Below are 72089 nucleotides of genomic sequence, written 5' to 3'. Positions count from 1 at the left end.
AGTCTAGCAGAAGCCTGAAACAGGACCTGAGAGATGTATCTGTCCCTTCAATAGATCCATTTATTGTTAACTAAAGTCTAATCAGGGTCTTCAAGCAAAGTCAACTATCAAGAAGCTTTTATTTTAAGTAAAGGAAACATGGTGAAAAGGCTGATGTATGAGAAATAATGCAGCAGGTCCTTAATGCGATGCCTTCCCAGAGTCCTGACCTCGACTTTATGGACGCAGTGTGGAATCTTCTTGACAGTGAACAGAACAAATGACAGCCTACAAATATAGCAAAACCTCAAATAAAGAAAAGGAAATAAAAAAAACATTTAGGTTGTTAAATATCATTATTATTTTATAATATGTGCATTGTATTATATCCTCATATCCAAGTTTATTGAGTGGAAACAAAAGTGTCAGAAAAAAAGAATTAATGAGAACATGTAGGTGTCATGGTGCATGGCAGCAGGAACCCACATACAGAACAGAGGTCACAGGTCAATAGATGAATTTAACTGAAGATTTAGTGCGGAGAAAGTAAAGAGGTTGCTTAAATATACCTGGATACAAATACAAACAAACTTTCTAACTGAAACAAGCTAAATGACTGACAACAAACAGGACTAACAGCAGCCAGGACTGACATGGAAAATAAAACAAGCCAGCAAATGATGAACAAAGAAAAACCAGGAGCATAACTACTGATGGTCTAGTTAAAAACATGAACTAGGTGTGACTATTAACAACCAGATACAAGCAACAGTGAGTAAAATATAGAAAATACACAAGGGGAGAAAAAGAAACAGGAAGTATTGAGGGACAAAATAAAAGACTAGAAACTAAAGGTTGTATATTCTCAGTTCCCACACAGAGTATTTAGAAACACTTTCTGCATTTCTACCCAGCAGGTGGCGTCATGATGCGGTGCCATTAAGGGTTCGGTTTTGTCCTTCCTGATCTATCTTGTCCGTGTCAGTCCGCTGTAGAGATTCCCTGGGGAAGAATGTTCTAACATCTCTGACTCTTCATTTCACGCTTCATTTACCATCACACTCTCCCAAAACACTAACTCTGCATCTGAGTGCAGAGTGTGTGCAAGTGCACTTGGGGCTGGGCTTTCTCTTCATTTACATGTTCTTTGTCTCAGTTTCTTCCATATGAACACATTTATTCATACAGAAACATGAAGCATTATCATTTCTAAGAGGTTATTATTGATAAATCACTGGTGTATATCTTTCAGGATCAGTGGGTACTTGTTCTTTGAGGACAGAATGGTCTTTAATTCTTTTACTCAGTTGAACAGAGGTTTAACTGCGCATGTGTACATACTTACTTAGCCTGTAACTCTTGTTTTACCTCTGAAGTCAATACAATTATCTCTTTCCTTTCTCTGCCGTGCATCCAATATATGAAAATGGCTGGGAGTCATCCAGTAAATGCGTGAAGGGAGGTAGTTATGGAGACACTGTATCTCATCGAGCCTCTGTAGTATCGACATAAACTCCTCTCCGCCTCTATGGTATGGGGTATTTTACCATTAGCAATTGTTTTTTGTTTTTGCTTTTTAAAGTTGCTTTTATTTTTGGTATTAAGAAATAAATTTTGTGATATAATATTAATCATATTCCCATTTACACAATGTAGAAATATCTGCATAGCATGTTGTTTTTGGTTATTTTTGTAAATGATTTGTGTTATTGTCTCAAAGTGAGTGTCAAACACGTCCTTCCAGGAGAAACAGAATATTTACAAGTTCATTCAAAGTCACACAAGAACATTTTTCCAGATGGAGACGGAAATTCACACAACAGCCATTTGACAGTAAATTGGCTTTTGGAGCTGAGCTGGTGATAAAATATCTGCTCTGAGACGCAGGTTTGAAGTTACACACATACTCACACACACATACACACAGCAAGAAGCACACAAATTCAGTCTTGACATGTAATAGCTTGTAAGCATGGCGAGGCATTGAGTTGCATCACCAGCAGCAGTGTGAATGGATGGGCATTATCATCTCACACACACACACACACACACACACACACACACACACACACACACACACACAAACACACCATGGTAGGTAAGTATGAATAGATGGTCTGTCTCAGGTTGGTGAGATTAGCTCCATCTGTTTTGGAGAAGGTTGCAGGGTTGCATCCCTTCTATTACCTCTGTGTCTTTAGATAGATAGATAGATAGATAGATAGATAGATAGATAGATAGATAGATAGATAGATAGATAGATAGATAGATAGATAGATAGATAGATAGATAGATAGATAGATAGATAGATAGTCATCCATCTTGCCTTCCACCTGTACTGTGAGTGAGTCAGTCTGATTTTGACTTGCTCTTTCTCTGAACTTTCTCTTTTTTTTTCCCTCTCTTCCTCCAGTGTTTCTTTGCTTCATCAGCCATGGCGCACGCTCAAAATGGCTGGTGTACTAACACACACTTGGTAGCATGTGACCCGGTGTGTAAAGCAAAACTTAGCAGTAAAGTCACATGCTGTCCCAGAAGCAGACATTGTGAAGTGTTTCTTATCTCTGGGACTTGCTGGGCATTCCAGATATGCATCCTTAATGTCACTGTAACATGAAATTAGTCAGAAACACTGAAGTTTAACATCAGAAAGTGATACAGTGGGTCTTTAATGCTTCCTGTGCATGTTACGGCGGTTGGCAGGAAACATTAACAGCATGGATATTTTTTTCCAGCAGTTGCTGTTCATGCACACTTTGGGCCTCAGTTTGTCCTTCTCCATGGCGAGGGGAGCATCCAAACTCTATGGTTTTTGTCAGCTCTGATGGAAAAATAAAACTGTTTGCAGATAGTGTGATGGCCAGTTCCAGGAGCCAGTGTTTGATGCCTGGCTGCTGAGACTCAGAATGGCTGTACAGTGTTAGGTAGCACTTGGCAAACAAGGGGTTAGCTCTCTGTATGAACAGTGTTGCTGGCCTGTTAGGTGCACCTGCTGTTTGAGAGGTTGCTTCTGGGAACAAGAAGAGGTGTTTCAGACTAAAGAGAAAATGTTCTCTCGGGCTCATACAATAGGAGAAAGACTATTCTCTCACTTCTTTCTGCCAGTCAAGACCGGTGTGATGTAAAAGGGCTTTGGGGGACAACACATCAGATACAGAGACAAATACTGAAAGAGAACTACAATTAAAGTCTAAAGAATTAACACTTTGTTTGGTTATTTAGAGACATCCATATGTACATTTGAAATCCAGAGAGAGAAATTTCTGCATATTTCAAGACCTGTTAAGTCATAAACGTTTCCTCAGACTCGGTTGCAAACGCCCTTGTATCAAGGTAATATGTTTAAATGTAAGTAGCTGAAATAACTTATTTGATCTTTTTCCAGATATTTCTGCATCTCATTGTAGATAGATGGTGAAGGGATGAATCCGCCATGAGATAGAGTGACAGAAGGTTCATCAATCAGAGACCACAGAATAGCAGCAGCCAGCAGAGATCAAAGAAGAACCCAGTGAGGAGGGAGAAGACAGAAAAGAGCAGGAGAGAGATAGGACAGGACAAGAAACGAAGGGAAGGACAGAGAGGAGATGGTGAATATGGCCCACTGAAGGACAATCATTGTCTATCAACATAAAGAATTACCTTTCCCCCTCATGTCTTCATGTAAGCGCGCATACACACACAGAGAAACACGTTGACCTGCAAGGGAGTACTGATTGAATCTTCAGCAGGATTAACAGGGATTTAGCCCAGTGTAATGATATCTGAATGAGTTGATTAGCTATCTGATGACACTTTACTGTTTGACCTCTATAGCGCAATAACAACTGGGAACTCACCGCATTCATTCAGGCTGCATCCAAGCAAGGGGAGGAAAAGAGTTGCCGTGAGCCTCCTTGAGGCAGCGATCAGGGCTTTTTGTCTTCGCTAAATGAAGCATGAAACTGTGACACTGTGTGGGCTAACGTGGCATGATCAGTTCTGCTTAAAAGTCTGTTTTCATGTGTTTTGTCCCTGTTAAGACAGTGACAACTCCCAAAAACCAGTGAAAAAGTATTGTCATGATTATGTTGTAGAGCAAAGGCATCCCAAGATTAACAACCGTTAACAAAAGAGAAGGTTAACAAAACCTCTCACTTGCACCTTTAAAGTTAACTCATAAATCATAATCATAAATCATAAAATCACCCACTGGAGAACACATTTAAAGATTTGTTGATGTGCCAAATGGGGATCTGAGTGAGAAATGGGGACATGTGCATTTCCACTGAGATGCAGCCACATTGCTCATCCACCACTCATACTGGTCTGGTCATACCCTTATTTATGTATGACTTTACAAGCTAATGAGAACATTTCTAACAGTTTGGCTTTTTAATGTTAAGCACTATAGATGACTCATTTTTGGAGCCAGTCTCATTCCCAGATGTTGCGGCCTGTTTGTAATTGACAAATTATGTATTAATTCATTCTTCCAAAATCTAAATAACAACACTGTGTTTCTTGGTTGGTTGAAGTCCTTAAGACACCATGCTCTTCTTTTGTTATGCCAACATATCTTGAGCTTTTGAGTGTCTTTTTGCACTGTTAAATACGGAAGCCGAGAACGACCGTGCTCGGCTGGTATTCTTTTGTCTTTATCTCAACATAACAAGTTTATTTTCTCAGAATCTCAAGACAAGATAGATTGTTTTCTCGTAATAACGGGATAATTTATCTCAGTTATCCCGGGAGAACAAAGTTTGTTTTCTCGAGATAACTAGATGATTAACGAGGGCTCAAAAGTAGATTAACAGGTTACTGTGTTACACCTGTTTTCAGTGATCAAAATAGACCCCATGGCTGCTGGGTAGGGGCTACAGTCATGGTGGATGTATGTAATTCTGTGAATAAGTGATTGGTAAAATTCAATAGTGAGACACGTCTCAATTTCAGCTTTTGTCAGACTTAGTAGAAGTAAAATCGAATGTTTTGATCAGTGATCCTTAAACTGATGTCAGTTTTCATCACCTAGTATAAAGATGCTCCTTGGACCTACCAGCTGAGGTGTTGGGAGAGAAGAAGAAACTGGACAAGCTCTCATTCATGTTCGAGGACATTCCCGCTCCCCACCTACCCAAACCCCTCCTGAACACTGTCAGCCCTGCAGGGTTCCTTCAGCTACAGTGTGAGGGACCGAGCCGAAAAACCAGAGAAGCACAGGGAATGTTTTTAGAAAAATATAATGTCTACATTTATTTAACAGAAATAACAAAATAAATCTTTCAGTGCAATAACTTTGGACCCATAAAAGAGGTCAAAGAAACCAAACGTCAACCTAGGTATTAACATAAGGAACTCAAACACTAACTGACCTACCTAACTGACACACAAGGGACACATATACTGGCTGATCAGGCCATTTTGACACAAGGGGGGGAGACAATACAATACTATATACCAACTGTAACATAAACTTAACTTATCAGAAAGTGTTACATATAATCAATTAAGACAATAAACTAAACAATCTGAAATACCTAAATAATACAAACCAACTGACAAACAATCAATAGAAAAACCTAAACCCCTCCTATACTTCCCTCCTATAAAAAAAAAGATGGTTCTGCCCAATTAGGCCTCAGCCTGATTTAAGGAGCTCCAGTGCAGCCAGGACTTTTCTTTGGCAGGCTTGGGAACACCAAGGAACTGACAACTCAAAAGGAAAATATATTAACTGAAAGCAAAGCAAATTGATAAGGTGACAAAATAAACCAAATTAACAAGGTGACAATATAAGTTAACCAAGTGTGTGCACCCAGTTAGTCAACCCCCTGTCAACCCAGCTAATAAAAAATATGAAAAATGATAAAGTATCTTTAAAGTGTTTACATAAGAAAAAAAAGAAAGTTACCAGACCTTTACTGGGTGGCAGCTCATGCTGCCCTCACATACAGACTGCTGCATCCAAAGAATCAAAGAGCAGCTGCAGGTCTGTCATCTTGCAGCAGTTAGACTGGAAAGCAACACTGCTTCCAGTAGGCATGTAGACCACAAACACATTCAATAAAATGAAAAAGATGCATTAAGATGGCATACATGATGACTTTGCATGATGTTTGTTGGCAGATGCATGACAACAGGCTGACATGCTGAGTTTCTCACTGACAACAGAAAATACCTTTTCAACCATAGTAAAACTGTTCCAGAACAAGAACACATCGGCCAAACATAAGTTTGTAAAAGTGCATGTATGTATATCAGTTTCGGTAATTCAACCCTTATTTTCTTCAGCATCCAAGTAATGACGGTTCATATTAAAGGCTTTAGGTGGATATTACGGAACAGTGCTAGTAATAAAATCAAACAATATTTTCAGATTATTAAGTATGTAACAATTATGTGGACTACAACAAAAATGTCATATATGCAGAATTACAACATACTATAAAACTTTATATTTACAGTTCAGTCTATGATAACTTGCCCGTCAACAAAGACATGAGCATCAATGAGTTGAAGCTTTAAAATATACCAAATCTTTATCCTTAAGACAGGAACATTTTTTTATTGAAGGTAAAACAGACTTAGTCAAATAAGTAATCTAAACAGTCCATGCTAGAAAAAAACACAAACTACAGAAATTTGGCATTTCATTTGAAGGTACAGTCTTCAAAAGGCTTTCTCTCTGAAGTACATTAGAAGTATTTTATGATCCCACTGAGGCAGTAAATTTGTCTTTAGCCTCACCAATAGCAAAAAAAAACAAAAAACATAGAAGTCAGTACATGCAATCAGAATGTTAATCCTTTAAACAGCAGCTGTGGTTCTGAAACATGCAGGCAGCAGGAGGTCTATCTCTCTGCTCTGAGCAGATCGCTCCCACTTGTTAGTTAGAACTTGGTCTAAGCAGCACCAGGTCTCCAACTGGACCTCAGAAAAACAAAACCACCATTTTGAGCAAATAGAAATCATGTATCTCTATTTGTGCTGCACACAACTATTGTGACTATACTAACTAATGCAAAAGCAGTACAAAAAACACCACAAATGGCTTTTTTTCACTTTTTGTCTGAAGAACACCAAGGTGTTTCTACCTGGACAGCATCAGATGTGTGCTGAATCCTGCTCCATAGACAGCCATGAGTAGCTGTCAGTTGCCATTCTTTTAGGATGGAAACTGATTTTGGTTTGACTTTTAGGATCATGTTAAAGCTACAGCAAAACTGACAGGAATCCACAGCAAACACCGAATCTCTGCAGCAAAGACAGTAAAACAGTGAAGGAGCATCACACTGATTCAAACTGTTTGGTCTTTGTTGAGAGAAGTTCACCGTACAACTTCCTCTGTTCCTGTAGGTCAAAAACATAAATAAGAAAGTTCCCCTGCTGGTGCTGCAGACACTGGAGATGGCCTATTGATCATCTTACCAGAGAGCTTGTAGACCATTTCACAGACCTGACATTTGAGGGTAGCTTCATGAATTTTTCTCATATCCTTTCAGAAGTGAGATGTGTCTGATGAGTAATTTAGCATGGCTGGTGCCAATAGGTTTTCCTCTGTCTGTGGAATGAAGCCCGTCCACATGTCTGCTCCTGTACGGATGTGTGGTTCTGGAGGACACTGCAATAATAATGCATTTCTGTAGGTAGTTTAAACAGTCCTAAATAAAATCAATTTAAATCACACAAAATGGGAGGTGATAGTCTTTCACAATAACAATACCATCTACAGTATTTCTAAAAATAAGCCGACGATAAAAGCCAAAGACAGACTTGACATAAACAATTTTTTGTGATTTTAGTTGATCCAGTGTCTGCAGTACAGCACAAACGTCTGAAAGTCCTGCAAAATAATCGTGATAAACGAAATGAGCGGAAAAGTTCTTATTGGCATCAGCTGTGTGCGCTACATGACGGCTCTTGTGAAACTCTGCAGGTTGCAAATCCCCCATCAGTAAGATGAGCCTTTTATGCACGTCACAATCAATTTCATAATGATCGTTATCACATGATTGAGTTGTAGCCTTGAATTGCTCTCACCTCATGCATCCATATGAAAATTAGTAATGACTGTCATCACCTTGTTTGGAAGCATGTGCATTTATTGTGTATTCTTTATGCAATGCTGTGCATCCTAACCTGAGTAGTATTTTTGGGGGGGGGGGAATAACAGTCCTATCTATCATATTTAATTCTGGCCTCATTTGGCCTTGATTAATGAATGCCTCTCGCATGCTTGTACTATTCTCCAACCACCACTGATGTGTAGAGAGGAGTCAGAAGTGTGACTGAATAATGAGTTTCCCTACAGCAATTCAAGTTAATAGATCCTCAGCTGTGACTTTACTGGTTCACTGTGGGACTCATGGAGACATCACATTCAGCAGTGTTGGATGACAGAATGAGCAAAGCTTTGGCGCACCCAGGTGGTGATGAATGTGACAGCAAACGCAAGTGAACTGCAGAGGAACATATTAAGAAACACAGCCTACATTCCGCATATATATAGACTCAGATTTAGAGAACTATACCATAAATGTATATGTGTAGGTATAATTAATGTTAAACTCCATTGTTGGGAAAAATCATTTTAATTCATCTCAACCTAACAAAAGTCCAGCAAGCAAAGAAACTCCAAATGTGCACACACCTGCTACTACACACACGCACACACTGGGTTGTGTGCTTTGGTAGTGGAATGTCCTGACACTGTTCATTAATCACTCTGTTGAAGTTTTGATGCCACAGCAGGAATGGAAATGCTGGTCTGACTTTAACAGATATACTATACTGCCCTCATCAGCTTCACGAGAGTTCAGAGTTGGACGAACTGTGGACAAAAAGGACTGGTCATTTGCTGAGATGGTGATACCTTGTACATCAGTCTTTCTCATTTGTGTATTTTGACTGTGTATGTGCAACAGCAGAGGTTTTTTGAGACATTTATGAGGTTTTGGCTACGTGGACATTATGTGTTAGGAAGATCAGCCTGCATATTGTAACATCAGTACAAACCATCACCAGGCAACCGTCACATTAAGCTTTGTTTCTCCTTTATTAGCAGCGGTAGCTTATGCGCTGCATTTCAGTTACAGACTGAGTTAGAGACAAGGCATTGGATATAGAAAGACTGTGGATGTGTATATCATGACTTCTTAACCTGTAAAACATTTTTACTCCAGCCTTTTTTATTTATTTTTTGCCATTTCTGCTCTAACTGTCTCAGTGGGATTTTGTATTGTCAGTGTTTGCATTTGCACAGGAAGTATTTTCATTAGAATTTCTGTACCCTGGACCTCATTTATTAAGCATGAAGTGCACTGTGGAAATGATTTTGACTCTCTGCCCCCCATGTGGGAGTAATGAGACACCCTTGCTGTTGGAAGTCAATTTTTATATTAGATGAAGTGGTGTGATTAGAACATGTGGGGCAAATGTTACATTTAATATATGCATCAAATTAGATGGGCCTGATTATTCTTGCTGTACAAAATAAGACTTGCCTAAGCCATATCCATATTTCTTCACAATCAAACTCAAAGATTTACAAACAAGTACAGATCCAGGTATGGAGCTTTGAACTTAGAACTTAGTGGCAAATGTTTAACTACCATACAACTCTGAAAAATATTGAGAGCAGTGCCATTTATTGTCAAATCAGCATCTGAGTATTATTAAAAAACATTATCCTACACAAGCACATTTCATTCTGTTTCATGAAAACACTACAGCTACAGTCTGGTAGTAGGACAGAACTGAATGGAAAGGGATGCTTCCAAACTCACTCAAGAACCATAGGCTGACACCAAAGGTAACCATCACAGCGGCAAACTGAGACTGGGGTGAAGTGCACGGCCAGAACAGCTGGAAACAGGCTCCTCTACAGGCAGGACTGGAGTCATGCTGAAGTCTTTGCTTCTCACCGTCTTAATCAGTGACAAGCAAAGACCCCATGTTGAGGTTTGAAGACGATTACAGGAACTGGAGAGTAGAGATGATCGGGGGGGCTTCAGCAAGGCAGAGATCAGGTAGATGTGTCTGAAGGATGAATTACTGAAGTCTCATATAGAAAAACATTTACTTCCTTATGCTAAGACGATTTTCCCCAACTCAAAAGATTACAGCAGAACAATCCTCCAGGCCAGACAGCCAGAGGATTCAAAGTGGTCTGGATGGAGGATCACCACATCTAGAGCCGTCATGGCACAATCTCCAGATCTGAACCCTGGTAAAGGCCTCTGGAGGAACATCAAGGAGAAGATGGGTGGTCAAACCATCAAGCAAAGCTGGACTGTTTTTTGTTTTTTTTAAGGGTGTTAGAAAATTACCCAAGAGCAATTTCAGCAATGGCTTTTTTTAAATAAAAAAAATAAATAAATAAAAAAAAAATTAAAAAAAAAACACGGTCAAACAAATGTGATTAAAGACATAAAGAAAAATCATATTAAGATTTTTTTACTGGCTCCATTTTCAACAAATATGCCCTCACTCCTCCAAACACACATAAAATTAAGCTTATTTTTATTGAAACATTTTATTGAACATGTTGAGATTCCAACAAATTTGTAAAAATAAAAAACAAAAAAACCACAATGTGACTCAATTCGTACAACTGTTTGACATTTTAAAACAAGATACTTTACTGCTTCTTGACCAGTGAACCCATGCAGTACTTAACAGTATACCCAAAGCATTCAGCAGGGGTAATACCATGCCAAGCTCCTAAACCTGCTAAAGGAATTCTGAGTACTTGTTGGGAAAATAACGTCAAGCATTCAAGGAAATGTATTTCAATGAAGTTAAAGTTAAAGCTCATCATTTGAAATCCTGAAAAATGTCAAACACTTACTGGAGTGACGTCATACCATCCAGGAACTGACAAAACTGCATGCGATTCTGTCAGTCCAACATGTGGTTGCTCATTCCAGTCCTATGAGAGCTGCAATCGCCCCTCCTCCAACACACCTGACCCATAAAAATGGGTCATTCTGCAGAACTCGATTATCGTTAGATCCATTTAATTTGATTAAGGTGTGTTAAAGCAGGAACACATTGAAAACGTGCTGGACTGCAGCTGTGGTAGAACCTGAACAAGTAACCCTGGTCTGACACATTGAAGTATTCTTTCTGAATGACATAAAACATATTTAGTAAGAGTTATCATTCAGATTTCCTTCTTCATAACAGCAGTGACCTTTGGAGCTCCAGCTGCTGTTCCTTCCTTCGCAGGTCTTAAGCTGGGTTGGCTCTCTATGAGGTGTTTACACACTCTCTAAGGCCAGGCAGCTTCTTCTACTGATGCATGTTCAAAGCTGGTTTGGACCAGCTCCATGTTTCACCTATCACGGTACAATGCATGTTGCCTTCCGAAGGGTCAAGTAGCCTGTAACAACATCAGTGGGGAGGAGACGGATGTAGGAGAACTCCTCAGAGGATGTGAAGCGCAGCTTCGTCTGAGGATCTGTGTAGTTTGCCTGAGCAAAGGTCAGATACATTATTTAGTGTGTTTTATAAAGGTCCTGGCTAAAGTGGGGCTGTTCTGTAACAGATTACTCACAGGGAGTCCAGAGATGTCCGAGTATTTCTTGGCTGGCTTCAGAGAGGGTGGAGCATCAATGTTGTAATCTGTAAACAGAGAAAAGGTTGGATGTTTAACTACAGGTATGAAATGTAATATTAGTCTTAAATCCTACGTAATATTACAAAACTTGCATGTATGAACTAAGAACTAATTAAGGTTAGACTTTTAAACACTTTCCTTAGAAAACCACCACTTTCAATTTTTAAAAATAGTAATTTAAATGTATAATATGGTAATATGCAACACAAAACTTCAAAAAAATATTCTTTCATTATAATTTGTTAAATATTTGCATAACTGTGGCAGGATTTTAAAATGAAATAGATGCATGATTTAAAGCAATAAAAGGGAATATTTCTAAATAAAATGAAACACCAGAAACTCACAGTTGGGATCATTAAGCTTCCAAGGTAAAGTCCGCTCCAAAGCCAGAATCTGTTTGAGATTCTTCCAGGTTCTGTTCTTTTTGCCGGCTGCTGCTCCACCAATCCCAGAGTGCTGCCAATGTGAAGGATAAACAAAACACAGAGAGGAACTGAGCGAGAGGCAACACCACCAAACACATGTAAACCTAAAAGAAAACAGGTAATCACCATAAAAGTGTGGTCTTTGAAAGGTGGGGGCTTTGCAGTAGACTCTGTACTGGTTGGCCCGCTGTCCATGGATCCCACTGCTTTCACCTCAGCCAACATTTCCACTGCCGTTGCCTAAAGAAATAAATGATCAATTTCCCAGTTTTTGTAGCATACTTGCAGGTGAGGAAAAATAAGAATTTGCTGATGTCACAATATTAAAACAGCATTCTGATTAAGTGAATAAAATTAATTTATTTGCATAAATTACATAATTCAAGGCTTGGAATAAATGACGCCACTACAAACACCTCATATGAGCTTCAAAACTGGTGGCTTGCTCGTATAGGACATTTTAATGTGCAACTGTTTATTAAATGATATATGAATAGTTATGAGAAAAAGGTAAACTAGTAGGCGCAGATTAACACTGAACAATTCACTTGAGGAAAATTTTAGGTTATTGCATTCATGTTCATGTAACTCCGGTATGTAACTATTGTTGCAGATCAGTAGCACTGACTGCTTCAAACCAAAGGATTTCCTTTTGACAGTGACTAATTGTAGAGAATAATTAGAGCAATAGTCAACTATCACATTTTACTGTTTACTGTGTTTAATGGGCTTAAAACCATGCGGTTAAGTTAAGGTCAGACAACTAATAACAAGTACATTTACTGCAGGGTTTTGGGGTGTGTGAGGCAGGTTGGGATTACCTGTGTTTGTGCTGGTGGTGTTACTGTCATCGGTGCTTTCTTCTTCTTGCTGCTGATAATGAGGTTGCTGCTCCCAGTGGTCTGCTGAACACCAGAAACCGCCGGGCTGATTGGACGTTTCTTACCTCGGAGAGCAGCAACGCTGGCGGCTGTCGGCTGCGTCCTCACGGTTATGGGGATCTGAGATGCCATTAGAATTTATATAGCTAGAGGAAAAGCCCTCATTAACGTTGTAAAAGCAGCTCTGTGAGTAACTAATAGACATTAGCTTGTTGTCATCATGAACGTGAACAGCTACTGACCCGGATGTAGAATGCATGTACTTCCGGTAAAATACCCTCGTTAAATTGCTGTGGATTTTTAATAAATATGTATTCATTTATTAAAATTCCTTATTACTTTTACTAGATGGTGAGTACTATTATATAGTGAGTACTAATATATTTTATATAGGAAAAAATGTATTTGAAAGATTTATGTAAATGTAGGAAACCCACCACCTTAATCGATCTTCTAGCTATTTGCTTTAGCCCCGCCTACTTGAGAAATTCCACAAATATTTATTTGGTTTATACACTCCAAAACCGTCTGCTGCCGCTGAATATGTAACAAAAAGACTCCTAAAATGCTAGAATAACTGTCCCCAGAACATCCCAAAATTCCCAAAATATCCCAAATTCATATTAATTTATTTTAACCACTGTTCATCACTTTAAAAAAAAAAAACCTCAAATGATGTGACCAGTATGTTGGTTGTACCACACACTGTATTTTGCTTGCTCCAGCATCCACCTGTAAGACAAGAGTTCAGAAAGAACTATTAAGATCAAACACTGGACACAGACTAAAGGCTCATTTCAGGCTACCAACTGGAAGTGTTTACTGTCCTCCAGCAACATCGGTGAGCAGGATTAACACAGTGACTGCATACAACTCTCCTAGTGTTGACAGTAAAATTCAAACCAAGAAGCATTATATTCCAAAATCACAGGATGACTAAAAAAAATTATAACAAGTGCTTAACCAGAAAAAAATATTTTCTTTACTGGCTTGGAGAAGGAAAAGAAGTATGTAACCCAAGAGATTAAGTGTACCAATTTTAGAACAAAGTAGAGACCTTCTTTACCCAGTGGAATCTGCTCTGCCGGGCAGGGTCTGAAGAACATGCTGGCTGTGTAAACAATACAACACCCAATCTTAAACCCATTCTTTGATGGCTGCAACACAACATTGCAATGACCTCAACTCATTATTCTAAAGATTTTAAAGGGACAATACTTAACTTCAAATATTTATTTTGACACTTCACACACTGGTGATTTGAGAATAATTCATTCATTTTCTGTAAAACTTTGTCCTATTAAGGGTTGCATGGAAGCTGGAGCCCATCCCAGCAATAATCAGGTGAGAGGCACCCTGGACAGGTTGCAAGTCTATAACATTTTGTGAATATTTGACAATTTTTAACCAGTCACAGATCTTATAACTGGTTAAATCTTGTTCCTCTGACATCCTTCACATCTTCACTGGTGCCCTGCAAGGCTGTGTGCCGTGCTGTGTCTTTGCTTTAGGTCCTCTTCACTGATGACTGCAGGTCCACTCAGTCAAACTGTCACTTGGTCAGATTTGCTGATAACACCTTCTTGATCTCAATCTACATAATGATTTGGCTCTTCTGGACTTTGTCACCTGATCCCAGGGCACCTGTCTTCAGCTAAATTCAGTTAAGACTAAAGCGGTAATTGTGACGTGTGCAATCAAGCAGAGATATTTGACAGAGGTTGTTACTGCCAGGTGGTGGTAGAGTACAGATATCTGGGTAAAGTTTTTGATGCTGTTATGAGATTTTCCACAAACACATAGGATATCCTTAGTAATTGTCACCAGAGACAATATTTTCTCAAAAAATGTAACTCTTTTGAAGTGAAAGAGACATTCTCTTAAACTTTTATCATTCCTTCATTGAGAGCATAACGACTTTTTCTTTTTCTTCCTGCTTTTTCTCAATCCGCCTTCATGAACGGTCAGGCTTACTCAACATCTCTACTGTTTGCTCTAAAATCATTGGAGACCCTGTTAGAGCTCTTGCTGTCTTCTGTAGCCAACATACAATCCACACAGCTCACAGGATTATACAGGACCCAATACACATTCTATACTGTCCTTTTAAGTGGCTCCCCCCAGGCTGCAGGGTGCACTGTCCACACTGGAGAACACAGAGGAGAAGGTCCACCTTTGTCATATCTCATTTACGGCTTCATATATATCTCATATATAAAGCCATCACATACCAACTCAATTCTGGAAGTCTGGTTGGCTTCAATATTGAAACTGGTCTTCAGCAGAGACACTGACTGCTGCAGCCCTTTGCTGGGATCGGCCAATGCATTCACCATATTGGTCTCATGGCAAAAGAGCTCCTTAGACAAAGACAAATAAATGGTTGTTGGATTTAAACAGGATTAAATATAAAGAATTTATCAATTTTGCAACTGTTTTTTTTTCTTTATTATTCTTAATTTTTTTTTTTTTTTTTTTTTTTTTTCCAGATTTATAATTAATAAAAAGGGGGGGTTATCACAGGGGGGCAAAGCAAGGCTTCATAAAACTTGGGCGTTTTGCCACTAGACAAATTTTTAAAAGTGACTTCAAGTACTATAAAAAGAGAAGAAAATATAATGGAGCATATTAGCCCTGCTTGAAGTGGTAGTAATAATCAATAGCAGGAAGAGAGACCACAAAGAGTTGTGTGTTTCAAAATATGATTATATTGTTAACATTATTGTTGTCGATGAAAAGGGGGGCCTGCAGAAAAGGTTTGAGAACCCCTGGGTTAATTGAACTCTAGATTCTCCGTAGGATGAGTGTGAATGGTTGTTCGGTGTTGGCCCTGCATGGACTGGTGATCTGTCTCTTCTAGCACAGAACCACATCTCAAAGAACATACCGCATGTAAAATGAGGGTCATTTAAATGTGTTCTTTTACTTTTCTCTCTCTTAATCGTTGGTTCGACTTCGCCAGTCACCTTGTGTCTGTGATTGTTTACAATGTTCACATTCAGTGAAGTTTAAAAACTGCATTGATGGCTTTATTTGATAAGTGCTATGGCACTTTTTGGAAGACGTAACACCCTAAAAGACACATAGAAGAAAAATGTACACAATTTTGAAGTGACTGCCTGTAGAACACCAGATCCACTTGCAGATGTCTGAAAGAATTTTGGCTACTGACAATCCCTGTTGCCGTGCGTGCTAACTAAGTAATTTCTATAACCATCTTTACCACTAGATGTCAGTAGTCATCACGTCATGTCCATGAAAACATTTCTCCTCTTTAGGACAGAGATGTAATAGTCATCATTTTTAAAAAGGAATTTAAAAATATATACATATATATATATATATATATATATATATATATATATATATATATATATATATATATATATATATATATATATATATATATATATATATATGTGTGTGTGTGTGTGTGTGTGTGTGTGTGTGTGTGTGTGTGTGTGTGCGTTTGTGTGTGGTGTGTGTGTGTGTGTGTGTGTGTGTGTGTGTCTGTGGGTGTGTATCTATAAGCATTTCTTTTACAAAAAGGGGATTGTGCTGTATGACACCTACCAATAGGAAAACTTTGCCCCACCATAACTTTTGAGAGGTTGTTGCAACTCATTTGCTTTGTTGAGAAGTGTGTGTGTGTGTGTGTGTGTGTGTGTGTGTGTGTGTGTGTGTGTGTGTGTGTGTGTGTGTGTGTGTGTGTGTGTGTGTGATTAATGCTGTCATCGATTGTCCCTGTTCAATTAACTAAAGAAACTCTTTTTTTAGTTATATGAAAGCTGGGGCTGCATAGTGGTCTCATGATTTGTCATCCTGCCTCACAGTGAGCAGGATCCTGGTTTGAACATGCGTGGCCTTTCTGTGTGGACTTTGCCTGATCTCCTTGTGTGGATCACACTGGATATTCTATCTTCCTCCCAGTCTAAAAAAGTTCAGGGATTCTAAATTGAGCTTATGAGTGAGTGTGAGTGATTGTGTCTGTGTGTGTTGGCCCTGCCGACTAGATATTTGTTATATATTTCTCTGCTGTTGCTCTGTGTGACAGATTATCTGGTGGCATTAACTCAAGACAGTTTTCTGAGCCAGTTAGGCTTGATAAATTTATGTTTTATTTATTTATTTTATTCTTTGGTTTCTTATTAATTAGTCCCACAGGATTTTAGGTTTTAAAAGAAAAAATACTGTCAAAACTGACAACTAAAACCAAGATCACAAGTGATGATGAAATTGGTCTGTAGAATGCCTCCATCTTGTGCTTATGAACAGTACTGCACAGAAAAAGCTGCAGTTAAACTACTCGTACTGCTTATGTGTGAGGATCCCCTCCAATATTGATTTATTTTTTAATTTATTTTCCTCATCTACAAATACATAGTGTAGAAAGAAATACAAAAGGAGCTAGTAGTCCATTCAGTTAGTTGTCCTTCATCAGGTCAGTATTTAAGATAAATAAATGCAAAACTCAAAATAGTTTCCCTTTCAAAAAAGAAAATAAATAACATAGAAAAAAATTAACAACTTGGGGTAGACTCCTTTCTAAAAGTGACAATTTTACTTTTGTGTTGTTTTATTAATGAAAGATGGTAGGTCTAACATTATAAACCACATTTAAATATCACAGATACAAGCACACCCAGAAGAACTATATAAAACCCCAATGCTTTCAGAGCTTAGGTCAGTTATTGTACATTTATCTTTATTAACAAATGATAATTTATAATAAAATATTTTTTAAAAAATTTATTCTGATAATTAAGTCGTGGCCCTGCAATGAGCTGGCGAGCTGTCCAGGGTGTACCCTGCCTTTCGCCCACAGACTGCTAGGATAGCCTCCAGCTTCCCTGCAACCCCTTCATTGGTTAGGTTAATGAATGAATGAATGAATGAATAATTAAACCTGATTAATTATATTAATAGATTAATTATATTAAACCTGATATTATATATATATATATATATATATATATATATATATATATATATATATATATATATATATATATATATATATATATATATATATATATATATATATATATATATATATAAATATATATATATACATATATTTTTTTTTTTTTTTTTTAAAGAATTCAAACAGAATTAGTTTTATTCCATTACTGTTGATTTTAATGCAATTTCCTTATAAACTTTTTAAAGAATAAATTTTACTTTTATAAATTATATATATATATTTTTTTTATATAATATATAAATATATATATATATATATATATATATATATATATATATATATATATATATATATATATATATTTGTGTGTGTGTGTGTGTGTGTGTGTGTGTGTGTGTGTGTGTGTGTGTAATTTCTTCACCATCACTAGATTCGTGCGGTGCACAAAACTTTCAAAATTTGAAAAACATAATTGTGCCAATGACCCAGCCAAAATCGCACCTGAACAATAAATACAAAAGGAATCATATTAAAGCCATCATTACCCACAAAGGCTTTGCATGGAGTTTTAAATATATTTCAGTAAGGTGTTCAGAACCATGCGTTATTCCATTTAATTACACATATCTCGATATCTGAACTTGGCCTAAAAGAAGCAGTTTCTTACCCTATATTATTACAGTCTAGCGATGTGCAGAAAAAACGTGCGGTACTAAGTCTAGCTGGAACCTGTGTTCTCTAATTTTCAACAATGATGGGATCTTGATAAATAAGTGTCCCATTAAACAAGTTCAAGTAGACAATGATATGAGAGTGGTGTACGCTCTCTTGGTAATATATTTGGTGACATTTTAGGATCTTTGTGTTCACTTTAATCTGCAGGGGGTTTTTTTTCCCTTCAATTAAGATCTGCTATGAAGACCTATGGGGAACCCTCGCTAAATCTGGACACTTGCTGGAAGTCTGACTGGGAAGCCTTTTGGGACTCTGTGCTTTGTTCGTCCAAAAAAACCCTGATCATCAGCAAATTCACCTGAACTTTATATAGATGTTTTTATAGATGTAGCATATTTAGAGTTGTCTAAGTACATAATGCTAAAGAAGAAAGTTTAAATGTCTGGAATCAAGCAGTGGCTGATCTCAAGAGTCTAATAATATGAGGCTACTTTTAGGGATGATTGAGGAAGTTGACTAATTTGAGTCACGTTTCATATAACACTTTTTTATGTGTCCTGGACCTGTGTATGTATGTCTATTTTATTTTTGTTTATGGTGTTTGTTCTATATGTGTTTTGTTAATGTGTATAATATAAAATGAATTAAAAAGTTATTTTAAAAAAAAAAGAAAGATTCCAGCCAGTTTCTATTAAACTGTTCAATTACAGCAGCTTACTTGTCATCAGGAATGTCTACAGGCGTGGCCTCTGGTTATCCTGTGTTATATTAGAATAACATGCCATGCTTTGGGACGTCGTTCTTTTGTCAGTCAGTTACAGTGTTTAACACAGACACCTTTGAGGGAGGCCGCCTTCAGTTCATCTATCCATCTAAGCTGGCCCACCTGGGGAGAACCTGTCAGCATTCAGCAACCAAAGACTGAACATAATAAAGATCCAAACTCAACGCAGTTCCCCCTGAGTTAGTGAGGAGAGCATGATGAACTCAGGGATGCTTGCATGTGAGTGAGCATCTGAGACTGACATGAGAAGTATTACTGCAGCTCCATTATACTTGTCCTGATGATGACTAGGATGGTTCTCACAGGGGAAATGCTGATACAGTGGAAAGTCTTTCTAAATGTCTTATTCATTTTTCAGTACTGGCACACATCTGCTGCTACTTAAATGAATAAAGTATATCTAGAGGCTCTGCTTAAGCTCATTTGAAACATATATAAATGTTTTATGGGAAATGTTATGACTATAGACCAGAGGAAACTGAACTTGCTCAACCTGCTCCATCTTGGCAGCATCACCTACCATACTGGACAGAAAGGAAACACATAAGTTGTTGATCATGGTTTTAGCTTGTCTTCAGCTCTCTGCAACAAGCTTAAAAGATCCTGCTGCCACAAAAAACCCACTGAAATGCTCTTTTCTCTGTCAAGTTGATTTGAAACTCATACATGCACAAAATTCTACCAGGAGTATTTCAGAGCACATTATGTAAGCCAAAGCCAGCTGGTGGAACTGTCTATGGGTGGCATGAGCGGTTTCAGCTGGGAGCAAATGTCATTGATCCGTGCCAGCAGGCCATTGACTGGTGCTGGATATCTGTCAATATTTGTAATGGGAATAAATAGATCTTTTGTGAGCAGCTGTGTATGTATGTGTGTGTGTGTGTGTAGTGCATCGTTTGGACTATATTTGCATGAATATAGCATTAATTTGAATAAATATGCGTGTGTGCAGAAATACAAGGAAATTTACATGTGAGCAGAAACCTTTCAGGAGGTCTGTTCTGTACTAGCAAACATTTACATAATGTATTTCTTAAAAACATTGCAGATTCTGAAAGACTGCCAAACAAGCCTCCTTACATCCGCTTTACATCACAGTTAAACACCCTGGGATACCGTGTGTGTGCAATAGATTACAGGGGAAATGTCTTACTAAAGAGTGTACTGGCGGTATTTTGTCAGCTCCAGTCGTACCAGCTGTTTGTGATCAAACCCAAAACTTTTCACACTCTACTATTGTTACAGAAATTAACGCATTAAATTTCATCATCAAACTGAACCCTTCCTCGCTTTAAAGTATATTTTGGAATTTTAACCAATGCTTGTTATTTGTTTTGTGTTTTTTTAATGAAAGATGAAATTAAAGATGACAAAAAAAAATTCCAAGGGTGTGAAACTCTTTTGCAAATGTGTGACTAATGCAAGGTGGCAAACTTGTCAGGGTAGGATACAAATAGGCTGCCTCAGATATTTAAAATTTCATTGTGCTGAATTGCGCCTCCTGAATGCATTCAGCATGACCTCCCACAGGAGAGCAGCTCTGTTGCTAGTCACATCTCATCAAGTGGAAGCAGCGGGATTTTCCATCGGCACGGGTTCACCTGTGGGTGATAAAAATGACACATATCTCCTCAAGACTCCATTAAGTCCAACAAGAGTTTGTCGGGGATGCTCACACAAACCAATTTGGTTCTACAACTCATATACTATGTAGTTAAAGTAGTTAAAGTAAATGAAATTCTTTTCAAAAACTGCACCAACCACCACCACCACACCAACCAGGAACAAAGTTGTGAATTGGTAACAGCAGAGGAAAATGAAGTCACTGAGTCAGGTGTAGCTCTGCCTGGTACTGAGCGTTCCCAGGAGTGCCGCTTATTCTGGTAATAAATTGCGACAAAAAAGGTTATGCCTGCAGTCACAACATCTGAGCACTCCCCTGATGGAGCAGGTAATAGCGAGCAATACCACTGGCATCTTATTTATAGCTTTTCTTGTAACTGAGCCTTTCCTATTTGCCATAAACAATTCTACTTTTCTCTGTGGTGGAAAAGAGGAGCCAATTCACTTTTCTCTACTATTACCACTTTTTCACAGCAGTTTTTATCCTCCATATATAGCCATAAACGACAAGCCTTTAGCTGAGTCTCGGTTCTTATTGGATTGATGGTTTGTTTGCAAGTAGTGGCCCATAAATGTTATAGCCCTTGAGATCCAGCGGTGCCTTGTGCTCTCGCAGTCTTTTGTGGCATGTTTGTACATATATTAGCTCCAACACATATTCTGTAGAAATGTTTTTAAAGTGTTTGCATCTTTCTGTTGGACAGATAAAGATTTCAAATGTTTTAAACGGTTGCTTGCTCCAATACACCTCATCATAAATTCAAGAAGCTCACCTCAACAGCTTGTTGCCAGGTTTTGTCCAAATATATTGACCCATTAATTCAGTGCAGGTGTACTGTAGCTTCAAAAATCCAAAATCTGCAGGGCAGTAGTCCTCGAGGATCAACTTTGGACATCCCTGTCCTGCATGATAATAATTCAAAAACATTTGGACGAAAATTCTGCATTTTTAATCATTTTTAAGGGTCCAGTTGTTGCTGTTTAAAATGTTTGACTCAAGTTAAAACAGAGAATAAAGTAGCACAAAGCTCTGGCCTTCAAGGCAATTACTACAATTTCATATACTGAACATATATTGCAATTGTTTCCACCAGTAGCATGGAGCTAAAACACGTAGGTCTGTTAAGCCTTCTGTTAAGAAGTGTTGTAACATCCTGTGTTATAAACAGCATACAAGGCAAGCCAGACTGCTTTGCCAAGTTTTCTTTGCCCAAAAATGGATCTGTTTGCACATGGTCTCTTAAAATTTGTAATTCTGAAAAGAGTTATTTATTTTATTTCTTTTAATACCATAAAACATTCTAGACACACAGAATGTGCTTGTATGTTGCCAACTCCAACGAATCATCACTCCTTCCTCTTTAAATCTGCCTAGATAATCCAGTGGGGTTGGTATAATCAAAGCTGTTTATATGCACTTACTGTATTACCTAGGAGTTACTCTCATTTACTTTAATATGGAGATGGAGAGTTATAAAGTATATTTAGAAAATATTGCAAGATTTTAGGTACTGAAATATCTGCATTTTTATTTTCCATCATTTTCTTTTTCTCTGCATTTCAGAGATTCTCGTCTACATTTGAGAACTTTTATTGCCTACTTTTTTCCCTTAACTATGAAGATACTAGATCAAACATTTTATTATGTGTACTATTGAAGATTACAAAGAAAAAACAAAAACAACAAAAGCCTTTTTAGCTTCTGGGATTTTGTAAAAAGCAGTATGCTCTCAGGGGCTCGGGTCATTTGGCAATGAGCTGTCAATAATCTCTCATCAGTTCTTAATAAATGCTCATTTGATGCAGTATCTCCCCAGTTGTAAGAGTAGGTGGGACTTGCAAAAACTGTTAAATAAATAAACAAATAATAATCTAAAAAAACAAGAGATCGCTCATGTTTTGTCTTCAATCATTAATCACATCCACTCTTCAGCTTTGTTTCTGTTGTTGTTTGTCAAACCTTTTACAAAGTTCTTCAAACTAACGCCTTAGCTCAACCATCTTTAACAACAACATACTGTTTCAATCTAATGTTTCAGTAATAACAATATCAGTTTGACATTTAAAAATAATATTAAACTACAAGAGACTAAATAATTTCATATTTAATACCTTAAGTACATTTGTTGTTATGTACGTTTGTTTGCTAAGGCAAGATTTTGTAAATAAAACTTTTCACTTCGACTAAAGTATTTTAAATGGACACATTGGCAAATTTTCTAAGGATCCGAATACTTCATTCGTCACAGCTTGAATTATTACCCTGGTACCCATAAATCATATTTCATTCTCTCTCTATAATAAGCTATTCACAAAAAATGAAGTTCATTCATCATTTAATATAACATTTCCCTGCAGCGGGTACCAGAGGAGGTTTTGCAAGTGTGAGGCTGCAACTTGCCTGGATCCTTTGGTTGTAAGTGATGATGCCCAAAAACACATTGTGATGACTGGTTTATAATAATATCATTGATAGCAACACTATCTGATTGACACGACTTTGATGGCTTTTGGAATTTTTAAGGGCTGATTACCAGACTGGCATAAAACATAAAACTGATACTCATGCAGCTCACTTTGCTCTTGAATGACAACCATCACTAATTTGTAAAGTATATTTAGATCAATCATAAGTGCACATTTGTCATCAACACAGTTCTTTAAATTCACCCTTCTTTTGGACTGTAACGGAGGATGGGGTAGGTTGTAGAATTTCTTCCGGGTTGAGTTAGTCAAGGGAGGGATGACAGAGATGCTGCCTGTGTGTGCTCTGCACATCAGCAGCAGCCAGGCTCCTCTCTCTCAGTCAGACAGACAGCGGGAGAGGCAGCACGTCCGCTCGGAGAGACAGCTCGCACCGCAGTACCTTACTACAGACTCAAACAGTCACATCCACGCTCTTGTTATACGGATGTATTCTCTGTTTACGCTTTCAAAGACTGGACGGTGCTTTTGTTGCGGCATTTCACATGAGAATCACCCCGGCTTGTGTGTGTGTTTTTTTAGGTAACTGGTTTATCTCGACGGCACAGAGGGAGCCACTCTCTCCCCCTCGTTAGCTCGCTAAGCTAGCTAGCCCGCTAACTTAGCCGTGTTACTTTGTACCGTATCGGCGTCAGTTCTCTGTCTCTAGGCTAGCCTGCGGTCTTCTGCGCCACAGTGGCTCATTGAGGTGACCCTTCACTCCAGGTAAGCGAACCATATATTTGAGAACCCTTTTGTTATTGTTGTGTTTTGACGTCATAGTGAACCGCTGGTTTGCCTCTGGCCAGAGAGCCAGTAACGGTATCTAGCAGCAGCAGACTGACGCTATGGCAGAAGGGTTCTTGTTGACAGAAGCAGCCAAGCAACCGGGATGTGATGCGACTCACCATTTAAAACAACCGTATTCCACTTTATCACCCAGTTAGTGTGCCAGCACTTGCTGTTTCAACACCAAACTTAAATTCTTTATATGATCCAGAGCGCCTTGTCGACAACTATGCTTCTATATACTTTTTAACGACAGCCTCCAACCTTGACTGCTGGTTTGCGGCGACTGGGCTTCTGCCAAGTTAATACTATGTCACAGTTGCCGCATTTAACTGCAGAGACTTTTCCTAACAGTTTATTGAAATTACTGTCAGTGATCAGATAAACTAACTACAATTTCGTCACCATGCAAAGGGATGAAAAAGCAGTCTGTTCAAAGTTGACAAACGCTTACAATGGAGTGTAAAAATGTTCTTGGTGGATACCTCCTCTTTTTTTCCGAGAAAAATTGAGACCTTAAATATTGCATCATAACTTGGAAAGATGAGATTAGATTCAACCTCTGCTTTGGTGGCTGTTCTGTCTTCTGTGTCTGTTAGAGGTCAGATGACTCAGCCTAACTTGACAAAACAGACAAAACTACCGACCAGGACGAGCCTCTTTCTCCTTGTTGGGCTTCAGATGTTTACCCAAGAACAGACTTTAATCACATTTTTAGTAATTTGATGTAATAGGGAACATTTTATAGGGCTTGATTGAAACATTTGGGGCCTGACTTTTACGCGTGTCCGTGTGTCTGTGTGTGTGTGTGTGTGTGTAACAGAAACTTGAGTGAGTGAAAGATGAGAGAATAATGTTGCTTGAGAGATCATGCATTAACAATGCTGTAATTATCAGAAGTGATAAGAAAATAAATTCCCTATCAGTTTAGCAATAGTTGCAGTTGCATTGCACACGATGAGGACATATGATTGACAGGAAAGCAATTAAAATAATCCGTCATGCTCCTCAAAAGGAGAGAGAGTAGTGATGCATGCTATTAATCCTATGGATGTGTGAGTGTGTGTATAAGTGCGATAGAAATGCTGCTGTGGTACATTTGTAATGTCAGCAGGATTGGTACATTGCTGAACATGAACTGGAGTCTTTGATCATTTTCAACCAGGAGTACCATTACGGCACAGCTAAACCTCCTACAAGAGGAACTAATTTGACAGAGGGGATCCGTATTGTGAAAGGTGATGGCTGTTGTTGTAAATTTGTATAGGTTACACTCTGTGAGTTACAGGATCTGACCACCACCACATGCATCTCCCCTGACATGGGAGTCTCATGTTCGCTGTCTTTCCTCAGAGCTGTATGTTTGAACACAGCCCCGTGTTAAAAGTATGACTATCCAGCATTGAAAGGAAATGAATCATGTTCCTCATTTCAAGGCCACGGAGTCTGTAGATGTGTTTCCTGCCCTGTGTGTGTGTGTGTGTCAGGCCACAGCAGATGTGCTGCTGGAATGGCTAATTTGAGATTTATGTAAAGTGGGAACATTTTGGTTTTAACTTATTGATATACATTTGAAGAACAGAAAAATTAGTTTTCACGTCTCCTGATGTCATTGACATAAATGAAGGTCTTACACGTATAGAATTAAATGATGGGTACATCATAGTGCTTTTAGCTTTTTCACATAACAGATAAGTAACAGATTGATTCTTTTCTTAATGCAGTGGTTATGCAGGTGGTTTTATTTGTTATGATATAATTTCTTGGACTGTAATAAATGTATTCTCGATAAATTCTGAAGATTTTTGTGCTTTTAATTGTCATTGATCATAGTACTTGGTGTATAATATTGACAGTGGAGCAGTTAAAGGTCAGGATCTCTCATATCCAGTCTGTTTGTGCATGTATTGGTGTTTGTCATCGAGTGTGGCTGTAGTGCATTTATTGCTCCGAGCTGGTTTGGAACAATAGCTCTATTCTGACCCATGTCTCCGGAGGGAGGCAGCAGCATTCGGCGTTCTCGGCACTCTGTGTGCCAGCAAGCCTTGGTTTAGGATTGGGTTTCCACAGCCACCTGGAGCTCTGAGCACAGGAATGCCATTGTTCCTCCTTCCAGACTATGGCCGGATCAGGCACACATGCAAACACACATGCACATAAACAGACACATACAATAGGAACTTATACCAATCTGTGTGTCCCCCCAAAACTTAAGGCACCCTGCTTTGTTACTTTGCTATTGCTCATACAAATAGACAGTGAAACATTAGGCCAGTGCATGCGTGGCCACTGAGACTTGACATTTGCAGGATAGCAGTATACTTATATGAGTTGCAGCTTTGCATTTTGTTGCAGCAGATCGCACAAAATAATTGTACTTGTTGCAGTTTTTGTCTTTTTCTATCCTAGAAATGTAGTGAAAACCTTGTGACATGAATGGCAAGTGGCTAGAAATGTGATAAAGAAAGTGTTCAGTAGATCATAGATGGTGCTTCTTAACAGCAGAGTAGATGCCCACATTGCCATTGAGATAACCATTTCTGATACCAGTGTCCTCATAGTTGGCAATCAAAAGCTTTGTAGACCAGTCTGTACTAAGGGGCAATTTTATAGACTGTAAGATTTGATCAAATTTGGTTCTGATGGTAAAAATGACTGCAGGACATTCTCCAAACATGGATAAACACAAAAAGGTTGGATTAACATGGACAAAACATTTAAATGCTTGACTGTCAGCCTGATGTGTGTGATTGTAGAAACAGTCACTTATCAGATATTGTTGGTCAAACTTGCGACATGAAAAGTTGAACTATTCTTCCACTGCATGCTGCACTTATAAGTGAAGCAGCCACCCCATAATAAATACAAGGAACTTTGAACTTGGCTAATTAACATACTTTATTTACAACAGTGTTTGGCTGTGCAATACTGATATTTGCATCAGAATTATTCACCATTCCTGTTAAAGGTAAAGGGATCAGTGTCTGCGAGCATTTCTGTCTAAACACCATCCAATACCACAGAAAAAATCCTCCTCCTTTTTTTCTGTCCCAAGCAATCCACAAACAGACACAGGAATCTGTTGTTTTGAGTTGGTAGGTGAAGACACAGCTGGATGTGAGTCACTGTTGTGCTAACATTCAGCATATATTAGCAATTTGGCATCATTAACATTGGAAAATCCCAGAACAGCGACATGCCCAAAATTCAAGGCTGATGTTTCCAGACGTGGCACGTGCTGTCACATTTACCTGCAACCTTGCATTTGGGGTGTCATCAGGTGAAACATTACAAAGAGATTGCTGCCTTAAAGGGAAAAGCAAGGATATGCAGCAACAACCAACACCTGCAAATATTTTTTCAAAAATGGGGAATTTGCAAAAGAAATCCAGAAAGCAATCATAATAACAGGCACAGTATTGGTCTGGATGACAAGCACCTGTCCGTTATGGAAAACTTTCACTGTAAGTCCAATTTAAAGATTGTTTAAATGTGAATTCTTTGATTTGAGTGGATTTACTTAATAATAAAAGTTCTTTTAGCAATCATGTGTTGATAAAACATGAATTATATAAATGTTTCTTATTGGTGTTTTATATGAATTAATGTTTTATAGGTTAAACTATAAAACATGATATATATGAAACTACAAATCATGATTTATATAACATGGGTGAGACTCAATTAAAACATTATTCTAATTCATTTTAGGCTTTGTAATTGGTAATAATCTAGATTAATTGGATTTTAATTGCATAATATTATTTGTCACAAAAACGAAATAGTTTTTATTCCAGATGATTTTGGTGGATGACTAAATCAAACAATAGACACAGATATTAATATTGTTAACACAGGCTCTATTAATGTCTGGAACAATACATTTAAATAAGTTTTGATTAGAATCAGTAGAAAAAATATTAAAAATATCTCTGGCCAAAACTGAACATACCTAAAATTAAAATGTAATTTTAATTAATTTAACTACCAGCTACAACATGTTACAGTTCTTTTAATGTCTTTGACAAATTTTTGTCAACACTCAACACATTAATGTCTGAAAGTAAACAAGACTGTGTTTTGGCTTCAGGCTGGTCATGTTGTAGAGGCGATCACCTCCTGCTCTGACTGCAGCTTGAAGCTGAATGCTGCGTGAGAAGCACAGACTGTGTAAATCTTTTTTTCTTCTTTTGAACGAGGGAGGGCCTTACGTAGCTGCCGGTAACAGCTAACAGAAGACTATACTATACATCGTTTCATGTTTCTCATCAAAAGTCTTTAATAAGACCACAAAAAGTGATACTCATTTTTCTTTGAAGTGGTTAAAGACATCCAAAAAAGTTGCTAAATATAGCACCAAACTGCTAAGGTTGTAGTGGAAGTCTACAGTGTGAAACAGTGGTGTACCAGGAAATTGTGAATTGTTCACTGACAAATCCACAATTAAATGCATTGGCCTAAGCATTTAAATAATTTAGTCATGAAAATTGAGATTTATTGAATACATCATCGATAAATAGTATCAGTCATGCTTGCAACGTTTTAAACACAGACAGACATATCAGTAGGAAACATATTTGGTCCCTTTCCTGATTACAGCAAACCTCTTCATCTGCACTTATAATTAATCCTTTAAAGCATGACCTTACAACAACACGATTCTTCACACAGAGATAATGTCACGTATATGTGCGTTTTATGTTGACTTGATGCCTAGAGGGAGATGGAGACCAGAAACACCTACACTGAAACTGAGCAAAACGGTTTTAACCAGCTGTGCTTGCTCTCATAGCCATGTAACCAGTTTCATTCAGATGCATGGTAACAAAAAGCACTACAGAGAAACGCAAAAGAAAAAAAAATTCCCTGTGTACCCTGGTTGATTGTGTAGTCTGCTCTGTGTGATATTTGTTTGACCTTGAAAAAAACAAAACAAAACAAAGAAAACCGTTAAACAAACAAACAAAAAAAACCTTTCTGTCACATAAAATTTCTGTTCTTTAGTTATAGAAAGTCGGGAAGATAATTGGCTTATTCCCGTAACTGATAATATAAGTGCCCCCAGTTTTATGCTAATAGTTTTTCGAACGCTCCAATTGTCCTGATGTGTAAAATTAAGAGAACTCAGCAAAGCCAGGCTTTGTTTTTAATAATCTTGCCTGGTTGCTCTCATATTTGGCATACATACACCATTTTTTACAGTGGCGTTAGCAAGAATGAACATGTATTGTTAAATACTGCTAGACCTGCTAAAACAAGACATAACTGTGTATGTATTATTACTCTCAGTACACTGTATTAAGCTGCTACAGGAAGGAGGAACATTAAACTGCATACTACAGGCTGTGGTGACAGGTAATGACAAGCATGAATTTCTGAAGGTTAAGGTTAGTGTCACAAACACTCATACTTGTTCCATATCCCCAAGAGCTGAGTTTTTATTTTCTTTAAGGAATGTTCAAGAAAAAAGTAAGTGTAATCTGGTCAATTCAGTCAATGTTTTCAGTTCTGGGGCTTCTGTTCTTACTTTGGTTTTCACCAGAATCTGTCCAGTATTGGTAGCAGGAGAGACAACCTTTTATTTGACAAGCTGTGGGATGTAGTGTCTAGGGGTGCAACGGTACAGGTAGCCCACTGTACAAACGGAGGTCTATACCTTAGCTTTTGGGCTATGTTTCTTTTTTTTCTTTTTTTTTTTAAATTTATTTTTAACCCCAAATTTATATTTTTTGTTTGTCAGCAAATATCATTGTAATGTGCTCCATAAATTACTACAATGTTCAGTAGATTCCAATTGTTTGGCTGTATGCCCCTGCGATGGACATGGATGAATGCTCTTCTCGGGATAAGACTGAGCATGTTCACTTGTGTTTGTATGTAAATAATAATCATATTTCATCGTCCTTATTTATTTTGAATATTGTACATTGACAACATCTGAAATTTTTTCGACGGTCATGAATGAGCCAACTTTCAGATCTATGCTGCATTTTACTTAAGAATGTTTGCTTGTGCTTCTTTATTTAAAAAAAAAGTGAGCTTTGATGTGTTGTTTGTTTGTTACGATGTTTATCTTGTCTGTACTATTATCTCATTTACTCTATAACAGGCAGCTCTTTACAGAAAGTCTCTCCGGATGTTGATTGGTTATTTAACAAGATCAGATAGGGGAGACCTAAATGGCCAATCTTCCGACAAAATGAGAGAAACAGAAAATAGTAGGATGAGACAGAAAAGAGAATGAGAAAATCATTGCCAGAACTTAAGAGCTTTTTTTCTGGCTAGGATCTAAAGACTGTTAAATTTTGTTTAATGTGTGTGTACATGTGTGAATGTGTGCTTGTGCTTGCTTGTGCCCTCTTGCTCTCCAGCAGGTCACATTAGGGATAGAGTTGCATAGAAGTGGGTCAGCCAGTGCCACCAGGGAGTCCTGCCAGCTCTCTGCTCTCTGATCACAGACTGGAACCAGCTAAAGGCCAACAAAAACCCATAAACCTTGCATGTGTGCATACGTGTCTCTAGCATATGTGTTAATTGTTTGCAATGATTGATTGACGGTGTGACTATTGCATTTTCGAACAGAGCGGGAAAAGTGTGATCAGTGCCCGAGTTATTCAGTTACCAAACATCCCAACCTTGTTCACCGTACTTTGACTCCTCATAAATACTTTAAGCAGAAATATTGTAGTTTTGAAGGCAAAAGGTGCTGCAATTCTCAGCTATGGCACAGTATATTTTAACTGCATATCAAGGCGCTGCTGATGATTCAGAGGCTGTCGCACTCAGTGTGTCTCAGCTGGATGAACACAGTGTTTCTGCTGGCTTAATGATAAGGAAATAGGATTTACAGCAGTATTCAGCAGAGGTTTATTTCAACTCATAGCTGCAGTCTTTTTGTTTTCTGCAATGGTTCTTCTCTGAGAAGGAATTAATGGTCTATTTCTGTTCCCAATTGGGTTTCCTGTGTCCCTGTGCTGTTGAATAGAGATGGAATCACAAAATGTAAGACAAAAATACAAGCATTTCACTCTAGAGATATTTGGATTATGTGACAGTTTAGCACAAATCTTCTTCAACTTCCTCCCTATACAGAAAGAAACTGCTGCTTAAAATATCGAATACATAGTACCAGATGGAGTTGAAGAGTTTTTCTATTTTTGTGATATTTACCCAGTATTTCAAGCATTTATGGCTTATTGCCAATTTTATTCAGATTTTCTAATTCTCTAAACAGAAATATAAAAAAAAAAACATGAGCAGGTTTAATATAGATATTTGCTATTAATGAAGTTTGTCCAACTTACCCTGTATACTTGTAGTTGTTTGTTGTTTTTTGTTTTATATTATAAACTCAAGAACTGTTGGCTAAGTCTGCCAGTTTTTTCCAGTTTCAGCTTTATTGCTTCTCTCAACTCATTGTTTCACTTTTACGGTTCGCAACGTTATTGTATTCTGTTAACCACAAAAGTCACATAATTAATTGATTAGTTGCTCTCCAGCAAATTAGCTGACGAGAGCTATTTTCATGTTAAGTAATTGGAGAACATCACCGTGGGATTTGCTCATGTTGCGGCCTAGCAATGCAGCATTAAGTAACATTATACATCGTTTTCAGCTAAGTTTTAACAATACCATGTTTGTAACTGTGTGGGCTGTTCATTTAGGTCCATATGTTGCACACAGCATCTGTTTTAGCCTGATATACTAATTGCAGGAAGAAAAGAAAATCCTTGGTTTCCATGGTCACAGTCATGCTTCTTTCCCATCCCCCAGTCACCAGAGGGGGAAGCAGAATATTACCAATTTCTGCTGACTCGTGAGGATCCAGTTGTGACACACAATCACACACATCTCTCCTCAAGCTACCTGAGAATGATTGCTTTTGTGTCTTTTTCAATGACTTCCACGTGGGTGTGTGTGTATAGTATGTGTATTTTTGATAGAGTGCCAGTGTAACATGTTCATTTACAGTATTTTAAAATATAAAAGGTTTTTTTTGGTAGATTTCATGTTACTTGACCTGATGTAACTTTGTTTTTTTTTTAGACAATAACTTCTTTAGCCCTTAAGCCAAATTTCTTGACAGTTTTCTTCCTGTGACAATTGTGGCATAGAAATTTTGATGCTATTCTATGCATGCAGAGAGTCTGGAAAGCAATATGAATTTAACCCCAGAAGCTAGAAAGGTTTTAGCTCATAAGGAGATGAACGGTTCTCATTAGATTGTACGCCATGTCTGAGCTGGTATCCATTTCCTGCTTTATAAAGCGTGGGATGTTTCAGTCTGTATAGTAGGCCTGCAAGTTTTTGGTTGGCTCAGTTTAACTTGCATGAGTTTCATATCGCATGTGTAATGTGTCTTGCTGCCACAAAAAAACTAATTCATGACAACTGAAAACCAAATCAGAACATTTCCCAACGTCTCAACTGCAGAAACGATCTTGTGAGAAAATCTCTGGCTGTCAAAAAGTCATTCTGAAAAATGCCGCTTGTCAAAGGAGATAATCTTGACTCTTGCCAAGAGCCTGGCAGAAAAGGGAATGAGTCTCTGACTGATGTGTATCTTGTGTTACTTGCTCTACTGAAAAGGCTTCAGTTATGATCTATTCTCATTATCTACTGTACTGTATTGAGGCTAAATGTATACAGTACCTGTCATTTGAATTTCTTTAGTATTTAAGGATTACTCATTAAAGTGTTTTGAGTTTAGGCTGTTTTGACTTGACTAAGTTAGGCATTACAAATCTTTGTGTGAATATTTATCTTCAGCATTTGGTCCAGCCTTTCTGCTCAGTGGCTTCTGTAGTCTCGTGATCAAGCCCGGTATCATAACAATGGCAAACAAACAGAAGAGTTCATAGGACATAAAATCGAAAAACATTCAATTTAAAGTTTTTGCTCCAGTATGTTTAGATTTCACCACTTTATTTGATTGATTTCAAAACTTCCATTATAGCAGATGAGCAACACGGTCATGTAATTTCATATCAACTTTTTCTAACTGGGCCAGAATTGCTTTCTAATTAGGTCTATAAATGTGTAAAATCTCGGGATCCCACCATCAAAGGTGAAATGATGGCTAAATTTTTATCACAAACAGAAACGTATAAGGGAAAGATGAGAACCGTTTGGGAGTTCGGACAGAAAGGGCGGACCCAACTAAGCATTTCTCTTCTTTGCCTTCATTTCACCGCACACTATCTGCCTTCAGCTTAGCCTGACAAAGTTACAGCATACATCTTCCACACCATTCATCTCCAGCTCTTATCTGCTACCAGTCTGCTACTCTGAGTGCCTGTGTGTTTGTGTGTCGAAGGACCCTGAGAGTAGTGCTGTTCTGGCCCAGTCACACTGACAGCCATATCAACAGTTAGTCTTGGCTGATGGACTGCAAAACAACATATTCATTGTTTTTCTGAGTAAGTGTGGGTGTGTTTATGCTAGCCCATCAGAAACTGTACTTCTCCAGGCCAGTAATGTCAGATGCTTTGAGCTCATGTATCTTGGGAATGTATATGGTATGGTGTAATCTGCCAGAGGTGGGGATAAGGGTCAAAAAAGCTACAGCTCCACAGGCTGGCGAGTGATAACAGAAGCATACTGACCCTGTATTTTTGAGAACAAGCCTGACTAAAACATGTTGATAACATTGAAATTGAAGTTAGCCTGTGCTTATAACTTGAATTTCAGATACCTGCACCACATAATTTCTTGGTTATTTCAGATCTAATCTTTTCTAATCTTTGTTTTAGTTTAGTAAGAAATGGGAGGGAAAAAAACATCAAATAAAAATAATATAGGGCTCTGTGTGGAGCTAGTCTTAAAGCATTGCGTCTATGGAGTCATAATAGGACAGAAAACGAAATAAAAGTCTGTGTGATTACTTAAAAAGACTAGATTTTGAGAGAGAATGGCAAGTTAAGTCATGCGTGGAGCTCAGAGTATTTTACCTGCAGTCACTAAATCCAAGTTATTGCTGAGAATTTAGAGCCCACAATGAAAGCTTATTGAAGTTCATGTAGTGTGACAAGGGATGTATGTGTGTGTTTGTGTGTAGGGTCATGGTCTATTGATCTCATGATGGAGCTGCTTAAGTGAAATATTGATAGGTACTAGCTTTGTTAGGAAATGTGTGTATGTGGAATGTGTATTCATCTTCAGAATTGTATGTGAATTTAAATGCTGTCCAGTTATTGATGGCACATTTTGCTGCAGCCAATGTGGTGTTGAGTATTGAGTATTTTTGATATCCCTTTTTCAGATTTTAACATATTCACTAGGCTCGTAGAGACAAATTGGTTCAAATTAATTGGTGCAAATATTGCAATATTGCAGGTTACATATATATATGTATACATATATATATGTATATATACATATATGTATACATATATATATGTATGTATGTGCATATATATATATATATATATATGGATGGATGTATAGATAGATAGATAGATAGATGTGTGTATAGGAATATACATTTGTATGTGAATAGTTGTCATTGTTTGCTGGAACTTCACCTTCTTAACTTTCTACATACATTTTCACCACTTAGCATCTCAATAACACAGGTGCTTTGCTGCATGCAGTGAACAAAGTGCTTCCCGATGTGCTGTACATCAAATCTTTGGGCTACTTAAACTAGTATTGGATTATAAGCCAAATCCTATCATGACAACAACAAAATTTTCTGTTTAGACTGGTATACTGCCGAGAAGTAACAACAAATCTGTTAAAACCCAGTTTCTGTGTAGGTTTTCCCCATTCCCATGCGTCCATCTCTGGAACTGCTGTGCTCACTTGCACATGCTTGTGTCAGATATAAGTGAGGTTAGTTAGAAGCCGAAAGTTTGGAATAATTGTGAGTTTTTGTGGTTGTTCCAGATGCCAAAAGTGGTCTGTAAAAGCACAACTTGATAAATTCTTTCAATTTTATTCAGCCAAAAATAAATACAGTCCAGCTTATTTGGAGTTGAGTTATTTATCTATTGACACAGAACTTTGTTGCAGTGTGTTTTTGAGTGTATAGGTGTGTGTGTGTGTGTGTGTGTGTGTAGGGAAATTTTAAATGCATCATAAAACTGAAGCTCTTTGTTAAGACAAGAGGGCCCATTGTGGAATTATTTTTTAATTTACTTCTCTAGTATCTTGAACTCTACTGTATGTACATTGCAGTATTTTATATTACTGTCACTTCATTGTTCATTCCATTTTTAAATAGTTCAGCAGTTTTTATCTAGAAGTTATTCCAAAGACGTTCTACTATATTTTTATCATTTGTCAAATTTTACTAAATTATATGTGGAAAGTAAGTTTTGATTGTTATTTCAGTGTGTGCAGCTAAAAAAAAAAGGTTTTTGGAATTGAAATATGTTTACCTTTCCCACAAATCCACAAGTAAAGAGGATTGCACACAGCATAAAATTACTTTGAAGTTTGACCTGAATTGGGAATGCTGCCGGGGCCAGTTGAAGACACGGCTGAGGGCAGGCATGCACCAAAGTTTGATCTTGTTAACATGACTGCTGGCCAGTAAAGAGACCAAAAACAAATCACAAGTGTCCTGATGTCAGCAAGGGACACAGAGAGATAAGTGGGGTTTCAGCTAAATCTTGCCCACGTAATCACTCAGGACACAGAGGAGGGAAGGTAGTGAGTGTATCTGTGTGTTGTGCATGTATTGTTGTTACAGCTATGCTTGTTAACAGTGGTCTAGTGGCCTGCTGTTCTGTTTCCTGTGTCCTCTATAAACAGGAAGCAGATCTCTGTCTTTTTGACTCTTATTCACCTCTTTCATCTGTCCTTTCTCTCTGTGCTTTGTTCCCCCGTTCATCCTCTTCCTCCCTCTGCTCTTACATACAAAATATATAGAAATGGACCGGGACCTAGTTCCCAGCACATGTTAAGCTAAACAGGCTTGTTGTGTGAGCTGTTTCATCCAAGATAAGTGTGACATTGTGATGTGTCAAAGGAGGCAAAAACAGCTGCTTCATACCTATTTTCTACAAGATCTATTCCTGGCATTCCTGTTTTCCTCCCTGGGCTTCCCCTGGAAAGCTGTCAGAAAATGTTGAGCTATGACTACGGTTGCCTGTGATAGGGTTATTGTCATCATTTGTTGCCTTTCCTCTAGTCTCTTTTTAGCTTGGATTTGGTGTTTGTACACGCACAGACTGCTGGAGAAATCCAGGACTTTCCTTACCCACACCATTGGACATATGAGGTGTTTGACAGAGCAGGAGGTTGAAGGAGGAGGAGGAGAATGAGGAGGAGGAGGGAAGGTGCAGTTGGCCCAGGATTGGCACAGTTTTGTTTGTTGTTGGTAAGACCAAAGATGTCATCTTTGGACTCCCTCTGTTAGAGCATATGCTACAAACAGAGTCACATAACACATACAGAAACCCTGGCTGTGAACCAAACACAGGCATACACACACACGCACACAAATGAACATTTGCTTGAAGAAAGCAATTACACAGACTTAAGAGAAGGGGCTTTTTCCTCTGCCTTTTTCCCTGCTAGTCTTCAGAAAGAGAGATTTAATGGTTGGCCACAGGGTGTTTACACTGAGCTCAGGGAATTGCGAAAGACTGATTTGACTATTTACCAGTTTTTGTTCAACGCACACTAACTTTCAAATTGTCCAGAACAAAAATTACTTCAGAGTCTCTCAACCTTGTTCAGTTCCAGTCCCGCTTTGAAGCCTCATTGCCCTTCCACTTGCTTGCCAAGCTTAATACACAAGGTGTAAAGTGTCTTCAAACAAACATAAGCCTTTCCACAAGATTTCAGCATGCAGAAAGAACTTGAGCTCGCTCGCTGAGATTTTTTCACTTGTCTGCCAGTGAGCCCCTCCTCACCTCTGCATTTGTTGTTCTGCCACTGTCACTGGTGTTTTCGATTTACGACAGGAACTACGTTGACCTGGCTGTATGGAAAGAGGCCTGCGTAGGAGAGAAGACATGTTACATGTTATGGATTAGTAACGAGGAATTTCTTGCAAGGAAAGAGACAGAAACAAGAACTCAGTGGGATGATTAAGGCCCAGCCTTTTGGCTACCATGCTCCAGTTTCAGCTTGGGTGCACAACTAGTCTCAGCTGGAGGGAAGAGAGGCATGGAGGAGAACTAAAGGAAGTGATAGCAAAGACAGTGCATTAGGGATGCACCAGCTGTTTGTGTTTCTATATTAATTATTACCTAATCTCAGGGTAACTGTAGTACAAAACACTAATATTTTTTTCCCCCCAAATTTGGATTAAAAACAAAGCTAAATCACTGTATAAAGGGATCTGTATTCATGCATCCACTGCCATCTTGAAATGCTCCTGAGATTTTCCTCAGAAGTTGGATGTGAGGATACAAAAGTCTTTAAGATTTGTTTTGGACTTTGTGTGAAAATTTTTCAGCCTTGACTCCCAGTAAATTTCCTTTCTGAACATCATCTGGTAAAATAGTTTGAAAATGTAGCATCTAATTTAACCAAATGACTGCGAGGGCAGATAATTGAATGTAACAGTGAAAATATGAATATATGCAAGAAAGCACAATAGAAAGTGTGCATCCACCCACTTCACCTACGGGCTAAGATTTTTCACAAGACCTCCATCCTAAAAGTCAATGTTAGGGATGAACAATATTTGTTTGAGCATCGTCATCACAATGTACGTGTTCAGTAGTGACATCGTATGTAGTAGGCAAAAAACTTTTTGTTTTCATCAATTTCAAGAGTACCTTACACAGGTTTGTTTATTTCCAATGGTGATAAATAAACCTTTATTTTGCTGAACCAAAATTGTGATCCACATTAAAATACAGACCATACTATGGACAACCTGTACCGTTGCCCCTTTCAGAATTTATCAGTGTAAAGGTAACAAGTTCAAAGGATGAATTTAAAGCTGCGTGGTGCAACTTTCCTTCTAAAGACAGAGGGAACAATATCTCATTAAAATTAGCCTTCAGGTGAATAGACAGAAAGCAGGACTAGAATGTCAGAGTTTCTAGATTGGAAGGTGAGATAAATCATCACACAATTCACAGTAACTTCCATTTGTATACATTCAGTGGTACATTATCCTGATTTCTTGCCTATAAATGCTCTATCTTTGAATTCTTAGCTTGACTGTTTTAACTAAATCTCTTGCGTCCTGAATCCTCTGGTGCTGGGAATTAAGAGCTTTCACAGTTTTGTCACGGAATGTCAGGTCTGTAGTGTAATTATTGACAATCATACATACACACATACATGCATACATACATGCATACATACATGCATACATACATACATGCATACATACATGCATACATACATGCATACATACATACATACATACATGCATACATACATGATATTTTTAACTCATTTTGTCCAGCAAGCAGACGAGTGGTCTGGCTGCTGCGTTATGTGGAACAAATTTGCTTTGCCATGGGGCACTTTATGAATATCAGGCCTCTCTTCATAATTTAAGTATAATTCTTATTCTTTATAGTAAAGTCTTATTCTTTACTTTTAACTTGTACTATTTCTGAATTTATATATAAATGTTATATATAAATGCTGAACCTCACAAGAGGGTTGGTGGAAAAAGAAAGGAGAACATAAACAGCAGAGAGAAAGAAAGCAAAGAGTGAGAGAACAATATGCGATGTTCAGTCTAAACAGAAAACCAGATAACCAGCTGCTACACCTGAAAGGAGACTTTTAATGGCAGACAATTTGGGGAAAAAAATCATTAATCACTACAACATCATCAACACAGAGAAGAAAACATGAACATAACTGTAGTTGGTGATTAAAGTCATAGGACGACACAGCAGCTGGATAAGCATTCAGGTTAGTAAATGTGGGAGCAAAATATCAGTGATAATAGTGATTAGTGACTCTGTAAGTCTGACCAGGCCCCCACAAAGATGAGAAGACCAGGGGGGCTTAGGGACCAGTCGCCACCCCAGAGACTTATCCCAGCCAGCGCACCACAGTGGCGACTATGTGTCCATCCAGAAGGCAGCAGAGGAAGACTTTAGCCAAAGTGCCCCGTAGCCATGAAGTGCAGGCCACAGGAGGTCAGGGATGACAGCTGCCAGGCCCCCAAGAGGCAGACCACAGGTACCTAAGGCTAACCTATGTCCCCAAGCCAGAGGCTCCCCCCAAAGCCTAGGAGGACCAGGCACCTAGGACGGCCTCCCAGTACAAGCCAGCACACACCCTGGTTCCAAAGACAGGCAGCCCAGGTACCGGGGCCTGTGCTTAAATACTTACTACACTTTCAGTCAAAATTTTGGACAGTTTCCTCTTCAATCTAATGTGAAACTGTGTCCAAATTTTGACTGGTACTGTAATTAATAATTAATAAATCTTGATTAATAAATTTGATTTGGCTGCTGTGTGAGTGTGTTTGGGTGGGGGAGGGTCCTCTAACTCCCTGAGAAGAGTAAACGAAGCATGCCTTTTAACATCAGTCACCAAAAGTCACCAATAAAACCAGAAAAGGTCACTAGATTTGTTGCTAGTTACTTTTTATACAGAGTCCCTAGAGAGGTCTGAAAACTTGTTAAAATGGTGCAAAAGTTGTTAAGTTGTTAGCCAAGCTCTATTGTGTGCACCAGCATAATCAGCGTACAAGCAAAATTGTGCACTGTGCATTAAATCAGGAAATTATTGGTGATACCCAACTCTCTTTGGCTATAGTGAAGTATTTGTGACATTGGTTTGTACATTTTTTAGGATGTGCTGAGTCAATGCTTAAATCATCTGTTTAAAAAAAAAAAAAAAATCACAATTGATTGTTGAAAGCGTGTGTTTGTTCCCCAAAACACCTTTTCTCTTAACCTGCATCAGAGAAGAAGTTGCAGTTTTAATTTCTTACTCTCCTTTCCAGATATTTGTACCAGTGCAGTGTTTGCCTGTGTAATGTCATGTTGCACTAACAAAACCCACTGTTTAGACAGTTCTAAAATTGCCACTTTATTGAACATGAATGCAAACTAACAGACTGAATGATTTTCACAATGCTAACTATAAACATTATTCTGCCTGCAACTATTTCCTTATTTGAAAAGATCTGACTGTCCATGCAGCAACTGTGGTCAGCCAACACACGGTCCTCTGTAGCATGTCTCTTTTTTTTTTGTGGCAGTAGCTTCAATAAATGGAACGGACGCTCAATTTTAAAGCCCCACATACTTTGACTTTGTTTACAGACAACATTGTTTGTGGCAGTTTTAGAAACCCTGCTTCAAACAAAGGCCTTTACTTTGTTTCAGAGTTCACATGGTGAGGCAGCTGCAAATGATGAAGTGATGCTTTTCTGTTTGACACTTGCTCTGCAAGAAGTGGCACGATAAGTAGCATTGGTCTACATTTGTCTGGGTATATCCACTTGAGTTTAACAAATTACTTGTGTTTCCCAGTTTGGGATTCACTAGTCAAAAATAAAGTTTTACATTGTATTAACCTGTTATTCATCATTTGTACTGAATCCAGGCCACTTCCCTATGCGTGACATAGTGTGGGCCCCCCCAAGTACTCGGACAGGTTAGGGAGATAACAAGTTCTGTTTCAGTCTCACCCCTGTTTTTGTGGTCCTCCACTCTTATTCTCTCAGACATCTGTGCTCAGTTTCCTTCCTCATTCTGTTAACAAGTCCTTTTGAAATCATTTTATGATCAAATCATTCTGTTGATCTGTCGTTGGTATGCCCCTGAGCCGGGGAAGTAAGGTTGTAACAGATGCAAATTGAGAGGAAGACATGGTAGGTTCACAAAGACATTTTTTTTTTATACCTCTAAGACACAACTGAAAGGCACTTATGTATCTGCCTGTTGTCTTCTGACTTTTGTGGTTGTTGTAGCATATAGAGCTCATAGCAGTAGTATGTAGAAGGTGGTATGTATGAAGCAGGTGGAAAGCCCAAGCAGAGGAAGAGGTTTGCACTACTAAGACAGATATGATTTGCAGTTTGCACTGCTTTGTTGTGTGTGGTTTTGTAGATTTTGTGACTGTCAGGGGAATCAGGTGACGATAGAAGCCCTCTCTTGTCCTGCTTTCAATTTGCTGATAGATTACGTTCTACTCAAACTTTGTAAAGATTTGGGAAGAAAATAGGTGCAGAATAAAGACAGTTACGCATGTTAAGGAGAGGGAGAGAGAAGTATGGAGGAGATGAGAAATGATGACTCACTCAGGAGGCAAGCGACACTTTTGGTGAGCAGGATCCTTCTTAAACTGATACATACCTGCACTGCAGTACCACCTCCTCACTGTCACGTAGCAGGAGTGGGTGGGATGACATGAATAGATTTATTGTATGATTTTTGTTGTAATACAACTTAATACAGTCACATAATGTATGTACTAATATGAAGTCCTAGTGGACCAGGATGATGACTTGGCTTTAAAGTAGGCCAAGGGCCAGATTGAAGGACAGACATACACATAAGCCCACTCTGAGTCATTTTCACTCTCATCTCATCTCTGTGGATTTTTCAAAAATAGCAGATTAATCGAGTGAAGTGAGCAGTTCTGGGAATTCGTCAGTTGTCCATCCCCATTTCCGTCTGCCCAACAATCCTCCGTCATCTGCTTTGCATTCTTTTTTATCCTGCTTCAAAGCTGGCAGAATGTCTTTGGTTGGGTTTGACCTTTGGAAGGATGAGCGTGATGAATTTATTACACAATACCTAAAGTTAGAGTTTGTTTGTGAATTTATAAATGACTGGCCATTTTCCAAAGTCCATTGTTCAAACATGTTTGATTGTGATGATGCACACACCAAGAAGAGCTCATACTTAATAACTCAGAGACTCATCTGTTCATTTTATGTCTATCTTTCTTGTCTATTCAAGGAGCATGTTTGAGTGACAAGCAAAAGAGGACGTGGGATCCCTGAGGCTCTGCCCTCTCTGCTGGTGGAGCTCCCTGAACATCTGACCAGAGATCCAGTGAGCCACTTGGAAAGGTAGGACTATAAAATCTATTGGCTGTAACGTGAGGCAACATCTTCAGACGGAGAAGAGGTTGTGCATTCATCGCAATATTCCCCTTAGGATGTTTTTCAGCAATAGGCTTGTGTTTACATGCAGGGATGGAAGATCGACTAAATATCACCTTTGTTATACTTGAAGTAATAGTAGTCATAGGTTTATTTGGTGGGGACATTGGATTGTTGTAGTAACTAATCATGTTCAGGAAAAAAAAAAAAAACAAGTAGGAAATTACCATTTTAATCACACACTGTTCATAATTTACAGCCCATGTACACTGCATGATAGTATTAGATAATATCTAACTTCATAGATAATGGTCTTGTTGTTCTCTACTAATATAAGCTGAAGTGATTTTTTTTAATAAAAGATGTCTCACAGGTGATCCTGACATCTTTCCCTTTGTGACTTCATGAAGTGAAATAACTGCCCGCCTTGCTTGTGGATGCTGCCTTTGTTTAATCTAATAATGCGTGGACAAGCAATGCTTATGAACATTTAAAGCTTCAGACGCGGAAGTATGTCATACATGGTGGAGCTCACTAATGCAACTTTTGGAATTGCTGAAATTAAGGACCAAGGCTGATTTTGGGGTTCAAAACTTTCAAAACTATGTTGTTTACCTCTGACACCCATATGAAATTGTCAGAAAAATATGAAATATGCAACCTTTAACAGAGAGTGGCAGGAAGTATATGTAAGACACAACACAGTACAACAACACAGCTAAGCATATAGCGTTTGCCAATGTGCTTAGTGTTGTGAGCATATATGTTGTGTTGTGGTATGGTTTGCTCTATTAGCTCCTGTCATCTGTATGTAGTTTTATAAAGCCCAAGGTTCAGTATATAAATTGGTAGTGAATATTAATGAATTAGATGAAAATCAGTATGCTATAAGAGCCTGTTGAAGGCTGAAATTGGGGGACAATGCCTGCTGTTGGTTACAGTTTGTCTTATTTTTTATTCTGTGGCTTGATGGTGTACCACACAAGCAGCTTGATGTTGTTGATTTGCAACAATCTATTGTTGTTTTGCATATAATATGTGACTATACTGTTGGATTATTGTTACAAAGTTTATAAGGGAGCTTAATAATGCATGCTGTTGAGTGTGCACTTTGAGGTGTTTCGATATTTCAACATAATCAACATAAGTGTGGGATAAATATCTGAAGGAATGGCTAAAGACTTTTCATAACTGGTGCTAGTACCTACATGAACAAGTATGAGCAATGCTGGGAAATCTGGAAACCTTATGCTATGTATCTGTGTGTATGGGTCTTATGTTATGTATTTAGAGTGTTTTGAAATTGATTTATTTATTCATTCATTCATTCATTCATTCATTCATGGGCGGCTGTAGCTCAGGAGGAAGAGCAGTTGTCCTTCAACTGGTAAGTTGAGGGATCGATTCCAGGCTTCCCCTGAAATGCCGAAGTGTCCTAGGGCTTGACACTGAACCCCAAATTGCCCCCCGATGTGCCTATCGGGGTATGAGTGTGTTGAGTGAGTGTGTGTGTGAATGGGTGAATGTGACAAGTAGTGTAAAGCGCTTTGAGTCGTCTGTATGACTAGAAAAGCGCTATAGAAGTACAAGTCCATTTACCATTTACCATTCATTCAAGTGATCTGATCAAGATTACTTATGGCCGAATTATGTTGTCTCTAAAAACAAACATTACACGGTATGCTGTAAGAGCCTGTTGAAGATTTGAAAGTGGCACACTGTCTTGGCCCCTCCCCCTCTGGTTTTGCTCTTTGTATGATCCAAGACTTTTTTAGTTGCAGCTTTTTCCACCAACGATTTTCTCTTTCTCGGCTGTTTAGCGGGAGGAGGCAAATAAATTTATCTGGGTCGGAAGAAATCCTTCCTGCATTTTCTCAGACATGTTTATCTTCCGAGTTTCTTCTTCACTACTTTGTATTTTTATCCTAACATGCTATTTATATGCAGGGTGTGGATATCAGGTATGCACTGCAGGAGGGGGAAGAGGGGAGCCAGGAGACAAAGCTTACAAAATATAAGAAATGAACAACTCCATTTCGGTCCGAACGTTTTGATTGGTCAGAGTTTTTACAGATTTACAGTAAACTGACGGGTCTAACTATATTTATTATTGTTCATGATTACAAAATGTATAGACTACTATCAGGACGAGGAGCCACTTCACCCAGAGTAAAAAAAAAAAAAACGAGCATGATTGCGTACCCCAGCTTTGAATGTTTGTTTATATAGTACCTTTAAAGATAAAAACCACAAAGTGATTTACAATAAAACAAAAAAACAACACAAGAGACATAAAAACAAATAAAGCTAAGCAAAAGTAAAGTTTTTGGCTGCATACATGGTCAATTCTTCTTCTTCTTCTTCTTCTTCTTCTTCTTCTTCTTCTTGTTGCTGTTGTTGTAACTAATATTATTATTTTTATTATTACCTCACTGTATTTAGGTGCCATGTATGAATGATGCTTAAAAATAGAAAAATTAATCATGGGGAGGTGATATGCTGAAGAAGAAATTTCAACCATATTAAGCAGAAAAGTGAAACCGGCTGTGTACTGTATCTTTTTACTGATGCATTTTAAATAAAACCCTAATAATATTCGTACGGTCATGTAACACCAACTAAATAACAGGGTCAGAGATTAATTTTCCAGAGAACCATAACAGCGAACATGTTTTTCAAATCTTAAGTCATGTTTAAACTGCTGTGTTTGTTCCAGGGCATGTGTACATTTGGGTCATGTTTTAAATGTTTGCAAGTTACCCTTCAAAACTCAGTTTTTTCCTGTCATTTATTATTGTAAAAATGTGGATATTAGCAACAGTACAATACAGATTATTTTAATACAATGAGGTGCCAGGACCAAATTTGAAGTTTAGCAATGTTTATATGTTTTCCATTTGCATGCGTTCTTGGATCCAATCTTAAGTGAACACATACTGCAAATTGATTTTTATGTTGCAAAGACCACTAATTATTTCATGCTTTGGAAAACATTTGGTGCTTTTATAAATTATATATTGCTACAAGGGTAAAATTATGCAAAAATGTCATGTTCAGGTTAAAAGGTAATCTCACTTCTATAAACACAGCTATTAATATTGCTGTAAGAATACTTTAATAGGGACAAACTAGCAAGGTTGCAATTGGGAAGAAAATCTTAAATGATAAATAAAATCATAGTGTAATGTGCTCAACATTTCTCACCTTTTTTATGTTCTGGCAAAGTCAGCCAAGACTGTTAAAGTGGTTAGTAAGCAGGAAAACCCTGGTGTGATGCCAGGCCTCTGTAAATCCTGCCTGGTTGGCAAGAGTTGTCTTAGAAACAGTAAAAGAGTAGCAGCTGTAAGAGAAGTAGAATGGAGCAGCTGTGAAACAGACAACACCAAACACAGAAACCTGCAGGGTCAAATAGTTCAAGCTCTTGCTGTAATGATTCAATCATGGTGTAATTATGTGAGCATGTGTCAACACTAATTAACACAATATATGAGGGTGTGTTACTTGTGTCCGTCTCAACCATTGGATGTTTGACGTTGAAGCCACATGATGAATAAAAATGCACACTGGCATCAGACAAATTTAAGAGGCATAAAGTAGCGGTTCATGTGGCTTCATCTCTGTTGTTATTAGTCATTTATTTACCATGGATTCACTGTGTTCCTGTGTGTATGTCTGGTTTTCTGGTGTGGACAGGCATCTGCCCTCTCTCCAGCCATTATAGGAACACCAGCTGTGACAGTAATGTGTATTGATTTTGGCCAAAAATGCCCCAGTGATTGGAGATTGAAGTGTGTAATTCCACTTTGCTCCTGAGCCAAGTTTTGCATTGGTAATCAATTTCAGCTGGGACTTTTACGCTGCCGTTGGCAATTCTGTCTGTTTTACTCTCTACCATTTTTTTGCACTTAGCTATCCAAAATGGTATTGACCAATGCAGCAAAAGAACTGTGCTGCATTGATTGTTTTGACCATTAGTTCTTTATTATTTTTTATTATTACTTTGTATAAACTAAAGTCATGTTTGAATCTCTTACTTGTTTTAAAATAATGAGATAAATTTTCTTGGTATTTTTTTTTTCACTGTGAATACAGATGTCATAATTACAGATGGTCTTGGTACGATTGTCAAAGAAATAATCATGATTATATGATTATAACAATTATTATGGCTTAATTACGTTGCCAACATTTATAAATGTGTCCAATCACATAAACATCAAATCTTTAGCTTTTATTAGGGCTATCAAAATCAATGTTACTGCAAAGAGATCAATCTGTGGAATTTATTTTTTTCTTTTTCTTTCACATTAACTTCTTATTTTAGAAATTGGAATTTGGCATTAGCTTGACTAGAGAAGCTGATTGGGGGCATGTAGATACCTTGTCACTGAAATGAACCAAATCGATTGAAAACTAATCAATGCTTCTTATTTATTAAGTGTTTTATAGTTTTTCGGTCTTTACATTTAGAGGATGTCCAGAGGATCCCCCACTTGATGTTGTTCTGGTTTTATGTGCAATTTCAGCTGCTGTGTTGTGTGCTGTGGTTCAGACAGGATCTTTTATGTAATTATCATAAAGATTTTGCAAAATCCTTATGATAGTTAGTAATGTTGGCTAAGCCACAACAGAGTCAGTGTTATGGAAATACTGATGTAAAAGAAAATAAAAGAATAGCTTTTTATTTGTGTATATAAATGCAGGGGGCTGCACGGTGGAGCAGTGGTTAGCGCTGTGGCCTCACAGCAAGAAGGTTGCTGGTTCGATCCTTGGCTGGTTTGGTCAGTGGCCTTTCTGTGTGGAGTTTGCATGTTCTCCCCGTGTATGCGTGGGTTCTCTCCGGGTACTCCGGCTTCCTCCCACCATCCAAAGACATGCATGTTAGGTTAATTGGTCACTCTGAATTGCCCCTAGGAGTGAGTGTGAGCATGAGTGTGGTTGTTCGTCTCTCTGTGTGTGGCCCTGCGATGGACTGGCGAGCTGTCCAGGGTGTACCCTGCCTGTCGCCCAAAGCCGGCTGGGATAGGCTCCAGCTTCCCTGCGACCCTGAATTGGAATAAGCGGTTCGGAAAATGAATGAATGAATATAAATGCAGGATATAGTTTAAACTTTCCTATTTTAGGACCTTAAGCAACATTGTTTGAACGTAATTCTGTACAATCAACAGTACAATTTTAATCAAAGTTACACACAGTGCTTCTGGAAATTTACATTTTTCACATCAAATTAAAATATATTTTTGGGTTGTTAGAATAAAGCTAACACAAGCAAATCCACAAGCTTGCCTGATTGGAAATGATTGATGTCAGTCATTGTTTTTAAATTTAGTTTCAGGGAGTAAAAGATTCTGTTTGGTTTAATGATCACTGACTTATACAGTTCAGTTTATTTGCCATTTGCAGTATTAAAACCACACTGGAAAGCAGTGGTAAAGATGTATTGAGTTAGTATTGTTGTATTTTTATACTACTATTCAGTCGTGATAAAGCATACGTGAAAATATTTCCTATTATATTATGTTATCTTGTATCTCCTACTATCATAACATTATCTGTCTCTTTCCCTGTCATGTGAACATAAGGCTCGCATGTCACTCTCCCACATCCTGCCACAATCTTTGTCTTGTTCTATTTCCTCTGTGGGATCATTCTGTTTCGCAATCAAGGTTATGATCTGATATAAAGTGATTTCAGCTGTTTTGCCACATTCAGTTGTGTATGTCAGCTATACCACAGAGATGCAGCTTCAGGCCACCTTGTTCCATTTCGCTCCCCTTATATTAGGCTGTGCCTTGTTCTGCTCCAATTCAAAGAAACTGCGACTGCTCAGAAAATCAACACTCCACTCAGTGTTGTCTTGGAAACCAATGAGCTTATCAAGTTCATATGACCCAAGGACATCTTGCAAACTTGAATCGCACCACTGCTGGTTGTCTTGTTAAAGATGCTTCAGAAAGAATAAGGCTAAAATAAGTGGCAGTTATGTTTTGTAAAATAAAAAAAGACATAAAAGAAATTTATGTTTGAGTGAGAATTTAAACACATAAATTACGTCAGTTCCTTATTATATGACTTTGTAGCACAAACACACAAATCCTCCTCTTTCATGTGCACTCACACAAATACTATTTCCCTCCCTCCCCCCTAATTTTCTTTGATACACATAAACATAAAATCCCCATTTGGGAGGCTCCACAGTCTTGGTCATAAATTGTGAAGCAAGTCAAACTCTGGATCCTCTTGCTGAGTTTCACCAAGTGGTTATGAGAAACGGTGGTTGCGCAATCTCTAAAGAGGGATTAAGTCTTTAGAGAGGATGAGAGGAGGGGAAGATGAAGAAAGACACACAGAAGGATGTGAAGGAGGAAATTGTGTTCTTGTAGGGAAGTAGTGATGGCAACCCATCTTGAAAGACAACATCACTAAGAGAGGAATAGGGGAGTGGGGGTGGGGTGGCTGGGAAAGAACGTGCAGGATGCTCAGAATGGAGACATAAAAGAAAGATGGAGGGAGCGTGATGTGTTAACGGATTAGGGAGAGTGTGGTGATGGAGGGATGCAGTATTATATGTCTGTTTAATGCCACATGGAGCCAGGCTTTTAAAAAGAGACTTCAAAGAAACCTAAACTTAACTGACACACTCACACACATGCAAATCACACACACAGAAGCAGAGCCCGAGGCTGGCGTGAGCACAGAGGAGACCTTAGGTGTCCTCTGCCATGCCTGATTAGAAAAACGGTGAGTTAAGATGCTTTGCTCAGAAACAGCAGTGAGAACCAGAATGTGTGCTTGCTTTTATTCAACGTACGTGCATATAAATAATTTCTGCAGCTGCTTGAAATGCTGATGTTTACTACTTCTACATTCCCTGTAATCTGACAGCATCCAGGGGAAGCAGTTGAAATCCATCAGAAAGCATTTTGACATCAGTTTGTGAAGAAAGATGTGTTTGTGTATCTGTGATGGAATTCTTCCAGTTTAGCATCTGTCAAAGACCAGTGTTTGGTAGAATGGTAGAAGTGCCAAGCTCTGCCTATGCTGTGGGAAAGGTGAAAAGAGAAATATAGACAAGTTTCTGCTGTGTTGTCAGCACGGCGTGGTGTTATTGCAGAGAAGTGAAGTGTGGCGTGTACAATCCAGCAGTGGTCAAAGAAACAGATAGGAAAAAGATTAGAGAGCGAGGACAGACTGGATTTCCAGCTTCCCACTGCTCCTGGAATTTCAAGTATTTTGATAGGACCAGAGCAGTTAGTTTAGCAATCGGATTCTCAGGATGTCCATGAAGAACAGGGAATTTTCACACTGTTATTTTATAGGAATATCCTGTTTTCTCACAACAGCTCTAAATGTTATGTAAAGTTAAACCAGACTGTTGTCTATCAAAAAGGGCTGAGAACACCCCCGCCCCCCCAAAAATTGGGTGTTTTACTGTTGCAAACAGAAAAACACAGAAGATGAATGGCAGAGAATAAATGGCAGGGGAAGGAGATATGAAGAGCTTTCCTATCATACAGCATGGCAATTTGTCACAGCACTCAGCTGTCACTTCATCCCCTCTGCATGTATTACACTGCACATTTCTCTGTGTGTGCTCTTGTTTTTGCTACATAATGTCTACAAACCTCCTTCAGGGGACAGAAATGTTGTCTCCATATGTACAATGGGATTTTTGAAGGTTAAGACTTGGTTCAAATGTCTGGGTACAATAAGGGAATGTTTATGGTTACATTATGCAGCACAAATTAGCAATGAAGACTGTTTTAACATGAACACACTTGCAAGATGCCAGAATTTCTTCTTGTGTTTTTTATGACCTGATTTATTGTATTTTTTAACAGAGATTAAAAGTAGTAAGTAGTTCATATTTAGTCTCTTAAACTTTGTTTAAAATGATTTATTTTCATGCTTAATGGGCAGATATTTCAGTTTGTTAGATACTTGCTAATAATCAGAGGTGATGGTCAAGGAAGATAAACACAGAAGCCAGTATCAGGTCATTGGAGATAAACTGCTGGACTTTCAGATGTTACTTCACCAAAAGATTTGAAGAATAAATCTCATCCAATCTTTGTACTGATGTGGGAATTTTTAATCCAATATAACATTGTCCTCTTTCATTCACATTGTCAAAAACATGGTATAACTCAGTTGGTTTGTATGGATTTATGTATTTTAATTCTTAAGGAACTTTAGATCAGAGAGGTACTCTGTAGTAGTTTATATTTTCCCCTCTGTGTGATAAGATCTTGCAAAGTTACAAAGTTGCTATGATTAAGGGCACATTCACATCAGCCTTTTTGATTCAAATCCGAGTCCCTTTGCTCAGAGAGTCCGCTTCGTTTGGGGAGCTGTGAATGCGCCTAACAAATTCTGATTTGGACCAAAGAAGTGGACTCAGTCCGCCTACAAACGCAGGTCTCAGCCCGTTTTAAGCAGATTAAATACAGGAAGCGGACAACAAAAAAAGTCACTTCTTGCATATGACGTAGTATTGCATTGTGGATAAATACATAGCGACTGTCTTCATTTGTTGTTCATACTTCGGTCATTGTCACAGTGTATTTCTATAATATACTTGCATGAAACAAAATTAAAAAAAAACAAAACAGTGATAGTTTTGTGTTCCATGTTTAACTCACAACAGTTTTCTTCATGCGGGTATTGTCCTTTCTTTTGCTAAATACTAGTGCAGCGCCATCTATGGTGGGAATGGGGATATATTACTGTCAAGGTTTGGCGCGTTTGACCAAAGTGCAGCGTGAATGTAATCTCGATCTAGATGGATACACCTCCCATCAACTGAGCCGAGTCCCCAATCGGACCGAGTCTAGACCGAGTGGACTATCCTGATGTGAATGTGCCCTAACTGACATGTCCCTGCACAAGTCAATCTTTGTCTGAAAACAATCATTGTCCATGAAAGAACTTAAAATATTGGATCTATTTTCAACTTGGAGTGACATTTAAATATAGAAGATTAATTGATTCTGAAATCATAACATTTTTTATTTTAACAATGAACAAAGGAAGGATCTGTTTTAGTAGTTTGTTAGGATTATAGCTCAATCACAGCCATCTTTAGGGGACACCTCGTCATGCAGATGTCAATGCTTTGTAAATTCTCTATCTCCTCACACTTTTCTTAACAATCAGTGGCCAGGAGCTCCTTCCAGCAGCTGTCTAACAGCTGGAAATGCGAACTGTTGTTGACATTTAGATAAAACCTTTTGGCAGCAATTAGCAAATGTATGTTTTAAGTAAAATGGATGTAAAGTGTCATAAAAGGAGTACTTAACCATCACAGGAGTGGACTGATAATGCTTTAGGTTTATGTTTAACTCGCAGAAAGCAAAGGGACTTCAGTACCTGAAAACTTTCTTGAAGTAAATGTCTGAAGCTCAGTGTGATAAAAAGCATAAAATGAAAACTGAATAGCTTCTACATAGAAAGATTGTCCTTGAGACAACCTCATGAGGTGCAAGCCCAAGGTTAAACCATGGCTCTCAGAATTCCCTGACATAAAATTGTATAGGAAATCTAAAAATAAATTCAAAATGCAGTGCATGAAAGATATACCCAGAGTCCTGTAAAATTAAAAACCTTTTTCTTGAAGAAAGACAGAAAATTCTCAAATAGGAGTGAAATATTAAAGGAATCTGTCATCTTTAATGTATGGCCTTTTGGAAGTTTGATCATGCTGTACAACGATGGATCCGCTTCATTTTGATCAGTTGAGAAATATTTCATACTGCATCTATAACCTACAGGTCAGACTATGCTGTTAGGGCATTTATACTATTCAACTCACAGGTACAGAAATCAGAGAGAAGACAAACTTGGACAGAACAGACTAATCTTCTCTTTGGTTTTTTCTGCTGTGCACATCACATTGTGTTACCAGAATCCTGTTAAGTGGAATTTAGAAATGCTGCTCTGCAGTTCTTCATCCTCCAAGCTGCCTAAGCAAAGCTTAACCAAGCTAAGCTAAGCTAGATATGCACAAACACTTTTTTTTCTCCTTCCCAGGGGTATGCGAGAAATAACTGGCCAAATTAATTTTCTCTCCTCTGCATGTGCTGCTGCAACCTGAGGGATCATTGAGGCAGAGAGAGGCTAGATGGTGCTGGAGGAGAGAAGGAAAAGGGAGCAGTGGAATTTTAATGTGGCTGTCTTGTCTTTCATTGACCGCCAAAGAAAAGCAATTACCACCACAGCTCCTCTTTCTGCTTTGTGTGTGTGTATGTGTGCCTACCTGGGAATCTGCCTGCACTGAGCACACAGGGGTTTTGTATATGAAATGTACAAAGGGAATATTAATTTGTACTCTGCCGAGTATGATAATACAGTCACTTCAGTTATGTAATTTTGTTTAAAACGTCTTAGATACCACGAGAGACCTTCTCTGCCACAATTGTCCATTTTAACTTTGCATGAACTGTTGAATAAACCTGATGACTGCAGATGGGAACTAGAAAGCTAATATCTGACAGAGTGCATTGCAACTCAATCTGCTCTAAATCTAATATTTTTACTCTTCATGGTTCCTGACCAAAAAAAAAAAAAAAAAAACCTGTTAAAATACTGATTTATATTTATTTTGTTTTCAGATTGGTATTAAACAGAAATCCAACATGGCACGGTGATCATTTTCAGGCTTTATAGGTTTGGAAGTAACTATTTTGATAGCTTGAATAAATAATCAGCATAAGAGCCAGAGGTTGGAGTGATAGATGCAAGGACAGATAAGCCTGTTGAGAGGCAACTCAGATGTAGTGCTGTGCAAAGAACGATACGAGAAGAAGTGGAGAGTCATTGCTTTTGAAAACACTAATTTTGTCTGAGCCTAACAGCTCACTCCTACCTCTCACTTCTGCAAGAGCTCAATATTTCTTTCTTACACTTTCTCTCTTTCTTTTATTACATTTTTAGGATGCGGAGGTTTGCCTACTGTAAGGTGGTTCTAGCCACTTCTCTGGTCTGGGTGATGCTGGACATGTTCATTCTGCTCTACTTCAGTGAGTGCAACAAGTGTGACGACAAGAAGGAACGAGGACTGCCTGGGAAAGATGGTGGGAGTCCTTTACTATGTATTCACACTTTGCCCACCATTTCGTTTAGCAGCTTTTCTGGGGGAAAAAAAAAACTGTTGTGTATCTGCATTACAGATGGCCTGTCCAGACCGCGAGATGGGCCCGGTGAAGGCGGGAAGCCTGTGGTGATCCCTAAAGAGAATCAGGAGAAGATGAAGGAGATGTTTAAGATCAACCAGTTCAACCTCATGGCCTCAGAGATGATCGCTCTCAATCGCTCGCTCCCTGATGTCCGTCTGGAAGGGTGAGCTGCTCCAAGAAACTAATCATCCGTCTTGTCACTTTCTCTGACTGAACTCATTACATTGTCCCTGAAATAACTGTCAGGTGGTATCCACTGATGGGACAGTACACTTGGGGGTTTATTAAAAACCAAAAACTAAGTGTCAAGCCTGAAACCTACACCATCAGTCACACACTTGTCAGCAAAGTTTATTTAAAAATGACAACATAGCAGAGGATTTATGTATGGACACATGGCATTTAGTCAAGGTAGAGGAGATAATCTAAAAAAAATTACACTTCTGGCTGAAGTTTAGAAATATATTGATTTTTGTTAGTTTTATCAACATATATTAACTGTGTAGAGAAGAATTAAGAGGCATTTAGATTAGAGAAAAAAAGTTATGTTACATCCTACAAAGGATATAAGCAAGTCTTATTAAACAGTCAGAGAGTGACGGCCTTTAGAGTCCCATAGGGACCTAAACTTCCAGCTAAACAGCGAGGATGTCCTAATTTGATATGCTTTTGTTTGCAGTATGAGCTAAATGTCATCTTTAGTTATTGTTCTGTAATTAGGTTCCAAATAAATAAATTTATCTGAGGGGTGCAGGAAAGTCTACAGAAAACACATGTACTGATGAATATTGGCCAAGCTGCAGTTTTGAAATGCCACTCTTATTAAACTCAAGACAGAGACAGTAGAAAGTTTACAAGTTTTTTTTATAGCTGTTTTGTGTCTGGATGTTTTGAAAGTGCTACCATCCACATTTCATTAAATGTTTTCCAGCTGCAAGCGGTTCCCACTACAATGTATTTTAGAAAAGTCAGAATGACACTGCAGATGTTTTTCCAGTCTTTTCATGCTGATTAAAGCCAACTCCGGTGTGGAATGTTTTAGCCTGCATGAGAGCTGCGTGAGGATTAAAACAAACGGACAGACAACACCTGAAAGTAATGCTCCATATTTCTAGGGTTGTGGTGTGGTCTGAAAGCAAATTTCACACAGTTTTTTTTTTTTGTTTTTTTTAAGCATACTGTTAAATCTATCATGATTAGGATGTGTTAAGGTAACAATCTTAATCAGTATTGGCAGAGTGAAGAGATTTTTCTTCTCTTTAATCAAGGTCAATAAGCAGTGAACCTGTGGTGTATTTGCACGTGTTCACTGTACCCATCAGAAAATGACGAACATAATTACCTTACTTGTAATCCCATTATAATAGTGCAGTCCCAGTTGCATCTTTCTCACACTGTTTTTAACTGTTGGACTTGCTGGTTTGATTCTCTCTAGACACTCAGTCCAATATTAAGCCTGTTAGGTTAATTGGTCTCTCTAAATTCTCTCCAGGAGCGAGCTTTACTAGCTGTTTGTCTCTCTGCGATGGACTGGCGACCTGTCCAGGGTGTACCCTGCCTCTCGCCTGGTAATTGCTGGGATAGGCTCCAGCCCCTGACCCTGCATTTCAATAAGCAGGAATAGAAAATGGATGGATGAGGAGGCAATGCATTCAGATTTTTCTTTGGTTTTTACGCAGTGTGCTGAAATACCAGTGTGAAAGAGCAGCGGCTTTTTGTGCATCACATTTTGGACCATTTCACAGTCTGAATAAACTATAGACTTAAAACATAACAATTAAGATGTGAAAACTGGGCAAAACAGAGCCAGTGGTTTTACAGTGACATCATGCTTCACCAGCGGGTGTTTCTAAAGGTTCAGCACATAGAAAGAACATTTTTTAAAAGCCCCACCTTTGCCTGTCTTTTCAAAGAACTCTCCATTTCACCTCATGACTTATGGCTTATTAGTTCTCCCTAATCACTATCCTGTTTTAACTGGGAATGTATTACTGTAGGAAGGTAATGATACCATTTCAGCAGCTCTTAAAGGTTACAGCACATTTAACTCTGGTGCATTAAGTTTATTGCCTTAGTTTTATAAAACTCTGAATGAAATCTAGATTAGATACATTTTTACTTTATGATATGTATTAAAATAACTCCATCTAAAAATGTCTCTAGAATATTAAGAATAAAATCTCTCACTGAGAAATTTAAAATGGAGATTAAACAACATGACACGGAAGATGCAAAAAGTCTGGAACAACCTTTCCAAATAGATCATTTCTTTGCAAACAGCTTTCGTCCTCTTCAACACATCTAACAGGGCTTATTGAAATGAACACAACATGAATGTCGTATAGTTCTGTAAGCAGTATTTCAAGTGTTCATCTGTGCCAATTGTCTGTAGGTTGTTCAGTCTGCAGACAGCATTGTTCAGGCTGTCAGAGTAGCAGGCAGACATGCATCTGTCCAGCAGCGCAAAAGATATGTCAAGGTTAGTTCGGGCAATCAGAAAGCAGCTCAGCTCTCCATTCCCCTTTGCTCCCTTTTTGTACCAATGGAGGAACATGCATAGGTCAGTAATGAGGGTTTTCAGTGTGATAGACACAAGACTGACAGGCAGGGGGCACGTGCACGCTAGACAGGCAGGAAAGAAAGAGGACATTGATCCGTGAAATGGGTTTTAGTTTTTGAGTGAGAGTTGATTACTAGGTGTGTTTTCACTCAGCCTTTCCCCGCGTCTATCTGCTTTTCCAATTAGGAGATAAGACAGAGTCAATATCGAGTAAGCAAATGTGCACCTGTGTGTATAAGCATGCATACATATGTGTTTATTTTGTGGGGGTGCCGTGTGTGGCCATGTTTGTGGATCAGCAGGTTTAGTGGAGCTGTGTGAATGAACTCAACATGGTGAAGAAGGTTGCTTTAAGCCATAATGTTAAGTTGGAAACTTCCTTATATGCAGACACTAAACATTTTATGGAGCAGTGTGGAGAGTGTGTGTGTTGTCCTTGTACTCGTGGTTGGGTGGATCTGCAGTATATGAAAATTTTTTCCATGGCCACACCTTTTAGAAACTTGACATGCTTTCTTTTTTTAGAGGTTGACTGCAGTGTTTTTGCAAATATATTTATGGACGCATATACACACACAGTTTCCTATTAAATCTAATGGGAAACTGTGTCCAAACTTTTGGTGGTACTATATGTGTTTTTATGTGTGTAATGTTGCAAGAGTAATGTTGTGCACTTAGACCCAGTTTGCACACCCATCATAAATATTCCCACAATCCACTAGCTGAACTTAAAGAAAAAAACCCTGCAACTCATTACCATGCTCTGCTGCTGCCAAGTATTGCTCCACCACCCTTCTCATTCAGATACACAAGTGTTCATTTTTTAATAGCCTGCATCACGGGAATCAGAAACGTGTCTGCGGTTGTTATACATAAAAAAGCCAAATTTCATGTCATAAAACTGGGAAGTCTGTGTTGTATTTGAAACAGGAAAACGGAGAAATAATGACCTGCCCTGCATGAAGGCTGAAAGGCTGAGTCTCTCCCTGTTTTTACAGTGAATCATCTTGTGTGCTCATCAGCCTCCCTTCTTTAGGAGAGTATGAGCACACGCACACGCACAGCAGAACAGACTGAGAAGCTGTGTTACTTAACATGGTCCAGAGGCAGCTGCAGAATAAGAATACTCTGGACCTGCCTCTCCTCCTTTGCTGTTACATTCCTACAGTCATAATCAGCAGTAGAGGCAGAGGAAGTACTCAGGATGATCACAAGGAGGGGAGAGAGGTATGAAGATGGAGGAAGGGAGATCATACTGTATTTGGCAGAATTGAATTTGTCAGAGGAAGGAAGTCACAGGGTGGTATATTTGTCTTTGGTTGATAGATGAGCTGCTTACTGAGTTTTGTTTGGGGAAAAAAAACAACTGAACGACAGTTTTTGTGCCAGAGAGCAGGTATCAGTTCAGACTGAAATACTAAATGCAGATGCTGGTTTAGTTGGTTTATATCTTTTATTACAGCTTATGGAGTCAATGTATAGTGTGTAATACGTTTTTGGACCGGTTCCCGTGTCTGTAATGCTCTGTCTTTTACACATTCAGACGCAGGTCACGTTTTCTTTTAAGTGCTGCTGTAAGCATAACATCAGACAAAACCTAAAACGAAGTGTAATCCCAAAGTCCTAAGAGTCAAGAATCATTTTATGTGTCAGGTTCAAATTTGCCTCACAGGTGATGGTGGTGGATAAAATCATTTAAAGATGTTGTTCCTATTTAAGCCTGTTTAACAGTTGGTGTGATAAAAGCCTCTGACTTGATATGAATATGAAAGTGATTGCAGTGTCAAATATATAAAAGATTTTTGGTTCACCTGAGTTTGCCGCCTCCTCTACAGATTTATTTTGTGTATCCATCTTCATTTGTAGGATAGAGAGCAAGAACTGCAGCTGCAGCTCAAATATAATAACTATTATTTTCCTAATTCATTTGACGGTGGTCAAAAGAGCTAATTATTGCCGGAAGATCGATTTATTTGGGATAAACTTTATGCCACTTGTGAGCAAATCTGAATTCTTGCTACTGTATTTGAATTGTTCAATTTGAATATGAACATGCCTATTTGAATAATTGCTTTTAAAAACTGAATTTGAATTTTTTTTTTTTTTTTAACTGAATCTTTGTTTCTTTTATGTGTATTGTAAAATTTTAACTTTTGTATTTGAAACAAGGTTCTCTGATTCATTTTCTTAGTTCAGTTTTACTTCTCTACATTCAAATTCAGATCTGAAATTCAAACTTTTGTGCCACCCATCCAGGACCTGACCTGAGACTAAACTAGTTGATTGCAGATGGTGTAGCCTAGCCTCAGTTTGAGACAGTACACATAAAAAAAACCCCAAAGATTCAATTTCAATACAATCATTCAAATACATTTTTTTCGAGGAATTATTCAAACAGGCATGTTCAGATCCAAATTGATCAATTCATATTAAAATATGAAGAATTCAGAATCGTTCCCTCGTGGCACAAAGTTTATCTCCTAGATTTATGTTTTAGGATGCAATGCTGGAAGTTTTCAATCAAATAAAGTCCCACTCCTACAGAATGCGTATAGATTAATATGCCTTAATGCAGTTCCTATTTGTGCCTCTCTGGAACTGATCGAACACATCATTAAGTCAGACTATCTGAGTGTTCATCCAGATGTGACGCCAACACATACAGTTGCAGTCATACAAACAGAAACTGGTCTGAAGGGAACTAATGTTTGCCGGCATCTTCCCAAAGTCTTGATACAGTATGTCTGCAGAAAATGTGGATGTAAAAACCATGAATTTAGAAAGTCCTGAACCAAGTTATCTTTAGAAGATTAATGTTGCAGCATAAGCAAAGATATGTTTTAGTCTTTTGTTGGGAAAACAAGTGTTTTTCAGTTCCTGTGTTATATCAGTTAGACCACACCACCTTGACATCTTTGCAGATTTTAAATCCTCTCATGCCTTTCCTGAGATAGACAGTGACAAAAAAGCAGTGTTTATAGGAACTGTACGATATTTTAGAGTTCATACATCTCTCTTTAAAAAGGGCAACGTCACATTATCCACATTAAACTTCACACTACATTAATTTAGCTGCCAGTGGTACCCTTTCTTAAAAGTTCATTTCTCTCTTCCATTGCTGTAAATTCAAACAAAGAAACCAGCAGAACTGATGGAGGATGGTGAGCCTTTCATCATTAATCAAAGAACACTCCTTATGTCAAGGTTGTGGTGGAGGTGAGGACCCAAATGCAGAACCAGGAGCCAGGAATGCAGAATGAAGAAGATTTAATAATGTAACTCTGACTGAACTGAAGGGAAGCGAACACAGTGATGCAGCAACATTAAACTGAAACAGAGGCTATAAATACAGACAAGGACAGAACAAGACACAGGTGAAATGAATCAGCTAATTGAGTCCAGGTGAAAACTATATAGAGGAAACAAGACACAACGCTACAAAATAACAAGAAACTAGAACTAAAGACCCACAATAAACACAAACCATGACACCTGAAGCCTTTTCACGGAGACATTAACAGTCTAAACAATGTGTTCCACCAGTATTCTTCCCCTGAGTTATTTTAATAAATCCATGACCCAGTCTCTTCTGTGCTCTCATCTGACTGGTGTCATCTTCTGGACATTTCTGTCATCTGTATTTCTCAGGAACACAGTTTGGTGTGTGTGTGTGTGTGTGTGTGTGTGTGTGTGTGTGTGTGTGTGTGTGTGTGTGTGTGTGTGTGTGTGTGTGCTCTACTCCGATAAGAACTTGCACATTAATTAGTATCACAAATCAACTGCCATCATGCAGACTCGCTGTCTCTGTGTCATTTTGTCTCTAACATTCAAAGTATTTGCTTGGTTGCTTCCTCAGAGCTGCTATTGTTTTGTGTTTAACAGATTGGCGTTAACAGATGATGGATTTTAACTGCTTCATTTATGAATGTGGTGTAGAATAAGTCTGAGTAGTTTTACTTTTGTTTTATTGTCTGACATGAAATAAAAAGGGAAATTACTTGTCACAGTTACAATGTATCATACATTTTAAACCTGCTTTATCTGCAGCTCGTGGTGTATTGCTCTCTTGCAACCATACCGATATAAGATTGTGAACACTCGTATAGCATGTTTTTCTCTTTTCTTTCTTTCCATCAATATGCAGATCTAAAGTCTGAAGTACCTGCACATCGGTCCATAGATCAAAAGCTGCTTCGTGAGTTCAAAATTGTGTTCTGATTGTGCTTTTTTTCTCTCTCTCTCTTTAGGTGCAAAAACAAGTTATATCCTGATAATCTTCCTCGCACCAGCGTGGTGATTGTATTTCACAATGAGGCTTGGAGCACACTGCTGCGAACCGTCCACTCTGTTATTGACTGCTCTCCACACACACTGCTGGAGGAGATTGTCCTGGTGGATGATGCCAGTGAGAGAGGTAAACTTGTGCGCACGCACACACACACACACACACACACACACACACACACACACACACACACACACACACACACACACACACACACACACACACACACACAGAGCAAATAATTCCTTCAGTTCCTCTTGTTTGAGGCTTAGCCTATTTTTGAGAGCTATTGTGTGATTTTACCAAATTGTGTTTGTGTGTGTGTATATGTGTGTGTTTTGTTTCTGATAGTTATGTGAGTGTATCGGCATTGTTGCCCAATAGCCAGTCAGCATATACCGTGCATGTATAAGGGCTGTGCGCCACTCCACCCTGTGCTATACCGTTAATCTCTGTTTGGGGGAGATTACGTCTTAAATTTGCCAGCTGCAGGGATTACATTGTGTTATAAACCCCCCCCCCCCACCTCAGTCACCACCGCACAGCACCAAGTAACCTTATGAGAGTTGAGGTTGGATGTTGCAAGTCAGGGATGTGTACTTATGCAGGGAGGAGAGCTGTCTGCAGGTAGAGGGGGATGTCTGCAGGCATGTCAAGGCGCATACAAACCTGCAAAATCACCACTTCACCTTTGATTTCTGTTGTTGCAAAGAAAGTAGATGTGTTTGTATTATGTGTGTATGTGTCTTATTTCATGCAAATGTTTCTATTTTTGTGTGCTAGATTTTCTTAAAAGGCCATTGGAGCAGTACGTCAGAAGGTTAATAGTGCCTGTCAGAGTGGTGAGGATGGAGCAGCGGTCTGGACTCATCCGTGCTCGCCTTAAGGGAGCAGCCATTTCCACTGGCCAGGTGTGTGTTGTGTGTGCAGGTGCACTTATGTGACATCCACTACCTTGTGACCTGCACACCATCTGGTGTCCAGCACTGCTGGATTTGTCTAATATCTCCTGTCCGTGTTGCTAGGTTATAACCTTTCTGGATGCTCATTGTGAATGCACCACAGGGTGGCTGGAGCCTCTGCTTGCCCGCATCAAACAAGACAAGTAAGACACGCACACGGCTCCTTCGAGGCTACAGGGGGGCTTACCCTTATGTTTACCTGGGAATTAATTACTCATTCAGTTTACTGCATTTATGTAAGCCCAGAAACAAGTGAAGAAACTGCTGAAGTCTATAAAGGTGTGATGAGTAGCAATTGCTTAGAAGTCACACCTATGTTTCTGAAATGTGCTTAGTTGTGTAGGTGCCACACCTTGTAGGTGAGCACTCACTGATGTTACCTAATCTTTTGAAGAACAATCTAAATTCTGCATGTGTGCGTTTTATGTTCGTATGTTGATCTATATCGACATGTTTGTGTTTTTGACTGCTCCAGGAAAACAGTAGTGTGCCCCATTATTGATGTAATCAGCGATGATACATTTGAGTACATGGCAGGATCTGACATGACATATGGAGGCTTCAACTGGAAGCTTAACTTCCGCTGGTATCCTGTACCTCAGAGAGAAATGGACCGTCGTAAAGGAGACCGCACTCTGCCTGTCAGGTCTGTAATACATGGCGTGAACATTTGACTACACACCCTTGTATCTTTCAGCAAGATTTCCCCCCCTGTTAGTTCCAGGGCTGCTCCAGTGGAGCAGCCCTGGAACTAACCTTTTCTGGAACCAACCTTTTCTCTTGGGTCATTTGGAAAAAGAGTTTCCCTGAAAATGCAAAACAGTGATATTTATAACATAACCAGACACACATGATCACATGCCAACTGTGTCAGCTAGATGTTTAGAACAATGTGAGCTTTAACGTTACTGAGAGGCATTCTCAGCAGATGTGAGCAGGGTAGTCATACACTTCAATTTGACACACTTAATCATAAAATGTTCTCAGCGCACAGCACTGGCAGAATGCAGTGAACCCTTCCCTGTACTTACAGTCAAGGTCTGTTTCTGATATTTTTCTTGGTGTATTTGTTGTTGGTTGTGGCTTAAAGTTGTGTACAAAAATCAAGCTTTTATTTCTGCCTGTCTATCATCTGTTCTTCCTGTTCCTGTTTGTGAGCATTCCTGACATGGTCACACACATAATATGTCTTATATAACACCCCGAACCGCTGTTTTAGGTTGACAAAACTACTTTAGAAAATTTATTAAACGTGTCTTAAAAGTGACCTTTAAAAAAAAAAGGGGTCATCGTGTCAGGGCAGAAAAGGGCTTGTTCACATACTTTAACTTGGCAGATTACACACTGAGAAAGAGAGAGGCAGAAGGAAAAAATATAAAATTATATGATAATGAAATGCAAATGAAATACTACAGATTTATACATTTATTTTAATTTAATTGTTTTAACTTTATAATTGTCATTTAAAATTATTTCAGATTACTGGAAATGTTTTACTTGGGGAATACCTTTACTCACTGTAGAAAATGTTTTATTTCATTCTCCATTGGCTCTGCTATTAAATTAACAAGTAATATTGCACACATCTACATCTTTATGTGCTACTTAAATAAAGTTTTGATTAATCAAATGTCCAAATTTCTAATGCAAGCTAACACAACAGCTCTGCTATAAATTCTGCTCTCACAAAGCTTCTTACAGCTTTACTGTTTGTTGAAGTAAAAATGATGTGAAGTTTAGTATTTGTTTGTTATTTCTTGTATAGAAAATGTCATGTCTTTGGCTGTCACACTGTGAAACACACACTTATGTAGTACAAGAAACCTCAGCAATGAAACAATAATGAGCTCATCTTAGGTTTGATTTATAGTCAGGCAGAAAAATCTGAGCTTTATTTGACAGAAAAAATACAACAAATAGAAAAGTGCCGACATCTCTTTTAAACATGATCCCAAGTAGTTTGTAAACCTTTAAGCAAGATGATGAGAGTTAACTAAGAATTACATCAGGAAATGCTCTAGTTTTTCATTTGTGGCATGGATTCTTTCCCTTGTTTACTGTTTTTGTTGCCCTAATGTGGTCAGTGTTTGTTTCTGAGTGTTGCGACAAACCCTAGACTGTAAACGCAGCTTTGAAAAATGGGACTGTCTCTGTTTTGATAAGTAACTAAACTGGATCAAAGAATCACTTTTAATTAGAGGGTGTTTATTTCAATGCAAATGTCTGAATCTCGTAAAAACAGTGTCATTTAATTTTAAGGTGAGGAGTTTAGAGAATTTGACAATAACATGCATTTATTACCTTTATAATCTTTTTGTTTCGGTTGTGTAGTGAGTGTCTTTAAAAGCATCTCTGTGTTTATATGCTAATATGTGTATGTATATACACATACTATGCATACTGTTGTCTATCTATCTATCTATCTATCTATCTATCTATCTATCTATATGTATATGTATGTATATGTATATATATATATATATATATATATATATATATATATATATATATATATATATATATATATATATATATATATATATGCATATAATATATGTGTATATATATATATATATATACATATGCATATAATATATGTATGTATATAGACAGACTGTATATATACTGTTTTGCTTCTTTCCCAAAACAAACTGTCACCCTGTGTGTTTTCAGGAAATGTTTCATCAGTATTTGTATGCAAGGTCTTGTGTTTTTGTAAGTGAACTTGGATGTTAAATGAAAGCAAAAACAGGCAGTTGGAAAAACAGGCCATTCCACAAAGGAGGAAACCCTTCTGCGAGGGGGCTGAAAAGGGGAAGAGGATTGAGGCCATTAAACACTAACATGACAAGAACAGAGAAGTGAGCAGAGAAAAAAACTGAATGTGGACAAGAAAGAAAACAGGAAGAAAGCAGGGAAAAGGGTGACATATAAAACTCTGACGGCATCTGTGGATACTTGGCGACCTTTAGAAAACAGACTGCATGTGAATTAAGTGGCACTAACCAGCCTCCTCTCTTAATTTACTCATATCTGTAGGACTCCAACCATGGCAGGAGGCTTGTTCTCCATAGCCAGAGATTATTTCCAAAAGATCGGCACTTATGACGCAGGCATGGACATCTGGGGTGGAGAGAACCTGGAAATCTCTTTCAGAGTGAGTGAACACAGCCAATTGGCGTGACTGGATTCTTCCATACACTGGCAGCCATTCAAGAGTGCTTGTTAGGTTCCCAAACCCACAACACACACACTGTTACTTTTTGTGGGTTGCCTAATGGTTGACTCGTCTAATACTTTGTCAGGCGTCATCTTGACTGGCTCTCAATCAAACTTATTCAGACTGTCACAACACAGACCGGAGCATTCTGCGTCAGCCATCTCCCTGCTTCAAACACTCACTTCTGCTCCGCAAGCGTTGACGAGGCTTGTTCTTCACAGATCTGGCAGTGTGGAGGGACTCTCGAAATTGTCACATGTTCGCATGTGGGTCACGTGTTCAGAAAAGCCACGCCATACACGTTTCCCGGAGGAACAGGGCAGATCATCAACAAAAACAACCGGCGACTGGCAGAAGTCTGGATGGATGAATTTAAGAACTTTTTCTATATCATCTCTCCTGGTAAGTTAGACTTTATATGTGTGTGTACTCGTTCAGGAGAGTTAGTGTGCGTCTGTTCGTGCATGTATGTGTGTTCATACAGGTTAATGGATGCTGTGTAGCGTGAAATTACTCCCCACCCCCTATCCTGAACTTCTGGACTAGCACTGCAATGTCACACCGTCACCAAGTTAATGATAGATCACACCTGGCACAGACATTAACCTCCGCACATGAGCACATACATGTAAAGCTGCATGAGCACAAACACACAAGCAGGCAAAGGAGACGACCTAAACGAAAGCAAAACATCCAAAAACAGATGAAGCAGCCGTTGGACTTCTGTAGCAACTAAGTCAGGTGATGGTGATGATCTTGTGGTTCAGCAGCTGCAGATTGCAGACTGAAGGAAATGTCTGTCAGATGAGGTTATTTATTAATTATCCTAACATTGATTTGGCCTTTTCTGTCAGGGATGCATCTGAAGTAAATAGAACCTAATTGGAAAATAAACATTAATTATACAATAATTAATAATACACAAACACTGGAGATGAAATCCTTCTGTATGTCTTATTTACCGCCATCCTCCCTCCTACATCAGTAATCTCTCAGTAGCATTAAGGCAGAAAGGGATGCATGTTAACGTTAAACGTTGAAGCTTCCCTGCCAACCTGGACTCTTTCTCAGCATTTGAACGAGAGCAGGAGAATGTAAAGTCTAAACAAACAAAAACAAACTGGATCAATACCTAAGTGCCAGGAGGTGGTTGCATCGAATGACAATGAGCCCAACAATCCGCTCCTTCTCCGTGCAGAAGCGCTGCACATATAAATGACCTGATTCACCGAAACCAGATATTTCCTTTTAGAGTTTGTGTCCCTTTCCTCACTCTTCTATGCTGTATGTCACCTTTTCACCTGCAACTTCCTCCATCTTTAATATAATGTTGCATCTAAGAACCCAAAATACAAAGTAGCATCACATTTATTTAAGTGATATCACATTTATCAAATGTTGTTGCTTGATGAGATTGGATTTATTTTCCTTACATGTCCAATGTTGTGACTCTTGCACATTGCTGTGTTGACATTAAAACAATAATATCTCGGGAGACTTGTGATGATACATTAGTGTTGAACTGACTGGTCAGATGCAGTTGGTATTTGCATTTTTATGGTGACATATTTACATAGTTTATATGTGTGCCAGCTCCTTGTTTTATCTCTTGCTCTGTTGCTTTCTCTTTTCCTCCCTTCCTCTGACAATGCATTCTTGACATTTCTTCGCTGAATTAGCCATGATGTCCAAACTAACTGGTGTGTTGATATGTTTCTGGCGTGTGATGCAGAGCCATAAACTAAAAATGTTGTGACATGATGGTGCAGGCTGGAAAAACAAAGGTGTGAAATGCAACTTCTCAGCCTTGGGGCTCTGCAGGGCAATGATCACTCCAGGAACGTGCATAATGAATGTCCGTGTGTCATCAAAACAAGTCAAAAGCATAGATTTTTAAGGCTGGAGAGGAAAAGGCATCTGCTCAGAAATGAAGAACCAAAATAATTGTATTTTATGCTTGAATTATTTCTCTTTATTCTGACCTTCCAACATCTGCAACATAAAATGTAAACCTCCTGCAGAGTGCTCATATCGTATCACAGATTGCCCTCAGTCACTGACAGCAAAGAGAAACGATCTTACATGATTTGCTGAACATTGAACTGTTAGCTATGAGATTTAAAAGTTCTTAGTTTCTGGGTTTTGGACTTCGGGGGTCTCAAAATCATTCGGGGTTTTGTTTAAGTGAATCGTGACACCATGTAAATGAAACCAATATGGAAAATGAAATTTGTTTCTGTGTGTGTATCATGTACATTTCTGTGTGTGTCCAGGTGTGACCAAAGTGGATTATGGTGACATCACGTCTCGCACGGCTCTAAGACAAAAGCTGCAATGTAAACCCTTCAGCTGGTATTTGGAGAACGTCTACCCTGACTCCCAGATCCCGAGGCACTATTACTCCTTAGGAGAGGTACACTCACTCTCACTCATACACACAGCCATGGCTATTGTCTGCTGTCATTCATTGCATGTTGCTCACGGTGATGGTTCTGGATTTGGCTCAGATTCGAAATGTGGAGACCAACCAGTGCCTGGACAACATGGCCCGAAAAGAAAATGAGAAAGTGGGAATTTTCAACTGCCACGGCATGGGAGGCAACCAGGTGACAAAAGATGAAACAAAAACGAGTCACAGTTAGATCATATGTAACTGGTTAACATTTTGAGGAAAGTCATCTTATTCCTATTATTTCTAATGCTTGGAATGCTTTAATGCCATTATTCTTAAGTGAATTATAATAGCAGTCATGAAAAAGGAATGAAAAAGATTTATATTATAGTTTTGGGTTTTTTCCCATTCATTGAGTGTATTGCTATTCATTATTTTTACCGCAGCTGCTTGTGTTTGTAAACGGTGTGAAAGGTTGGAGCATCATTTCAGGCCATGACTCGCTGCCTCCACATACTTGCATGTTTATTAGGATGTTAAATACTCAGGTCGAACTCTAACCACATCTTAACTGTATCGAGTACTTCTAAACTACCTGAAATGTTGGTAAAGCATTTCTTCTTTTTACTTATTAACATCTCTATTAAACACACGTGATGATTTATTGGTGAAGATCCCATAAAAACAAAATTCTGGAAGTGAAAACGAGCCTCATGTGGACTCTTCAGTAATTGATGTGTTTGTGTGTAGGTTTTCTCCTACACAGCCAACAAGGAGATCCGGACAGATGACTTGTGTCTAGACGTGTCCAAGCTAAATGGGCCTGTCATGATGCTCAAGTGCCATCACCTAAAAGGCAATCAGCTTTGGGAGTACGATCCGGTGGTGAGTGGGAGAAATTCTACATTATCTTCAATCACCCACAGCACACTGACCTGTGGGCCAGATCAGAACCTGCACAGTGTTTTCACACACAAGCCTGTCTGTCTAAATCCTGATTTGCTAACACGCACTTTGTATCCCTGCCGTGCAGAAGCTGACTTTGATCCATGTCAACAGTAACCAATGCCTGGACAAGGCCAGCGAGGAGGACAGTCAGGTGCCCAGCGTCAGAGACTGCGCGCACACACGCTCCCAACAGTGGCTGCTCCGCAACGTCACACTACCAGAGGTCTTCTGACCACACTCTGCACACTCACAAACGCACACATTCACACACGCAGCGGCCCATCGTGAACAATCAGAGAACCGGACATGTTCATTTAACTTGGGCACCAGGAGAAAAGAGACTTCCCGTGAGGGGGATTCGGGAGGAGAGGAGGATGGATGAGACGGTACTACCTCTGCCAGAGATCAGAGGAAGGGGTTTGTTTGAGCCTCCTCGGAGCAAACAAGAGAGAAAAGACTCCCTCTAAGAAACGGTGGCTGTTGTTTCACATTTGTTTGGTTTTGTTTTTGTTTTTTTTGTTTTTTTTAAAAGAGATTTTAACCACAGAGAGAGACTGACTCCTGTGTGTGAATACGGGACTGGTCAGTGGAGTCGAGGTTCTGCACTCACAGCTTCCCTGGACGAAGCAGTCCACCCCTCAGCTCATCACGTTTACTGACTGCCTCTGATCAGAGTGTGTGTGCACTTATTTGTGTGTGAGTGGGTGCGTGTGTGTGTGTGTGTACTCTTGATAAGGGGGCTGAATTCCATGTTTAGTTCTTTTTTTTTTTTATTTAATATGTTTTTGTAATGGATTTTAAAAATGAACTATGAAGAAGGATGCATGTTTAGGCGAGCGTGTGTGTGTGTGTGTGTGTGTGTGCGTGTGTGTGTTTCAGTCAGAGCCCCTCCTATATTCTAGCAACAGTGTATGTCTCCCTCTGGTGTTGCTCCTCGGCATCTCATCTTACAGACTGAAGCCGCTCAGCTGATGAATCTCCAAGCGACGGCAGATTAAAAACAAGCAAGAAGACAAAACAGTCCTGACGTCTGCCATGAGCAGAGATCTAGAGATAGAGAAATAGGATGTTTGTGATATCTTGAGATTTCTATGTCCAGTTTTTTACATGGCTCGTCTGTTACTACTGTTTCAGTAACCTTAGTTTGTCTGTCTCTGTTGTCCTTAGAGATGTTTAACCTAGAGCCGACACACACTTACACATACACACACAGACGCTACATGCATATATTACTGATGTTCACTGCCTACTGTAGTGTTCAACTCTGACGATGCATCATAGTCACACACTTGCTGAATACATGTAGGCAAAGGAATAAGGTAGTTCACCTTCTCATATCGTCTTCTCAATTACCTCCTCTTAAGAAAAAAGAAAAAAAAAAAAAAAAAAAAAGACAAAAGAACACTCCAAGGGCTTCTTTACTCCAATGGAGTGTGTGGATGTATGCATCTGTGCAGGTGTGAGTATGTGTTTCTGCAGTGCTGATCCCAGATCATCAGCTGTTTACTAAACTGTGCTCGGATTCTTCGCTTATAAACAATAAAGAGCGAGTAGGTGGAGGATGAGCTTATCCCTGCTAACGCCTCTGAATGAAACAAACACAAACAAACAGAAGCTGTTATTTTCTAAACAAGTCTCTGCACTGCGGACATATCAGCAGCAGGAAAGCAGTTGTTCCGATATCAAAGCGATACAGCTGAGGCGTTTCAGGAGAATTGATCGCAATCAGAGTAACTGTAGCGATCCAGGGGGAGTCGGTGGGTCAATCTGTTTTTATTCAGAGCACACAAGCAGCAGATGGCATATCTCATCTCATAACCACATATCTCATTTTTGCAAGCTCACTTTCAGTATTTCAGCATTCATATCTCACTGAGAGACAGACAGAATAATGTCATTTTCATTTCAATGATCATGCTTCCATTACTTTGTTGTGTTTTGTGGCCCTCTTGCCGCTGCCACACAGCGCAGGAGAGCTGGTTTCATTAAGGTTTGAAACACTTTGGCTTCCTCCAGTGGAGGAAGGTTTTACACACGGGCCACGGTGTGGGCTCCTTTTTGTTGTGGACGAGGCAGTTAGAGGAGGCCGCGTTTCATGTCTGACCGATGGTTTTTGATCGCGAGACAGAGGGAGCGTGTCGACTGTTCTGATGTTGGGGGCCGAGGTTTTGAAAGTAACTTACATGTCCAGGCTTCCACAATGAGCTGATCCAAATGTAGAAAAATAAAGTGAAAAGGTTTACAGAACTTGAGGAGCGTGTTTCTTCTTCCACATAAACACACCTCAGATCTTCTCTGTGACGTCATACCGAGTGTTACAGGAACTTTTCAGACTCAGGAGGTATCAGGTGTTTTTAGCAACCTTTCAAATGCATTGATGGGCATGACCTTGTTATTCATCACTGTCATTAACAAGGTCATATTTTTTCTTTGCATCTTTTACACTGAGATGTAAACATAACGCATCTGCAGGGTTACTATGTTTTCTCATATTGACAAATATGTTCCCTCTTCTTTCAGAATAATGTTTAAATGTGAAGAAGCAAGTGCTTTTCCAATATTAGTTCTTATTTTAGGTCTGTCAGGTTTGTAATAACTGAGACTTTCATGACCTAAATCAGAAAAGAGAACAAACTTCTTCACGCTGAAATAAACGAAAGAAGGAAGATCAATCAATGACATGTTCAAATTGGGATCCAAACTGGGCTGGGATCCTAAATCCTGGTCCTCCAGGGTCAGGGTTAAGGATCCCTGCTGTATGGTAAATAAATTTGATGTTTAAGTTCAGAATGTAACAAAATCACAGGTTGATGACTAACAAGCTGTATTTCTATTGGTATTTAATTATGCGTCTGTACTGTTATGTTTTTATTGTCTTACAATGAGCCATTTATATCTACCTGTGGTTGGTCTGCATACATGTAAGCTGCCACCATTTCTACTACAGGATCTGCGAGTGGACAAACACCTGTGAAGTAAGAATCCTCTTAGCCTTAAAACTGCAGTACCACCTTTGTTTGATAGACACTATAGTATCAGTGGAATGAGCCTAAACCAGCGGGGAAACATGCATCTTCTCCATGCTTATAGAAGTTCCTCTGCATTCTCATCTACATCCGTCCAATCTGTGTAAAACTGTAAGAGACCTGCAAATGTTTCAAAGGTTATGTATAAGATGTCCTAAAAGTTTCCAAATGACAGAAAAAACAGCTTAAGATGATACAGCAGAGCACCAGGCTGTAGTTGAGTCCAGTCTGCTTCCTGGCTACTTGAAGAATTGAGTTTGCATCTGAATTAGTCGTGCTGGAACACAGCTTGGATACCGCATGCTCACAGGGCGTGAGCTGTAGCTGCTGCTGCCCGAATGTGCGTTGCGTAGATAAATCTCTCATCTGGCAGTGAAAAGCTGCAGCAGAGACGACTCTGGGCTGAAACAAGATAAGTCTGCTGGGACTTTTTCCTCCGTCCTATTAATAAACACGACAGTCCAGTGTGAAGGTAATGGAGTCAGGCTCCAGACTGAGGAAGTGTTTAGCGCAGAGTGGATTATTCAAACAGCTTTTCTTGATCCACTGAATTATTCATTTATGAGAATTAGGTCCAACGAGAGCCATCAGGAAGACATATTAGACGGCAGTATTTCGCATATACATGCAAAAGATGTTGATGCCTCTGCATTTATTTTCTGAAAGCATATGTTCAGTCATTTCAATGACACCCTCTTCAGGGAGGCCAAAAGCAATCTCACAGCCGTTGTGACATTCAGAAACAACCATGTGAAATCTCTGAGCTGGCCAGCAAACCTAAGGACTGTAAATCCTCACTGACAACTGGATCTCACTGGAAACACTGGAAAATGTATTGCCGTGCAGCCAAGATGTCTTGCATGAGACATCTCGCTCTGTTCCTCTCTGCGCATAAAAACAAATGAATCTGTCACTGTGGTTTCAAACTGAACCAGTTCTGGAAGACTTCAGAGGAAACATGTGAAGTGTTTGATGTGAAGAAATGGATGAAAGCCAAATCGGACGGCAGCCCAGAAGGAAAATCTAACAGAATATTGAAGTGTGTTGAAAGCAACAGGGTGAATTTATTAAGTTAGAAGTGTGTCAGTCTAATTTACTTGACATATTCTTTCATTCCTCTTGTTCCGTCATGCAGCGCCTTTCAGAGTTACTTTAATCTTCATCATTTTTGCTCCATTTTTTGGGAATACTTCAGTGTTTTCTTGTAAAGAAATCTCTACAAGTACTTAGCATTGAGTTAAACCAACATATAAGATAGCCATATGTCTGCTAACACTTCAATGACAGTGGTGAATGTAAACAGAAGTATGAGACACTGAATCCAAGAAATGAAACATTTTTGCATCTAAATTGTGATTTGTTGACTAAACCTGACTTGT

The 72089-nt window shown here is 38.7% G+C and overlaps 2 protein-coding genes across 2 annotated transcripts; one reads left to right on the top strand and one right to left on the bottom strand.

Moving 5' to 3' along the window:
- Positions 1-10613: 10613 nt before the first annotated feature.
- ino80c (INO80 complex subunit C) lies at positions 10614-13099 on the bottom strand. The gene is made up of 5 exons (XM_079240149.1): positions 12831-13099; positions 12136-12249; positions 11929-12040; positions 11519-11586; positions 10614-11435 (listed from the first exon to the last, which is right to left on the bottom strand). Exons 1-5 carry the CDS (start codon positions 13020-13022, stop codon positions 11304-11306), a joined length of 618 nt encoding a protein of 205 aa, XP_079096275.1. The 5' UTR covers positions 13023-13099; the 3' UTR covers positions 10614-11303.
- Positions 13100-23719: 10620 nt separating this feature from the next.
- galnt1 (UDP-N-acetyl-alpha-D-galactosamine:polypeptide N-acetylgalactosaminyltransferase 1) lies at positions 23720-69891 on the top strand. Its single transcript, XM_079241409.1, has 14 exons — positions 23720-24085; positions 41998-42110; positions 53076-53215; positions 53312-53480; positions 60125-60291; positions 60946-61073; positions 61188-61267; positions 61600-61770; positions 64164-64281; positions 64566-64746; positions 66618-66757; positions 66852-66950; positions 67487-67621; positions 67770-69891. Exons 3-14 carry the CDS (start codon positions 53077-53079, stop codon positions 67914-67916), a joined length of 1674 nt encoding a protein of 557 aa, XP_079097535.1. The 5' UTR covers positions 23720-24085; positions 41998-42110; position 53076; the 3' UTR covers positions 67917-69891.
- The last annotated feature ends 2198 nt before the right edge of the window (positions 69892-72089 follow it).

This window comes from Telmatherina bonti (genome assembly GCF_933228915.1).
Source record: "Telmatherina bonti genome assembly, chromosome: 5".
NCBI classification, from domain to species: domain Eukaryota; kingdom Metazoa; phylum Chordata; class Actinopteri; order Atheriniformes; family Telmatherinidae; genus Telmatherina; species Telmatherina bonti.
This window is presented reverse-complemented; position numbering and strand designations above follow the sequence as displayed.

Bases quoted from the DNA above. Each gene is read 5' to 3' on its own strand.
- galnt1 (XM_079241409.1), top strand. From the start codon at position 53,077: ATGCGGAGGTTTGCCTACTGTAAGGTGGTTCTAGCCACTTCTCTGGTC. The intron at 60,292-60,945 runs GTAAACTTGTGC...TTTGTGTGCTAG, and splicing joins GGATGATGCCAGTGAGAGAG to ATTTTCTTAAAAGGCCATTG. The intron at 67,622-67,769 runs GTGAGTGGGAGA...CCTGCCGTGCAG, and splicing joins TTTGGGAGTACGATCCGGTG to AAGCTGACTTTGATCCATGT.
- ino80c (XM_079240149.1), bottom strand. From the start codon at position 13,022: ATGGCATCTCAGATCCCCATAACCGTGAGGACGCAGCCGACAGCCGCC. The intron at 11,587-11,928 runs GTGAGTTTCTGG...CTCTGTTTACAG, and splicing joins GAAGCTTAATGATCCCAACT to ATTACAACATTGATGCTCCA. The intron at 11,436-11,518 runs GTGAGTAATCTG...ACCTTTGCTCAG, and splicing joins CGGACATCTCTGGACTCCCT to GCAAACTACACAGATCCTCA.